At 50.0% G+C, this 68,670-nt stretch overlaps 4 protein-coding genes across 7 annotated transcripts; 2 read left to right on the forward strand and 2 right to left on the reverse strand.

Moving 5' to 3' along the window:
- Window positions 1-1,654: 1,654 nt before the first annotated feature.
- Window positions 1,655-22,400, forward strand: Lrrc59 (leucine rich repeat containing 59). Its single transcript, XM_004655573.3, has 7 exons — window positions 1,655-1,876; window positions 3,642-3,701; window positions 7,331-7,489; window positions 7,929-8,033; window positions 14,896-14,968; window positions 16,895-17,068; window positions 20,582-22,400. Exons 1-7 carry the CDS (start codon window positions 1,772-1,774, stop codon window positions 20,827-20,829), a joined length of 924 nt encoding a protein of 307 aa, XP_004655630.2. The 5' UTR covers window positions 1,655-1,771; the 3' UTR covers window positions 20,830-22,400.
- On the reverse strand, window positions 22,159-30,972 carry Eme1 (essential meiotic structure-specific endonuclease 1). 4 transcript variants are annotated; one of them, XM_045158149.1, is made up of 9 exons: window positions 30,899-30,972; window positions 27,395-28,202; window positions 27,182-27,309; window positions 25,014-25,100; window positions 24,787-24,908; window positions 24,467-24,587; window positions 24,169-24,284; window positions 22,995-23,184; window positions 22,159-22,785 (listed from the first exon to the last, which is right to left on the reverse strand). In XM_045158149.1, the coding sequence occupies exons 2-9, from the start codon at window positions 28,179-28,181 to the stop codon at window positions 22,609-22,611; spliced, it is 1,728 nt and encodes a 575-aa protein (XP_045014084.1). In that variant the 5' UTR covers window positions 28,182-28,202; window positions 30,899-30,972; the 3' UTR covers window positions 22,159-22,608. The 4 variants fall into 4 exon arrangements, with proteins under 4 accessions (XP_045014084.1, XP_045014085.1, XP_045014083.1 ...); XM_045158150.1 differs by lacking the exon at window positions 30,899-30,972 and adding an exon at window positions 28,317-28,336; XM_045158148.1 differs by lacking the exon at window positions 30,899-30,972 and having other exon boundaries at window positions 24,482-24,587; window positions 27,395-28,355.
- Window positions 30,916-37,455, forward strand: Mrpl27 (mitochondrial ribosomal protein L27). The gene is made up of 4 exons (XM_004655570.2): window positions 30,916-31,041; window positions 34,099-34,230; window positions 34,593-34,660; window positions 37,054-37,455. Exons 1-4 carry the CDS (start codon window positions 31,002-31,004, stop codon window positions 37,258-37,260), a joined length of 447 nt encoding a protein of 148 aa, XP_004655627.2. The 5' UTR covers window positions 30,916-31,001; the 3' UTR covers window positions 37,261-37,455.
- Window positions 37,456-46,769: 9,314 nt separating this feature from the next.
- Xylt2 (xylosyltransferase 2) lies at window positions 46,770-60,329 on the reverse strand. The gene is made up of 11 exons (XM_004655569.2): window positions 60,166-60,329; window positions 54,164-54,656; window positions 53,729-53,904; window positions 53,254-53,456; window positions 52,600-52,680; window positions 52,191-52,407; window positions 51,927-52,103; window positions 51,450-51,712; window positions 50,975-51,170; window positions 50,012-50,345; window positions 46,770-47,916 (listed from the first exon to the last, which is right to left on the reverse strand). Exons 1-11 carry the CDS (start codon window positions 60,298-60,300, stop codon window positions 47,594-47,596), a joined length of 2,598 nt encoding a protein of 865 aa, XP_004655626.1. The 5' UTR covers window positions 60,301-60,329; the 3' UTR covers window positions 46,770-47,593.
- Between the last annotated feature and the right edge of the window lie 8,341 nt (window positions 60,330-68,670).

The raw sequence follows: 68,670 nt of genomic DNA on the forward strand, positions 1-68,670 counted from the left end.
AAGAGGATAGTGGCTGTGTTAAGAAAAAAGTGGATATCATTGTGGAAGAGGTGTCTGAAAGAATGTGTAAGAGCCAAAGGAAGGGGAAGAGTGATTACAATACTGTCTTCCAGACACACAGTGGCCTTGACATTCATGACCTCACAGTGGCGAATGCTACCTACATAAGACCTGCATCAAAACAGAAGTGAGGTTAGTTGGAAAGAAGGGATTCAGCTGAGGGAGGATTTGGGAGGGGGAAAACAGAGGGTGGTGGGAGGGGATTGTGATCATGGTTTATTGTTAATATTTATTGAAATTGTCAGTGAAAAAGTTCAAGCCAGGCGTGGTGACACACACCTTTAATCCCAGCACTCGGGAGGCAGAGGTAGGATTGCCGTGAGTTCAAGGCCATCCTGAGACTACATAGTTAATTCCAGGTCAGCCTGGACCAAAGAAAGGCCCTACCTCAAAAAACCAACCAAACAAACAAACAAAAAAAACAAAAAAGAAAGAAAGAAAGAAGTGGGCATTCCCAGTTGACTGGCAGATGGAAGATGAGGAGATGAGTTGAAAATGTCAAACCAGGCTTTTGCCATGAATTTCAGGTCATCCTTCTACAGAGTGAAGCCGTGTCTGAGACAGAGGGGGGGGGGAGGAAAGGATATTAATAGAATTATTCTGGCATTGCGGTGCAAACCTTTAATACCCTAAAACTTGGGAGGCTTAGGTACGAGGACAGTGTGTGTTTGTGGCCAGCTTGGGACTACAAAATGAGTTTCAGGTCAGCCTGGACTAGAGTGAGACCCTACCAGGAAAAGAAAACAGAGAAAATACATAGCAAGACCCGACAAAAAGAAATAAGAGCTGGGAGTGGAGGCACACGCCTTTAATTCCAGCACTCAGGAGGCAGAGGTAGGAGGATGCCATGAATTCGATGCCACCCTGAGACTACACAGTGAATTCCAGATCAGCCTGGGCCAGAATGAGACCCTGCCTCAAAAAAAAAAAAAAAAGTGAGAGAGAGAGAAAGAAAAAGAAAGGAAAGAGGTAAGATGGTTTGCATGAGGTAGGAAGACAAGAGACCAGGGATGGAGGAGGGAAGAGATATCTGAGAAGTCTATGATGGCTTGGGTCATGAAAAAGAACAGTTAGGCCCAGCCTGGTGGGGCATGTCTTTAATCCCAGCATTCGGTAGGATGAACGCTCTGAGTTCGAGGCCAGCCTGAGACTAGATAGTGAATTCCAGGTCAGCTTGAGCTGGAGTGAGACCTTGTCTCAAAAAAACAAAAACAAAACAACAAAAAAAGAAGAGAACAAGGAACAATCTTAGAGGACATCTGCTCCTGCTCCATTTCCAAAGTGTTAGGGGTGGGGAATTTGATGCGATAAACTTTGGATGCACATCCAGGACGTTTAACGTCCACCCCTGTGTCCTTTGACCGCCTGCTGCGGGGACCGCTAGGTCGGGCCCCGGCGCCGCGGTGCAGAACGCCATCCCGGACGCCAGGGGGCGCGCCGGCGCGCGCTCGGGCCGCTCTGGCCCTGCCCGTCTCGGTGGCCTCGGAAGGTGACGTGGACACACGGAAGTGGTCGTCGTCGCGGCGGCACCGGTGGGAGCGGGGCGCCGCTGGGCTCAGAGTGCGGCGGGCGGGCGGCGGCGGCAGCGGCGGGCTCCGGCGTTGTCCGTTAGGTGCCAATCCGCCGAACCGGAGCCGACGAGCGGCTTTTCAGCCCGTCTCCCGTCCCCGTCGGAGCCCCGGGAGCCGGGACCCGCTCGGCCGGCGTCATCATGACCAAGGCCGGTAGCAAGGGCGGGAACCTCCGCGACAAGCTGGACGGCAACGAGCTGGACCTGAGCCTCAGCGATCTGAACGAGGTCCCGGTCAAGGAGCTGGTCAGTGCAACCCCACGAGGCCCAGGAGCCCCACTTGCTGCTAATGCTGCCCCCCCTTTCCCCAGCGTGGCCTTCCTTCTTCCCCAAGCCTCAGTTTCCCTATTTTATCATTATGGTTGTTATTTTAAATCTGAACCCCCGGGGAGGCCGCGGCCGGCCCCCCAGCGTTCGTCCTGCAATGTACACGTGTCACTTTGGCGCCGTTCCAGAAGATGGGGAAGACCTACCTGGCGGGGCCCCGGGCCTTTGAGTGTCCAGGTGTGAATTGGTGCCCGTTTCGGAGGGTTTTCCTGGTGAGCTCAGTGCCCGATTACCCCCCAGCATCCTCCCCCCGCCCCTCCCAAGTCGGAACCCGCAGAGCGGATGCTGGATGTATTGGAGGAGGAATGAATGACTTTGGCCCCAGGAAGTAGGCCTCCTGATAGCCCTGGGTGTGGCTCCGAACCCCGCTCTTCTGGGAAGCCTGCATTCCCCGTGGCTGCTCCAGCCCGTGGGCGGCCTTCTCCGAAGAAAGGGAAATCTCCCCGCGTGACGGGCGGCGCTGGAACTGCCAAGAATCCCGCGCCCATCGCCCACCAGTCTCATCCGAAAGCCCCTAGGAACATCGCTGTTCTTGCTGCCAACGTGGAGTGGGATCTCTTCCAAATCACTGAGATTGCCCACACCCCGAGCCCTCATCGCCGGCCCCGCTCTGGATGACCTCTACTTTCCTTACTGCAATTAATGGATTACATTTGCCCTTGGCACTTGGCCCAGTCTTCCTTCCACTGTGGAGTATGGTGGTTAGAATGGCGTGCCCAGTTCATATCCTAGCATCATTGCTTAATAGCTGAGTGCCCTTTGCAAGTTAATTAACCGTAGGGCCTCGATTCCCTCATTTATCAAGCGGTGCTAATAGATCCCATCTCAGACAGTTGTGAGGATCAACGTCACATGAAATGCTTGGAAGAGCTCACTGGATCTAGTCTCTGCCCTGAGATGTGGTAACAGGATGCTAGGAAACAAAGATTAAAAATTACTCTGGAGACTTTCTCACAGGATAAAGAATGTTCCATGGCCAAACACCTCTCTGTAGTCTTCCATAGATTTTGCCTGAGTGACTTCAGTTTTTCTTCTTATCCCCAGTATTGTAATTTAATTTTTAAAAGTTTTTTTTTTTCAAGGTAGGGTCTTGTTCTAGCCCAGGCTGACCTGGAAATCGTTGTGCAGTCTCAGACTGGCCTCGAACTCACAGGGATCCTTCTACCTCAGCCTCTCAAGTGTTGGGATTAAAGGCATGTGCCTTTTTTTTTTTTTTTTTTTTTTGATGCAGTGTTCCTCAGATTGCCTTGAAACTCAGCATCCTCCTGCCTCTGCTTCTTTGGCGCTGGAGTTACAGACATGTGCCACCCCACCCCCATAGTGCTTTTTAAAAAAATTTTGTTTATTTTTACTTATTTATTTGACAGCAACACACAGAGAGAGAGTAAGAGGCAGATAGAGAAAAAGAATGGGTGCACCAGGGCCTCCAGCCACTGCAAACACGTGGGCCCCCTTGTGCATCTGGCTAATGTAGGTCCTGGGGAACCGAGCCTCGAACCGGGGTCCTCAGGCTTCACAGGCAAGCGCTTAACAACTAAGCCATCTCTCCATCCAGCCCAATAGTGATTTTTTTTAAAGGCCTTTTTCCTCACTGTGGGAACATTCTGTGGAAAATGCTTCCTTAGCAAATGTCACAGAATCATTCCAGGTGTTGCTTTGACATGTTTTTCTCATCTCTTTCTAGGCTGCACTTCCCAAGGCCACCATCCTGGACCTGTCCTGCAATAAACTGAGTACTCTACCGGTAAGACTGGCAAGCAGCCGGGAGTCCTAGCTGTGGAGGTTCCTCCTGTAGCTGGGTGTGGGGAGGCGAGGGTAGCATGAAGTGTAATTTTCAGGACAGGCCTGCAGACAGGCTCCCGCTGAATGTGAGCATGTTGGCAGGGGACAGGTGGAGGAGGGGGCTTTGTCTCAGGCGCATTCTCTTAGAACAGCGGGAGGGTCAGGCCACAGAAGCTAAAGGCAGCAGGATGCTGCCTGACTCACTTAGAGGCCCATCTTTTTTGTCTGCTTTATTTTATTCCTTTGAAGAGTAGTTTACCTCCCTAAAACATAGGGAAGGAGAGAAACCGCTTGGTGAGCCCCCATCCCATACAGCCACTTTTTTCTTTCTTGGAAACAGACTCCTGTGTATTCCAGGCTGGCCTTGAACTTACTGTAACTGAACCTGTCCTTAAAACTTCTGACCTTCTTGCCTCCAACTCCTTTTTTTTTTTTTAAATAAATACAATTTTAAAATTGTTTATTTATTTACTTGAGAGAGGGAGAGAGAATGGGTGCACCAGGGCCTCCAGCCACTGCAAACAAACCCCAGACTCATGCGCCCCCTTGCACAGCTGTCTTATGTGGGTCCTGGGGAATTGAATTGGGGTCCTTTGGCTTTGCAGGCAAGTGCCTTAACCACTAAGCCACCTCTCCAGCCCTTCAACTCTTGATTGCTGGGATTATAGGCATGCACCACCGCATCCAGCTTTGTGTTGCTGAGACACAGTCTCACTTTGGAGTCATTGAGGACTGGAGCTATTGTAGCTCAAACTCCTGGCAGTCCTCTCACATCAGCCTCCCAAGAGCTAGGCTTACAGATGTGATCCACAACACTGGGCCTCATGCAATGAGGAACAGCAGAGAATGTGATTTTTATGGAACTATATTTGCCTTCATCCTCCCCAAAAGGGCTTGAACTATGTGAGGGTTTGCCATTCTTTTCATGCAACACATCAAGCATACTATCAAATCTGTTTGAGTCTTTGGATTCTATTCTGTTAGCATACAAACTAACACATTTCCTGATGACATTTTCATAGTTGTCTTTTGCTCATATTCATAATCTCCTACTACTACTCCCCATTCTTTCTCCCTTGATTTTTCTTTATTTTTTAATTTACTTGAGAGAAAGAGACACAGAGGGAAATAGGTAGAGAGAGAGTATGGGTGCTGCAGAACCATCTGCTCCTGCGAACAAACTCCAGATGCGTGTGCCACTTTGCATCTGGCTTTACACGGTACTGAGGAACCGGAACCAAGATGTCGGGCTTTGCAGTCAAGCACCGTAACTGCTGAACCATATCCCCAACCCTCTGGGTTTCTTTGTTTGTTTGTTTTGTTTTGTTTTTTCGAGGTAGGGTTTCACTTAGCCCAGGCTGACCCAGAATTCACTATGTAGTCTCTGGGTGTCCTCAAACTCTCAGTGATCCTCCTACCTCTGCCTCCCAAGTACTGGGATTCTGGGATTAAAGGTGTGCACCACCACGCCTGACTTCTCTTTCTTTCTTTCTTTTTTTTTTATTTTAAATATCTTATTTATTTATTTATTTATTTTGTTTTTTTAAGGTAGGGTCTCACTCTAGCTCTGGCTGACCTGGAATTAACTGTATTCTCAGGGTGGCCTCCAACTCACAGCAATCCTCCTACCTCTGCCTCCCGAGTGCTGGAATTCAAGGTGTGCGCCACCATGCCCAGCTATTTATTTATTTGAGAGAAAGAGAGAGAGAGAGAATATGGACGCACCAGGGCCTTCAGCCACTGCAAACGAACTCCAGATGCATGAGCCCCCTTGTACATCTCTCTTACGTGGGTCCTAGAGATTCGAACTGGGGTCCTTTGGTTTTACAGGCAAATACCTTAACTGCTAAGCCATCTCTCCAGCCCCTTCTTCTTTTTTTTAAGGTAGGGTCTTCTCTCTAGCTCAGGCTGACCTGGAATTCACTATGTAGTCTCAGGATGGTGTTGAACTCACCTTGATCCACCTACCTCTGCCTCCTGAGTGCTGGAATTAAAGGCGTGTGCCACCACGCCTGGCTTGTTTTGTTTTTTTGACACAGCATTTCATTGTATTTCCCAGGCTGGCCTCAGACTCACATCAGTCCTCCTGCTTTAGCATCCAGAGTGATCATAGGTATATGCACCATGCCCAGCTATTTATTATTCCACTTTATTATTACTTTACAGCCTCTCACCCTCCTGGGTGATGGCTGCTGTCCTACATAGCAGTGCTTCTTGGTGAAGGAGCCTACTTTAGCTGGGCATGGTAGTGCATGCCTTTAATCCCAGCATACAAGAAGCAGAGGTAGGAGGACCTCTGTGAGTTTGAGGCCTCCCTGAGAATACATAGTCAGCCTGGGCTACAGTGAGACCCTACCTTGAAAAACCATAAAAAGAACAAAAAGAAAAAGAAAAAAGGAGCCTGCATTTGCTGTCAGCATTGCCTCTTAAAAGCCTTCACTGTGGCCAGCCTCATCTTGCTGGATTCCTGTTCCAGGGTAGCTTCCTATTGGACACTGGCTCAGGGATGCCGTTCAGAAGTTAGCACTTTCTTCCTTGGTTCATTAGTCCATTCCTCTCTATTCTCATGGGCCTTGCTTATTGTTGACAGTGTCTTCGCACAGCTCATTAAAAACAGTTTCTATTCCAGAAGGTATCTAATTTGTATCTAATTAAAGAAGGGTGGCAACTCCTTGTGGCTTCACACCTGCTGCACTCTGGGCTGGATAATCACTCAGCACCCACCCGCCAAGTGCACTTTCCAACCTGAGTCTGTTCTGTTGTCCGTCCTAATAACTTTCATTTCACTCTGCAGCATAAGTCTGCTGGTGTTAGTCCCCAGGAGCATAAACGGTACCTTATTAGCTGAGTCGTATTGTCACTTTCAGATGGGTGCTTTCGTCAGGAATATTTTGGTCCTTGCTGAGAAGGAGCCCTGGTTATGGATAGCATGGGCCCTTGCCCTTCAGTTCTTACTCTAACACTTGTTGAACACTTGGGCAAAGTACTGTGCTAGGTGCTGTGAATAACAGAGACTAAGACTGAGTTCTCAAGTATTGCCTCCTTCTATGAAAATTTGTGGTTATGCCAGATCTAATTTTCTTTTAGGTATTGGAAAATTGGAGGGTATTCTGGGATTGGACACAGGTCCTCATGTACAACATATGCACATGTGTGTGTGTGTGTGTGTGTGTGTGTGTGTGTGTGTTAGTAGGGATTGAGCCTTGGGTTTTGTAGATGCTAGGCAAACGCTCAAACATGCTACATCCTCAGTCCCATTTTGTTTTTGGGATGGGCTCTTGCTGTTTTCCAGGCTAGCCCCCAACTGGCACAGCCTCCCCAGTAGCCAGGAGTACAGATGTATACTACCATGTCCAGTGAGAAACCCTATGAAACACGAAGGTAGCGTTCTGAGGGAAGACAGAAAGGGTCCCGTATCGCACTTGTAGCAGTGTGGAGGGGGAGCTTGAGGAGGGGTATATGCATCTATATGCTTGCTTTGTGCTAAGCTGCCTTACACACTCGTCTGGTGACCACCAGAAATAGTGAGTATTTGGTGTTAATACTAAAGTGGGTAAGCCCACACCTGAGTGTTCTTTCTCCTGATCCTAGTCGGATTTCTGTGGCCTCACACACCTGGTGAAGCTGGACCTCAGCAAGAACAAGCTGCAGCAGCTGCCAGCCGATTTTGGCCGCCTGGTCAACCTCCAACATCTGGATCTCCTCAACAACAGGCTGGTCACCCTGCCTGTCAGCTTTGCTCAGCTCAAGGTAACAACCTGTGTGCCAAGGTTCCAGGTGTGGCTGAGGGTCCAGGGACTGTTGGAGCATGACTCTGAGAAAGGCTGTTAGAAGTACCACCTTGTTGGGTTGGAGAGATGGCTTTAGTGGTTAAGACACTTGCCTACAAAGCCAAATGACCTTGGTTTGATTCCCCAGGACCCACATAAGCCAGATGTACAAGGTGGCACATCATCCGGAGTTCATTTGTAGTGGTTGGAAGCCCTGGCGTGCCCGTTCTCTCCCCACCCCCTTTCCTGCTCTCAAAAAATAAATAAATAAATAATAAAAGAAAAGAAATACCACCTTGTTGACCCTGCCTCAGATGGCTGTTCCCATAGGCAAAACATAAAAGAGCTTTCTTCCAGCTCCTTGCCTTCCACTGTGTGTGTGAAGCCAGGCTTAGCCAGCCGCTCCCCCTTCTCTTTAGAACCTGAAATGGCTGGACCTGAAGGACAATCCCCTGGATCCTGTCCTGGCCAAAGTTGCTGGTGATTGCTTGGATGAGAAGCAGTGTAAGCAGTGTGCAAACAAGGTAAGTGCAAGCTCCCAAGTGTCTCTTACACTACTCTCCTGGTATTCACCTCTCTCCTGTTTTCTCCCAAGATACCAACAGCACTAAGCAATAAGGTCGCAGTGAGATGGGCCTGTTAGGCAGAGATCTGTTGCTGCATTTAGTTTCTTTTTTTGGTTTTTCGAGGTAGGGTCTCACTCTGGCTCAGGCTGACCTGGAATTCACTATGTAGTCTCAGGGTGGCCTCGAACTCATGGCGATCCTCCTTCCTCTGCCTCCCGAGTGCTGGGATTAAAGGTGTGCGCCACCATGCTCAGTGAATATTGTATTTATTTATTTGAGACAGAGGGAGAGAATGGGCATGCCATGGCCTATAGCCACTGCAAACAAACTCTAGATGCATGTGCCACCTTGTGTATCTGGCTTATGTGGGTACTGAAAAATCAAACTTAGATCCCTAGGCTTTGCAGGCACGTGCTTTAACTGCTAAGCCATCTTTCCAGTCCTGTGCTTCCTTTTATTAAGAAACCACCTTGAAGCTGGACGTGGTGGCCCACGTCTTTAATTCCAGCACTCGGGAGGCAGAGGCAGGAGGACTGTCATGAGGCCATTCTGAGACTACATAGTGAATTCCAGGTCAGCCTGGCCTAGAGTGAGACCCTACCTCAAAAAACCAAAAAGAAATAAAAGAAAAAGAAACCACCTTGTATGCTTGCTCCAGTGTGGCACCATGTTGACAAGAGGGTAAGAAGCAGTGACTTTTCTGAGGCAGTTAACAATCCCATCAGAATCTAACTTGTTGAACCCATAAATTTATTGAGGCTATTTTAAAAAAATACTTATGTATTATATTTGCAAGCAGAGAGAAGAGAGACAATAGAATGGGAGCACAACCTGCTGTAAATGAACTTCAGATGCTTGTGTCACCTGGTGCACCTGGCGTTGTGTAGGCACTGGGGAATCACACTCAAATTGTTAGGCTTTGCAGGCAAGCACCTTAACTGCTAAGCCATTTTTCCAACCCTATTTTTTTAACTTAAAATTTTAAAAAGATTTTATTTATTTATTAGGGAGAGAGAGTGAGAATGGGTGCACCGGGGCCTCTAGGCACTGCCAACGAACTCCAGACGCATGCACCACCATGTGCATCTGGCTTACGTGGGACCTGGAGAATCAAACCTGGGTCCTTAGGCTTTGCAGGCATGTACCTTAACCACTAAGCCATATCTCCAGCCCTTAATTTTATTTATTCATTTTGTTTGTTTATTTATTTGAAAGCAACAGATAGAGAGAGAGAGAGAGAGAATGGGCATGCCAGGGCCTCCAGCCACTGCAGATGAACTCCAGATGCATGGGTCACCTTGTGCATCTGGCTTATGTGGGTCCTGGGGAATCGATCCTCGAACCGGGAGCCTTAGGCTTCCCAGGCAATCGCTTAACTGCTAAGCCATCTCTCCAGCCCCTTAATTTTATTTTTGAGAGAGAAAGAGAATGGGCATGCCAGGGCCTTTCAGCTGCTATGAATGAACTCCAGACATATGTGTCCTCTTGTGCACATGTGTGACATTGCATGCTTGCGTCACTTTTGTACCTGTGTCACTTTTGTGCCTGGCCACATGGGACCTGAAGATTCGACCATGCATTATTAGGTTTCTCAGGCAAGTGCCTTAACTGCTAAGCCATCTTTCTAGTCCCCTATTTACTTATCTATTTATTTATTTTATTTATTTGAGTCAGAGGGGGAGAGAGAGTGAAAATGGGCACACCAGGGCTTCCAGCCACTGCAAATGAGCTCCAGATGCATGCGCCCCCTTGTGCATCTGGTTACATCGGTCCTGGGGAATTGAACCTGGGTCCTCTGTCTTGGCAGGCAAGCACATTAACTGCTAAGCCATCCATCCAGCCCCCTTCTTTTGTTTTTAATATATTTTAATTTTTATTTATTTGAGAGAGAGAGAGAATGGGCGTGCCAGCCACTGCAAACAAACTCCAGATGTGTGCACCCCTTTGTGCATCTGGCTAACATGGGTCCTGGGGAATCAAGCCTCGAACCGGGGTCCTTAGGCTTCACAGGCAAGCGCTTAACTGCTAAGCCATCTCTCCAGCCCTTCTGGTTTTCTTTTTCTGTTTGTTTGTTTTTTGAGGTAAGGTCTCACGCTAGCCCAGGATGACCTGGAATTCACTATGGAGTCTCAGGGTGGCCTCAAACTCATGGTGATCCTCCTACCTCTGCCTCCCAAGTGCTGGGATTAAAGACATGTGCCACCATGCCCAGGTCTGTTTATTTATTTTTTTAATATGTTTATTGAGGTTATTTACAGAGCATAAGTGAGGGGCTACTTACCAGAGCATAGGACTAGGAGGCAGCTGCATCCCTGGAAAGCCCACTCTAGCGTGGCAGAAGACTCGGTAAAGCTGTATTCCTAGAGTTCACCACATGACTTGCAGGCAGGAGAGTCTTTTCCCTAGCAGTTGTTCACTCTTTCTGAAACCTCTGGGAGGGACCTTGTGAATCTTGCAAGTTTTACTTCTGAAATCTTTTTTGTCCAATTTTCTGAACCTTTTTTATTTTAATTACTTCCTAAATCTTAACAGCCTGTGTTCTATTTTGGAACTGCTGCTTCTTCTGCTTTTTTTTTCCTTTAATCATCCCAAAGTAAGGTCTCACTCTAGCCCATGCTTACCTGAAATTCACTATATAGTCTCAGGGTAGCCTTGAACTCATGGTGATCCTCCTACCTCTGCCAATCGAGTGCTGGGATTAAAAGCATGCACTTTTTAAAATATTTTCATCTATTAGAGAGAGAGAGAGATGAGAGTGAGTATGGGCATGCCAAGACCTCTTACCAGTGCAAATAAACTCCAGATGCGCCACTTTGTGCATCTGGCTTTACATGGGTACTGGAGAATTGAAGCTAGGTCATCAGACTTTATCATTAAGTGCCTTTAACCTCTGAGCCATCTCCCCAGCACCCAGTTTGGAGCTGCTGCTGCTTTTTCAAATTTAGGCTTTTTATTTTATTTTATTTATTTTATTTTTTCAAGGTAGGGTCTCACTCTAGCTCAAGCTAACCTGGAATTAACTGTGTAGTTTCAGGGTGGCCTTGAACTCATGGTGATTCTCCTACCTCTGCCTCCCAAGTTATGAGATTAAAGCTGTGTGTCCCCATGCTTGGCTTTACATATATATATAATTTTATTTTATTTATTTTATTTTATTTTATTTTCCAAGGTAGGGTCTCACTCTAACCCAGGCTGACCTGAAATTCACTATGGAGTCTCAGGGTGGCCACAAACTCATGGTGATCCTCTTAGCTCTACCTCCCAAGTGCTGGGATTAAAGGTGTGTGACACCATGCCCAGCTTTGTATTTTATATTTATTTATTTATTTGAGAGAGGCAGAGAGAAGAAATAAGCATGTCAGTGCCTCCACCCAAACCCGAACTCTAGATGCATGTGCCACTTTGCACATCTGGCTTATGTGGGTCCTGGGGACTCCAACCTGGGTCCTTTGGCTTTGCAGGCAAATACTTAACCACTAAGCCATCTCTCCAGCCCCCTTTTTTTTTTAAAAATTGACAACTCCCATAATTATAGACAATAAACTATGATAATTCCCTCTCCTCTCTCAATTTGGAATGTCTTTAGAAGCCTCCCTCCAGGATGAGATGTTTCAATTCAGAAATGGCTGTACTGACAATAGGAATTTGGACAATATAGGTGTTGCTATCATAGATAATGGCAAAAGAATTATCTGTACTATTGTTAATGTAAGCTAATATGTGTGACATGGGCCTCTACTCTGAATCTCAAAGGCAGTGGTCTCTTTCCCTCTCATGTGCTCAGAGTTTCTTATGTAATGTCACCATCACTAGTACCCGTTGTTCCAAGAAACCAAGCACAAAGGTAACACAACCAAGTGACCAAGGCAACATGAGACGCATTGGCCAATGCCCACTTAGTCAGTGAACTCCTATTGTGAAAACTTGTGTTTGGGAGTGATGCCGGTTCTGAAGATTGGCAGTAGCGGCCATGGATTACTCTTTCTTGTTCTAGACCTCATAGCTCTGGGAAGCAGGTATTATTTACATTTCTGACATGTGAGACCCTCAGCATGTGTGTGATTCTGCATTCACCAGATGGTGCTAGGCTATAACAAACAGATGATGTTCCAGTTTGCAGTCTACAAAGGAGGCTTACATTGAGGGCAAAGGCCCTTTCTGCTCACAAGCCCAGCTGCAGGCCCCTAAAGCCATGGCCCTTGGCATTACTGCCCCTAAGCAGCAGTGCACCCTTAGGCATTGTAGAGGTGTGGGGTGGGTGAGCAGGAATGAGGTCACAGGTTTCTAGGACAAAATCTACCCCCAGGGGCAGTCCTTCCCATTTCTGAACTGCTTGGTTTTTTTCAAATGATTAATTCCTGATGGGGCCCTGTAGCCAAGCTAAGAAAAGATGTCTCTTGGCCAGCCAGACTTGCCCTAAGCCCAGCTGCTTGTGTGCTTATTTAGTATTTGGAGTTGGGGGTGAGGCAGGAGCCTTGGCCTCACCCTCCCTCTGAAATCTTGTAAAGTTGACTTCCTTGGGAGAAGTGCTGGCAGGTTCAATCCTGTGTTAGGACAGAATTCCTTGTGCTTCAAACCAGACTTTAAAGGGAGAGGCTTCTGTAGGCCATCTGCTGAGTTCCTCTTCTGATGTGTGTGTGTGCCGGAGGTTTTCAAGACTGATGGATGCTTGGATGCACATCTGTCCTGGCCTCTTTAGTGCATCAGTAAAACAAGATCCTTGCTGTCTTTAGAATACTTAGTTTCAGGCTGGAGAGATGGCTCAGCAGATAAGGCATTTGCCTGCAAAGCCTAAGGATCCAGGTTTGATGACCCAGTACCCATATAAGCCAGGTGCACCAGGTGATGCATGCATCTGGAGTTCGTTTGCAGTGGCTAGAGACCCTGGCATGCCTATTCTCTTTCTCAAATAAATATATAAATGACTTTTTTATTTGTTTTTGAGGAAGGGTCTCACTCTACTCCAAGCTGACCTGGAATTTCATCTGTAGTTTCAGGGTAGCTTTGAACTCACAGCACTCCTACCTCTGCCTCCTGAGTGCTGAGATTAAAGGCATGCACCATCATGCCCAGGTAATATAAAAAGATTTTTAAATATTTTTACTTATTTATTAGAGAGAAAGAGAGAATGGACACACCAGGGCCTCTAGCCACTACACACAAAATCCAGATTCATGTACCACCATGTGCATCTGGCTTATGTAGGATCTGGAAAACAAGTTCTTTTGCCTCATCCCTTATGCATGCCCTTAGTGAGAACATTTGTAGCTCCTTTAGTCAGAGGTCATCATCTCTGAGTGAGGCTGAAAATTTGGGATACCTTGTGCAGAGTGTAAGTAGGTAGTATCTGGGCCTTTCTCTTAGTGCTCTCCTCTGCTCAGAGGATCTGTGCTTCCTTTGTCATGCGCCCCATCAGATCACCCGAACTGTCCAGTCAGCCATTCCTGTGTGTTGACGCCTGTGATTAGCCATGTTTCAGCCATGTGGGCTACTTATGGACAAGACAGTTCCTGCCCTTAAGGGAACTTGGAGTCTTAAGACTAAAACTAATAGCTAGCCAGGAATTACCATATCCTAGCTGGGTATGGTGGCTCATATCTGTAAGGATTAGCACAAGATTGAGACCAGCAAGTCCCTATCTTTAAAAAACAAAACAAAACCCATGACCCTTTCTTCCCCAAGGAATTACACTGTGCTATGTTGATTTCATAGGAGAGGAAGGAGGGGGACTGAGGAGGCCAGGAAAACATACTTGAGGGAGTGCTGTCTGTGGGAGTAACAGAGTCATTGGGAGGGTCACTGGAATTTTTTGTTGTTGTTTTTTGAGGTAGGGTCTCTCTCTAGCCCAGGCTGACCTGGAATTAACTATGTAGTCTCAGGGTGGCCTCGAACTCACAGTTGATCCTCCTACCTCTGCCTTCCAAGTGCTGGGATTAAGGGCATGCATCACCACACCTAGCTTTACAAAAAGCTATTCGTTGGGCTGGAGAGATGGCTTAGTGGTTAAGCACTTGCCTGTGAAGCCTAAGGACCCTGGTTCAAGGCTCGATTCCCCAGGACCCACATTAGCCAGATGCACAAGAGGGCACATGCATCTGGAGTTCGTTTGCAGTGCTTAGAGGCCCTGGTGTGCCCATTCTCTCTCTCTTTCTCTCCTTCTCTCTCTCTCTCTCTCTCTCTCTCTCTCTGTCACTCTCAAATAAATAAAAAATGAACAAAAAAAAAATTTTTTTTAAAGCTATTTGTGGAGCTGGAGAGATGTCTTAACAGCTAAGGCAGTTGCCTGTGTAACCTAAGGAGAATCCAGGTTAAGTTCCCCAGTACCCACATAAGCTAGATGTAGAAGGGGGCGCATGTGTCTGGAGTTCATTTGTAATAGCATATTCTGTCTCTAATTTTCTTTCTCCAAATGTATAAATAAGAGTTTTTTTCTGACAGCCCAATGAACTCGGTTCTTTTGACTCTTCTATAATTAAGGTTGTAACTTGGGGCTGGAGGGATGGCTTAGTGGTTAAGGAGTTTGCCTGCAAAGCTAAAGGACCCAGGTTTGATTCCTCAGGACCCACATTAGCCAGATGCACAAGGTGGCGCATGTGTCTGGAGTTTGTTCCCAGTGGCTAGAGTTCCTGGTGCATGCCTATTCTCTCTCCCTTACTTTCAAAAAAAAATAAAGACAAAAATTGGATTATCTCCATTAGCTCTGTGCTGCCTTCGGGGCCCTAGAGCTGTGGCATCCTGAAATGAGCAGTCCCCTCTTTGTGAGGCCTGAGCCAGTGAAGCTGTGAAGAGTACTGAGGCTCAGTGCCCTCCTCCCTGGCAGGTGCTGCAGCACATGAAGGCCGCGCAGGCGGATCAGGAGCGAGAGCGGCAGCGGCGGCTGGAGGTGGAGCGAGGTATGTGGCATTCCTCCTGGTCATCTTCCCTGACCTTACCAGTCAGCACAACCTGCCTCAGAAGCTGGGGTAGAGGCAGCGCTGTGGGCAGGTAGACGGTATCATCTTACAGCTGACAGCTCTCCAATCTGGGCTTGTCCGTGAGCAACTGCTTGTCCTTTGTCCCTGCTTGGAAGGCAAAAAGGCATCTTTGTTTTGTTTGCTCATTTTTATTTTGTTGTTGTTGTTTTTTTGGAGGTAGGTCTCACTACAGCCCAGGCTGACCTGGAATTCACTGTGGTAGTTTTAGGGTAACCTCAAACTCACGGCAATGCCTCCTATCTTGGCCTCTCAAGTGTTGAGATTAAATACATGTGCCACCACTCCCGGCTCAGAACCTGCTTTTCTTCGCTCTGCATCTTGGTATCAGATCTCATGATCTCATGGCGGGCAGACTGCTGAGCTGCTTTCTGGGGTCTGGGGTCTCCCTGGGTGGGAGAAGAGACATGTACAGTACGGACCATAGGCAGCCCCTGAGCTCACCACACCCAAGTTACAACTGTCCTGTGTGCTCAGCCACTGTGGCAAAACACACCACACCATGTTCACTCTAGTCCCTAGTGGCTGGGTGTAGCATGTTGTTGGCATTCTCAGTGCCTGGCTGGAATGTGGAGCTTGTTTGTTTGCAGGGAAGTGGCGGAAAGCCACTGTCCTTAGAGTACTACCATTCAACTCCATTATGGCTCACCCAGGCTTTTCTCCCTTAACACGTATTGAACCACTATTCTGTGGCTGTCTGGCTTTGGAGATATGTATTTCAGGCTTCTAAATAACTGACTGGGAAATGCATTTTTAGAACCCAGTAATTTGGAAGTTGGGTACTACAATTTTAAACATACTTGAGCAGTTGTGTAAATCTGAGCAATCTTGAGTTACATAGACTCCTGAGTTAAAGTCAGAAGATGACTTTGGAAAACTGTTAGTGTAACTTTTTAGAAAAACATCGCTTGGCCGGGCGTGATGGTGCTTGCTTTTAATCTGAGTACTTGGGAGACAGAAGTAGGAGGATCACTGTGAGTTCAAGGCCACCCTGAGACTATGGAGTGAATTTTAGGTCAGCCTGAGCTAGAGTGAGACCCTACCTCAGAAATAACAGCAGCAACAAAAAATGCATTATCACTGACTTTAACTGTGCGAGTGCATGTCCTCACTTTCCCTGCTGACCATAGCGTATTCGTTTCCAAAGCCTGGGAAGACAGGCGTCCCATAGAATCAACATCTTCACTGTGTCTTCTGACAGCCAAGTCTAGGAGGCTGTTAATTGCTCTGCCTTCTGTGCTTGTCATTGTTGTTTGGTGACAAGATCTTACTGTGTTCCCTAGGCTGGGGTCAAACCCCCAGGCCTGAGTGAACCTCCCATCCCAGCCTCCTGAGACCACAGATGCATGCCACTGTCAGGTCTTCTCTGCCTTGTGAATTAGTATAATTCTAGAGGAATATCAAACTGAGCACATTTTTATTTATTTATTTGAGAGAGGTAGTGAGAAAGAGAGAGAATGGGCACACTAGGGTCTCCTGCCACTGCAAACAAACTCCAGAGGCTTGCACCATGGGTTTATGTGGGTACTGGAGAATCAAACCTGTGTAGTTAGGCTTTGCAGGCAAGTGCCCTGACAGCTAAGCTATTGCTCTATCCCCAAAAGCTTGTTTACTAGGGAAAGCCAGGCTGGCCTTCAAGTCATAAGGTAACTAAGGTTGGCCTGGAGCAGGTGATCTCCCTCAGCCTCCTGAGTGCTAGGATTGCAAATTTGAGCCAGTGTACCTAGATCCTTTTACAATCTGTATGTCCCGTGGAAAAGGGGAAGGGCAGCTGCATCCACACTTGCTCATGCAAGCTGCTGGCAGGCTTGTGTGAGAGGAGTTGGTTGTTGGCGTGTTTTCTTACAGAGGCGGAGAAGAAGCGTGAAGCCAAGCAGCAGGCTAAGGAGGCGAGGGAGCGGGAGCTGCGGAAGCGGGAGAAGGCCGAGGAGAAGGAGCGTCGACGGAAGGAGTATGATGCCCAGAAAGCATCCAAGCGGGAGCAGGAGAAGAAGCCCAAGAAGGAAGCCAATCAGGCTCCAAGTAAGTTTGCCCTATGGTGTTAGTGTGCGGCAGAGGCAGCGTGCAGTGTACAAGAGAGATGGTTTCTGTGCACTTCTGTGCCTGTGTTTTGGCCACTGTGTCTTAACTGAGTACTGGGGAGTTTCTAGAACGGTAAGTCTCACTTTCTGTGGGGATGAGTTTCTGAGATCCCTGAGACGCCAGAAGACTGGATGTCAGGTTCCACTACGAGGTCTGGGTGTGTGTGAAGGAGATGGTGTGACCTCTCCGTCAAGCCAGCCTGGCTGTGTTTTTCAAGTCAAAACAGGTCACTCTGCTTGAACACTGAGTCACTTGGCCACATTCAGGGAGTCACATGTATACAGGACACATGTGAGTGTTCTCTACTGTTAGTGGATGAGGTAGCTCCATGTACAGGGAGGCTCTGTACCTTCTCTGTCACAGGGGCCCTGAGGGAGAAGCACTGAGAGAGGAAGGAGAAGCAGCAGAGAGGGTGCTGGCCTGTGTCCCTATTCCTGCTCAGTTTTGTCTTGAGCAAATCACCCAGTGTCACCATTTTTTGGTGGTTGTTGTTGAAACTAGAGAGTTTACGTACCTGCTCCAGGTAGTGGTAAGAATCAAGTGAAAAAGATGATAGTGATCTTGACATTGTGGATGCTCAGTCATGTTCTCAGAAAATTTGCCCAAGCTGGACATGGTGATGCACCTCTAAAATCCCAGGACTTGGGAGACAGAGGCAGGAAGATCTTGGGAGTCTGGGGCCAGCCTGGTCTACATAGCGAGGTCTAGTCCAGCCAAGGCCATATAGTGAGATCCTGTCTCAAACAAAGCAATACAAATTTTTGCCTAAAGATCTCGCATATATTTGGTTTCTCGAGGTAGGTCTCACTCTAGCCAAGGCTGTCCTGAAATTGACTGTGGAGTCTCAGGGTGGCCTCAAACTCACAGCACTCCTCCTGCCTCTGCCTCCCAAGTGCTGGGATTAAAAGTGTGCGCCACCACTCCTGACTAAAAGCCAATTTCCCCCCCTTATTATAAGTGTAATGAAGCTGGATGTTGACACATACATGTAATTCTAGCACTTGGGAAGTAGAGGCAGAAGGGTCATGAGTTAGAGGCCAGCAGTGAGACTGCCTCAATAAAAACAGGGGGAGAGATGGCTCAGTGGTTAAGGCACTTGCCTACAAAGCCTAATGATCCAAGTTCGATTCCTTCAGTACTAGCATAGAGCCAGATGTACAAAATGGTGCATGTATCTGGAGTTTGTTTACAGTGGCTAGAGGCCCTGGTGTGTCCATTCTTACTGTCTGTCTCTTTTTAACTCTCTGCTTGCAAATAAATAAAAAATATTTTAATAGGGCCAGAGAGATGGTTCAGTGGTTAAAGTGCTTGCGTACAAAGCCTCTCTCCTTGTAAATAATTTTTTTTTTGGGGGGGGGGTTCTTGGTAGGGTCTTGCTGTAGCTTAGGCTGACCTGGAATTCACTATGTTATGTAGTGTCAAGGTGGCCTCAAACTCATGGCGATCCTCCTACCTCTGCCTCCCAAGTGCTGGAATTAAAGGCCTGTACCACCATGCCCAGCCCTGTTTTTCCTTTTAGTATTTTAAAAAAGTATTTTATTGCCGGGCATGGTGGTGCACACCTTTAATCCCAGCACTCAGAAGGCAGAGGAAGGAGGATCGCCGTGAGTTCGAGGCCACCCTTGAGACTACATAAGTGAATTCCAGGTCAACCTAAGCTAGAGCAAGACCCTACGTTGAAAACAAACAAATAAGCAAAAATTGGTGGGAAGAGGAGGAAAGGAAAAGGTAAGTTCAGCACAGCAGCATAGTGGATTTAGGGTATGTGTATGGGAGCAGCTGCTTGCAGGTCTGTGTTGCTAAATCTGCCCACTTTACTGAGTTCTCTCTTCTGGTGATACTGGCTGAAACCCTTGCCATTATTTGCCCTGCACTCTGGGCTTTCTATTGTTTTTTCAATAAGTCTCCTTAGTTTTTTGTTTGTTTGTTTTATTTTATTTGGAAAAAGTGAGGAGAGGGGGAAGAGAATGAGCGGGCCAGGACCTATTGACACTGCAAACAAACTCCAGATACATATGTCTGTGCATCTGACTTTACATGGGTACTGGGAAATTGAACCCAGGCTGGCAAGATTTGCAAGCAAGTATTTTTAGCTGCTGAACTCTCTCCAGCTCTCAAAAAAAAAAAAGAGGGAATATATACATGTATATGTGTGTCCAAAATCTCAGAAAAAGAAGCTGGGAGTGATGGCACACACATTTAATCCCAGCACTCAGGGAGGCAGAGGTAGGAGGATCACTGTGAGTTTGAGGCCACCCTGAGACTACATAAAGAATTCCAGATTGGGGCTGGAGAGATGGCTTAGCAGTTAAGCGCTTGCCTGTGAAGCCTAAGGACCCTGGTTCAAGGCTCGGTTCCCCAGGTCCCATTTAGCCAGATGCACAAGGGGGCGCACACATCTGGAGTTCGTTTGCAGTGGCTGGAAGCCCTGGCGCGCCCATTCTCTCTCTCCCTCTATGTGTCTTTCTCTCTGTGTCTGTAGCTCTCAAATAAATAAATAAATAATGAACAAAAAATATTTAAAAAAAAAAAAAAGAATTCCAGATTGGCCTGAGCTAGAGTGAGACCCTACCTTGAAAAACCAGGAAAAAAAACCCAGTCATCTATAATCCTCAAAATTCCCAGTAGTAAATCACCAGTTAAAAATGGGGTATATATATGTTACCTTCGAAGCTTGCTGTTTTGTTTGAAAAAAAGGTCTTGTATAGCTCAGGCTAACCTGTGATCCTCATGTCTTAGCCTTCTGAATACTGGGATTACAGGTATGAGCTGCTTGGCTGGTGTTTCTTTTTATGTAGCCCTATAACACCCTGTGTATCTGAGGATAATCTTGAACTTCAGGATCCTTCTAGCTTCCAAGTGCTGGGATTACAGGTGTGCAACACACCAGTTTTATGGAGTGCTGGGGAGTGAAGTCGGGTCTTCATGTGTACTAGGCAGGTACTCTGCCCACTGAACCACATCCCCAGCCCTCTTTTATTATTATTATTATTTTTTTTTTTTTTTTTGAGACAGGGTTTTGCTATATAGCCCAGACTGGTCTTAAACTTGTGACCAATTCTGTTTCAGCCTTCCAAGTGCTGGAATTAAAAGTGTGTGCTAACAACCTATCTTACATTGCATTTTATAAGTAGTAACATTCATGGTATTAGTAAATCTGGCCTCTTATTTATATATATATTTATATATATCCAGACAGGTAGCACTTTATCCCTCTGAACACCCCTGATGATTACTAAGAATGGAGAATCCTGGGGATTGTTCTATAGGAGGCATGTGGATGGAATTCCAATTTTGAATGTAGTCCCTTGGAGGCCTCCCGATTGCAACTTTTACGTATGGTGTTCCTAAAATGTCCACTCAGGGCTCGAGGAGTGAGTGATCTGCATGGGGTAGACTCCCAGTGGTACAGCTGGTCTTCTCAAACTGACTAAGCTTGTTTTTTCCCTCCAGAATCTAAGTCTGGCTCTCGTCCCCGCAAGCCACCCCCCCGGAAGCACACTCGCTCCTGGGCTGTTCTGAAGGCGCTGCTGCTGCTGCTGCTGCTGTGTGTGGCAGGCGGGCTGGCGGCGTGCCGGATGACCGCGCTGCAGCAGCAGCCCCTCTGCACCAGCGTGAACACCGTCTACGACAATGCCGTCCAGGGCCTGCGCCGCCACGAGATCCTCCAGTGGGTCCTCCAGACCGACTCCCAGCAGTGAGCTTGTCCTCAGCACCGCTGCCTCCCAGTCTTGGAGCTTGGATTCCTATGGAATTGGGTTCTGCTGGACACAACCTCTTTTTAGCGTCAGACCTACCTGCCATCATCAAATGGCTGCCGATGGGTACTTGAGACCTCTCCTTTGTAGGACTTCCTTGTTCCTTAGCCAGGGTTCCCTGGTGGAACGCGGAGAAATGGGAGGTAGGGAGGGTTACCTGCATGCCTAAAGGAATAGGCTTGGGGGTGGGGAGAAAACATAGCCTTTTCTAGTTATTATACAAAGCTGTGTAAAGGCAAGGTTTGTTTCTACTAAATGGTCAGCTGTCACTGCATTTATACTTTTGTATGTCACAAGCCCTTTCTTTCGCTCTTCCCTGGGTAGCCAGGACAGATCAGGAGGCAGTGTGTTACTTGGGACTATAAGGCCACCATACTCAGCAAACCCAACCTAAATTGGGGTTTATTTCCTTTACGAACCTAAGACATTTGAGCATTTTTAACCATATCAAAACTGGCTGTTAAAGGAGCAAGTGAGCCAGGACTCGCCTGCGGTCCTCTAGCTAGTCTGAGGCAGAACTCAACTTCACTCACTCCCATGGTCTTCCTTCTCCGTGATGTCATTTGGTCTCCTTTATAATGCTGGACAGAACAGAACTCATACCAGACTTATGTCTCAACCAAAGCGTAGCCTCTCTCAGTATACATAGATTCATGGCTCACAGACAGACCTTATGCCATCAGGTCTTGGGCAGCCCCTGTGGAGTGCTGCCTCGGCTAACGTGGCTTCTGCAATATGGCAGCACTCCCATCTCCTTCCCTGGTTTTAGAGCATTAACTCCCTGATAGCCAGGAAGCACTTGGTGTGACAAAATACCTCAAAGGCAACCTGAAAAACTCAGCTGCAGAGAACAGGTTGAGAGTTGGCTGTAGACCTACAGCAGAAGGGAGGAAGGTGCAGCGGGACTAACGCAGCACGGCGGTGGAGCTGCTAACCTAGCACAGGTGAGGACGGCGCCATCCATTCTGGCTGCTGCTACAATCACTCTGTGGCCCCTTTCCGTCATCTTTTCACAGCAGCCAGGTGAAGGGATCAAAAATGACTGTCTTGGTGCTCATTTGCTTAAAAATTCCCAATTGTAAGCTCCTTGCTTCTCCCTGGGGGAGCACGAGCCTGTGACAGTTCAGAGATAGAGTGTAGCCCCAATGGCCCATCTGCATAGGCCTGCCACTCAGAACTGACCTGACACTGGAAGAAAGGACTTTGTTCTCTCCTCCCCGAGATAGCTCTGCCATGTAGGTCTACACCTTACTCAGAATCACTACGCATTCCTTTAGTCTTCCTCCAAGCTCCAGAGCCATTGGTACAGATGCTTTATTGAAACTAAACACACAGTACATACGATGACGTTAGGAAAACGGAAGTCAGCTTACTCTCAGTTCCTTGGCTGGTTGAGGCAGTTCAGTGGCTGAGCCTAGTCAAGCCAACCCGCAGGCAAGAGTTCACTCTGACTTCGAGATTTGATGCTGATTCTTTTGGATTTCTACAATTATTAAATCCATGTCTGAGTGGTCTGTCTTTCTCCTTTGTGTTTTGAGGGCTGGCTGGGGCAGGATCCGGGTGGTTTCTATACCGTGACTGGGAGAAAACCAATAAATGCTGGTATCTCAGCCTTGGGCCCTGAGTTCACAGGAGAAAAGTCACAAGGAGAAAGACTGGTGGTCCCCATGCTTGAGGGTCCTCGGTGTTCTCACTGCTGTCATCTTATCCCTGTGGACAGCATCAGTCAGCACTGTCTAAGGAAAGATCTGGCTGCATTGTGGTCATCTGAAGGTAGATCTGTCTGGACAGCTCTGGCCCGACACGACGGGAGGTGGATGTCACACCCTCCCCACGGCGCACTTGTATGTCTGCCAGCAAATTTTGGCGTTCTTGCTCTGAAAAGCACCGCCGATAAGCCTGGAAGTTGAAAATGACCTCTTAATGCCACACCACTCACCCCTAGCTAGCCCTTGTCCGTAAGCCTGGGACAAGGGATGAACCTGTCTTCCCTGGGCCAGCCAGTCCACACTGCTGACCTACAAGGCATTCCTGGTCCCTCGATGTTGTCTATGGACCTCCCCTGGTGGGGAACGGGGCATTGGGTGGCAAGCCCTAGGGGAGCAAACCTGCACAAGGAGCCGTGGCGAAGGATAGGCATCCACGATGGCACTGGCTGTTTCCAGGCTGACTCGGTTCAGCTGCTGAATCTGCCTCCTCCAGACCAGTGCAAGTCCCCGGCCAGTGCGGTCCACCTTCGCCCCCCCAGCCCAGTCGCTCTCCAGGCAGAAGGAGAAGCCGCTCTGATCTCGGAGCTTCCTGCAAACAGCACCGTCGGGAAGCTGAGTTACTCCTACGGCTGCCCTATCAGATGGGGCCTGCAAAGCTCTGTACTGACCTGGAGATCAATATGATGTTTCTCTGGCTACTTGAGCCTTCAATAGTTTGAGATCTTTCACTACTTGTGAGCAGTGTTGGTTGCAGATTCCCTTAAAAACTGTATCTAGTCCTTTTCATTAGAAAAGGTACCAAATTGTTTTGCTCAGGTTGAGATGGGGTTGTATGGCCCAGGGCTAGGCACAGGGGCCTCGTATCAGGCAGTTTCAAGTCTGTTTCTCACTTGCAGGGAACATAAGTCAACCTTAGGTCTCAATCCCTTGAAGTATAAAGTAAAGCACTTGGGAGAGAAAAAAAAAAAAGGCACTTGAACAGGGTTGTCCAATTTTTTTTATTTTTAGGTAGGGTTTCACTAGCTCAGGCTGACCTGGAATTCACTATGTAGTCTCAGGATGGCCTGGAACTCATGGAGATCCTCCTACCTCTGCGTCCTGAGTGACATGCACCATCATGCCTGACATTTTTTTTGTTTTGTTTTTTGAGGTAGGGTCTCACTCTAGCCAAGGCTAGCCTGAAATTTACTATGTAGTCTCAGGGTAGCCTTGAATTCATGTGATCCTCCTACCTCTGCCTCCTCAGTGCTGGGATTAAATGTGTGCGCCACCATGACCCTCAACTGTTTCCTATTTTTAAGTTCTGACTACAAGTATTGAACTAAGTGGCCTAGCAGTTTGCTTTGCTAGGGCTCATTGCACTGTGATCTGACCCGTAACCCAGCATGGACCTAGAGCACACACACTTGCCCCTCAGTTAAAGAGAATATTTTACAAGGGCTCGAGTTTGAGGCTCCAGCCAAGAATCCCCTCAAGAGACAATGGCTGGTAACAGACTTGAGAAAGGAACATTTTCTTTTGGCTTTAGGAATGGAAAAGGCAAGACCCAGCAGGGGCTTGCTAGTGTACTCACTTGAAGGGTGTTTCTGCCACAGCCTTTGTGAATGCGCAGGTCAAGTCGGCCAGCTCTTTCCAACTCTGCACAATCCGAGCCTGGGCCTCTGTGTGCAGCTGCAGATCCACCAATGCCTAGAAACCCCAAAGCAACCGTAGAGTGGAGGGTAGAGGCCAGATGGAGGCCGTTCTCACTGCTGCACCTCAGCCTCTTGGTTCTTTTAGTTTTTCTCCTACTCAGTGCTAAGGGAGAGAGCAGTGCCAGAGGGCCTTTTATGCCCAGTGGGAGACCTGCTTAGACAGAAGTGAGCTCTTACCTCTTCCATACGTACCCTGGACACCATGCACCCTGTGCTGGGCTCAGGTCTCTGCCGCTGCTTCTCCTTAGGCTGTTTATTTGCCATTCCCTGTTTCTTTCTCCTCAGAGGATTCTGAGTCCTGGAATATGGGGGGGGGGGGGTCAAAAGGACATTTTCAAGCTAAGCCCAGACATTAAGTAACTCAAGCTGAGCAGCACATCCCACCGGGCTTGTCAGTCACCTTTTTTTGCAGAACGCCTGGTAACAGGTGAATAAACACCCTGACAGGCCAGGGGCCGCCCCCTTTTGACACCACTACTTCCAGGGCACATCCAAACCTGAAGCATCCCTCCTGGTCCACAATCACCAGTGACAGTGCTTTCCCCCCTGTCCTTGCCATGACGTCGGTTACGAAGCCCTGTAGTGTCTCCTTTCCTTTCTCACCACTTCCCGGACCTCCCTGTGAGAAAGGGCGGTCATGTTAGCTCCTGGATGAGGCCAGCTCTCTTGTTCCCTGCATCGTCACCACCCCCGTGCCCCCCCCCCCCCCCGTGGCCCCGCACACCTGCTTTGAGTTGTACACCATGGACACAAAATCCTTTGTCAGAAGCAGCACCAGGAGTGTTGGCTCTTCCACCCAGTCCTCTCCATCCTGCCAAAAGGCCCAAGGACAGACAGGGAGGAGGGAGGTTGCCACGTTGAGTTCCTGTGACGGGCTTGGTCTGCGTGCAGGAACTGCGTGTGTTGCAGCAAGAAGCACCCACCACCCTTGCTCCTGCTCCTCCCCAGCCCCCAGTGTGCCATGCTGGTGCACTGCATCTAGGAGACAGAGTAAGAGGTGCGGACATTAGAGCGTGTAGCTCCGTTGCGGGTCGCCTCCTGGTACATGAGGCCCTGGGTTCCATGTCCAGCACAGGAACAGAGAGAAAACTAGTCAGCTGAAAAAGGCTGAGAAGCAACTGCCAATTATTTCCATGCATTTTTGAATAAGAGGAATAAAGAGAAGAAATAAGTGACTGACTTTGAAGGTGGATGCTGAGAGGTGAACGGGTGACTCTTACAAACACATAGGCATCCTTGAATGTCAAAGAAGAATCATAAGGAAAACTGTGTACACCACTTCCTGGTCATTAGAGCTGGGGCTTAAAACAAACAAAAACACACGGGCCACCTTTCCTAGAACTCAGGAGGCTGCAGTAGGAGGATCTCCATGAGACCAAGGCCACTTAGGGCTAAAGAGTGAGTTCCAGGTTAGCCTAGAATAAGACCCTGCCCCCCCCCCAAAAAAAAAACCCTTTGGGCTGGAGATTTGAACTCAGTGGTTAAGGCACTTGTCTGTAAAGCCTAACAACCCAGGTTAGGTTCCCCAGTACCTATGTAAAGCCAGATGCACAGGGTGGCATATGAATCAAGTTCTTGCAGTGGCTAGAGGCCCTGACATACCTATTCTTTCTGTTTGCAAATAAAATAAGCATATTTAAAAAAAAAAAAGGAAACAAAAAACAACAATAAACATGGAGTCAGGTGTGGTGGCTCATGCCCCGCAATCCCAGTGCTTGAGAGGTTGAGGCAGAAAGATAAGGAGTTCAAGGTCAACCTCTGGTACATACAGGTTTGAGGTCAGCCTGGACTATAGAAGACTGGCTAAAATAAATAAATATATCTAGGGTTCAGTTAAAGCCATGGCTGCTTTGGGGCCAACCACCCTGCAGTAACAGTTCCACGGAGTGATTGGGAATAAGACTTTTGCAGAATTTTCTGCCTGGGCCCTTCCAAGCAAAAGCAAGACTCCTACTACAGCAAGGTGCAGGTGGCAGAGGCTCTGGGTTCTAGTTCCAATGTGGTCCTGACTCACGCTTTTAACTTCTCTGAAGCCATTTCTCTATCTGTGATGCACAAGCATTCCCACCTTACAGGACAACTGTGACTGCAACACAAGACAAGATGCGGAAGTGCCCTGGAGGATCGACTGCTCTGTGAACATGAAGTTTTGCTAACAATCCCATGTAAAAAGTGTGGGTAATGGCCCTATGTTACTGAGAAAGCTAGGAAAGCAAAATCAAGGAAAACAAACATCTTCATGTTTCATTTCTAAACTCCCGGAAAGAGAGGTTGATTATCTGCATTCACAGACAGGTGTGACAGGTACAGGAAGCATGGTGACCTGCGGAGCCCAGGCTGGAGGAGGAACATGTACCATGGGCATACTAGGTGCCCATGAAGTTACCTCCTTACAGGGGACAAGAGGGATGAAACAATGTCCTCATTTTACACCAAGCAACTGATGCAAAAAGACACGTGATAACTTGCTCCGAGTTTGGTAATAAGGCTGGGATTCAGAGAAAGCACACCTGCCTCGTTCCAAATCCCAGCTAGAGAACTAGCCGTCTGCCCTGGAGCTCCCGGGCTACGTGATCCTGGGGCCCTTAGCTAAGGACCTGGTGGAGAACTGGAAGGAAAGGGAATGAACTCAGGGTGCTTATTTTCCCGAATCCTTGCAGTAGGATCACCTGGGATTTGCTACACCCTCTACTACAGGTCAGAGCTCTCTACAAAAAGTCACTCTCTCTCGATTCCTCTCCTGGATTCTGCTAACCACTTCCTGCCCATCCCTCCAGCTTTGGGGATGATACCAGCTATGCCAGTGGGCCTCAACTATGGGCCATAGAACAAATTTATCCTGTTTCTCTAAGGGGGGAAGGGGAAGGAGGGCCACCAGCTAGAAGCCCCTACCTCCACCAGCCCCGTCCTCCTCCTCCACGTGACACTGCACGGCACGGCCTGCGCTTCAATCGCACAGCAGCACTCCATGGACTGCAGGGCTCCGAGGAGCTGTCCCCCACCTTCCATCTGTAAGAGCGCTGTAACACACCAGGAAAGGCTGGTCAGCTGGGAGTCGAGGAAGCGGAGGGCCCGGCTCAGGGTGAGGACGGAGGTGAGGAGGACCTGGGTCCAGCACCACCGTGATGTGCTTGAGGCATTCCTCTGGCCTCTGGGCTTTCAGCTGGTTGGCCAGGGCTGTCTTCTTCTCTTTTCCCTGTTGTCTCGGGGTGCTTTTCCTCCGATGTGCCTGTTCCTGCTGCTGGCATTCCCGAGACCTTCTTCTCTGGACCTTCTGGCCATGCCTGGCTCTCTTCTGGGGTAGGGGGAGGTCAGAATTTGTTCTGGTCACGGACAACTCATTGCTCTGGGGCAGGCACGTGGACTGGTAGGCTGGAGGCTGATGGTAGAGGTTGTCCAAGATAGAGTCCTGGTCACCTGCTGCTGCCTTCCTCTCTGAGGTGCCGAGTGAAATGTCAGAAATCTCTGGACATGGCTGCTTCTTCCAGTCACAAGATGCACTCTCACTATTTTGATGACCTAGAACAGTCCTAAGGGGGGAGCTCCACTCCTCGGGGCTCGGCTGCTTGCTCGTCAGAAACTTACACGTAAGCCTCTCAGCCAAGGGAATGAAGAGCTCTTCACTCTCACTCTCACTGCTTAGCACTCGCACGGGCTCCGTGTGGGTGAGAGTTCCGGCTGTGTCTGGGACAGATGACACATCTTTCAACCCCGGCGACGGGGGACAGGAGGCCTCAGAACCTGAGGTGTCGACCACTACGATCCTGCCCTCCCTCGGAGGCTTACTCCTCTCGGTGGAAGATGGTTTTCTCTTCAGAAAGGTAAATGTGGGCAACTCCTCTGAGTCACTCTCGGAGGAAACCAGTGAGAGTGAGGACTTGGTCAGAGCCATCAGTACATGCTGCCCAGTCAACTGGAAAATGGAAAGGGATGAGATACATGGTGACATCAACGCAGTCCACTAGATGTGTTCATATAGCCAAGTTTATAAACATAAATACGAGGAGTCGGGCATGGTGGGGCACACCTTTAATCCCAGCACTCCCTAGGAAGAGGTAGGAGGATTGCTTTGAGTTTGAGGCCAGCACCAGGGACTACAGTGAGGTCCAGGTCAGCCTGGGCTAGAGTGAGACCCTGCCTTGAAAAAAAGAAAAACAATAAATAAATGTGAGCTAAAGAATCAGAGAAATAGAACATGCCCTACACATACAATCTGGCACTCCAAACAGCTACCCTGGTAGTCTTCAAAGGATCCTCCTCCAAATCTATCCTAGGTCAGCAATATAATAGCTATCACCTAACTTTAACGCAGCACCAACAAAATTCAACCCTACCCCCTTGTTAATCCCTGCATTAGATATGGAGAGCTGCTTTGTTTGTTTGTTTGCAATATATTTTAGGGCTGGAGAGATGTCTTAGTGGTTAAGGTGCTTGCCTGAGAAGCCTAAGGACCAAGGTTTGATTCTCCAGGTCCCATGTAAGCCAGATGCACATGGTGAAGCATGCGTCTGGAGTTCATTTGCAGTGGCTAGAGGCCCTCCTGGCATGCCCATTCTCTCAAATAAATAAATAAATAAAAATTGAAAAATATATTATAGGGCTGGAGAGATGTCTTAGCAGTTGAGGCCCTTGCCTATAAAGCCTAAGGACCCATGTTCAACTCTCCAGATCCCATGTAAGCCAGATGCACAAGGTGACACAAGGGTGCAAGGTCGCACGTGTGCACAAAGTGGTACAAGTGCTTTAAGCACTAAGCTAGCTCTCCAACCAAACCTTTTTTTTTTTTTTTTTGAGGTAGGGTCTCACTCTAGCCCAGACTGACCTGGAATTCACTATGTAGTCTCAGGGTGGCCTTGAACTCATGGCGATCCTCCTACCTCTGCCTCCTCTTCTGCTGGGATCAAAGGCGTGTGCCACCACGCCAGGCTAAAGCATTTGTTTTTGAGACAAGGTCTCATGTAGCTTAGGCTGGCCTTGATCTTGCTATGTTGCCAAGGATGACCTTGAATTTCTGATCCACCTGCCTGTACCTCCCAAATGCTGTGATAACAAATGTTTACCACACTCCTGGCTTGACATAGACATCTTAAGTCATCTCAGAAAATCTGACATATAGGCAGGAAAGATGGCTCAGCAGTTAACGTCTACCAGCCTAGGTTCAATTCCCCAATACCCATCTAAAGCCAGATGCATAAAGTAGTGCATGCATCTGGAGTTTGCTTGCATTGAAATGGCAAGGGGTCCTGGGATGCCCATTCTTTCTCTCTCTCAAATAAATAAAAATATTTGAAAAAACTTGGACATATCATTTTAAGATGTAGTTTGGGGGCTAACAGTATAGCTGAGTGGCCCTATGCTTGCTTAGTATGCACTGAGTGTCATAGGTTTTTTTCCTCAGTACCACAAAAATCATACCGATTAGTGGGTTTTAGTATATTCATGTTGAGAAACCACCATTATCTAATTCCAGGACAGATTTTTTTTTTTTTTTTTTTTTTGAGGCAGGGTCTCAGTTAGCACAGACTGACCTGGAACTCAACTGAGAAGCCCAGGTCACCCTGGAATTCATGACAATCTTCCTACTTCAGCCTCCCAAGTGCTGAGATTACAGACATGAGCAACTATGCCTGACTTAATTCCAGAACATTTTTATTATCACAAAAAGAAATCCTATATAAGTGGGTCCTATTGGTCCACAACTGTAATCTCACCACTTGGGAGTATAAGGACAGCCTGGTCTACAAAGTGAGTTCCAGGCCAGGCAAGACTATATAACAAGATCCTGTCTCAAACAAATCAAATTGCCTAAAAATCTTGAAACTACAGTACTTCTTTGTTTGGTTAGTGTGTGTGTGTGTGTTTTCAAAGTAGGGTCTCACTCTAGTGCAGGCTGGCCTGTACTTCACAGCAATCCTCCTACCTCTGCCTCCTAAATGCTGGGATTAAGGGCATGTGCCACCACATCTGGCTCAGTTTCTTTAGTATAATATCAATAACTTTATAGATTTGTTAAAATTAAAGGAGGGCTGGAGAGATGGCTTAGTGGTTAAGGCACTTGCCTGCAAAGCCAAAGGAACAGGTTTGATTCCCCAGTATCCATGTTCATTTACAGTGGCTAGAGGCCCTGGTGAGCCAATTTTCTCTCTCTCTCTCAAATAAATATATAAAAATATGCTTTTTTTTTTTTAAATCAAATGAGCATGCTGGGCGTGATGGCGCACGCCTTTTAATCCCAGCAGTCGGGAGGCAGAAGTAGAAGGATCGTCGTGAGTTCGAGGCCACCCTGAGAATATCCAGTGAATTTCGGGTCAGCCTGGGCTAGAGTGAGACCCTACCTCGGAAAACAAAAACAAACGAACAAACAAAAAAAAAAAATAAATGAACTGGGGCTGGAGAAATGGCTCAGCGGCGAAGGCGTTTGTCGGGAAAGCCCGACGTCTAGAGTCCGATTCCTCACTACGCACGCAGAGCCAGGGGCAGTGGCGCACGCGTCCGGAGCTCGTTTGCAGCGGCTGGAAGCCCAGGGGCGCCCCAGGGGAACGTCGCCTCCGGTCCCCGCGCCCCGCGCCACCCCTGACCCAAGGAAAGCCCCCAGCTTGCGCGGCTCACCTGCACCTCTCCCGCCGCGCTTTCAAGCGCAAGCACGACCCGGAAGTCGAGATCCCTGTAGCGGAAGCGGGCTTCCAGGACCGGAAACGAGGGGGAGCCAACCATGGCGTCGGCGGTGCTCGCGCTGAGCACGCGGGCAGCAGGTAGCCGAGCCTTGCAGCCGCTGCGGGGTGGACCGCGGGCGCGGGAGCGTCCCCGTGGAGGACCTCGGGTGCCGGGGCAGGGCTGCGGGCCACGCGAGGGGTGGAGGGGCCGCCTGCGCCACGTGACGCGCCCCGGGCGGGAGAGAGGCGGGGGTGGTGGGGACGAGCGCTGGCGGGCAGCTCCGGGTGCCCGGGGATCCCTTCGCCTACGTACAAGACCCAGTTCAAACAGTTAATCGAGGGTTGCCGGGCGTGGTGGCGCACGCCTTTAATCCCAGCACTCGGGAGGCAGAGGTAGGAGGATCACCGTGAGTTCGAGGCCACCCTGAGATGACAGAGTTAATTCCAGGTCAGCCTGGACCAGAGTGAGACCCTACCTCGAAAAACCAAAACAAACAAACAAACAAACAAACAAACAAAAAGTTAATCTAGGGTCGTGAAGCCCAAGGACCCCGGTTCGAAGCTCGGTTCCCCAGGACCCAGATGCACAAGGTGGCGCATTTGCGGTGGCTGGAGGCCCTGGCGCACCAATTCTCTGTATCTTTCTCTTTCTCTTTCTCTCTCTCTGTCACTCTCAAATAAATAAAAATAAGCAAAAATAAGGATTTTTTAAGTTAGTCTAGCCTTGCGTGGTTGCGCACGCCTTTAATCCCATCATCACTCAGGAGGGCACAGGTAGTATCGCTGTGAGTTCGAGGCCAGCCTGAGACTACAAAGTGAATTCCAGGTCTAGGCAAGACTCTGTCTTAAAAAAATAAATAAGAGGAGGCAGGCTGGAGATGCAGCTCAGTGATGTGCTGGTTTGGCTTGCTAGAGCTCTGGCTATCTGCAGATAGATAGATACGTAGAGAAAATAATTCAGTTGGGGCCAGGCATGTTGGTACTTAAGATTTTAGCAGTCAGGAGCCTGAGGTAAAAGGATTGCTTTGAGTTTTAAACTAGTCTAGACTAGATAGTGAGTTAAACCACCCTGGGCCACAGAAAGAAAGGGAGAGAAGAGAAAAGCCAACCAGGTGGAAAACTAGACTAGTATAACCCTGATGAAGGCTTCATTAGCAAAGATGTTACTGGTGGTGGCAGTCATTTTGGAGGGAGACTTAAAAGAAAGGGATGGGGGGATGGAGAGATGGCCTAGCGGTTAAGCGCTTGCCTGTGAAGCCTAAGGACCCCGGTTCGAGGCTCAACTCCCCAGGACCCACGTTAGCCAGATGCACAAGGGGGCGCATGCGTTCTAGAGAGAGAGTTCGTCTAGAGAGAGTTCGTTTGCAGTGGCTGGAGGCCCTGTTGCACTCATTCTCTCTCTCTCTTTGCCTCTTTGTTGCTCTCAAATAAATAAACAATAAAAAAAATTTTTAAAAAAAAGAAAGCTATGGGAACTGTGGCTTTTCTCTGAAGACCCTGGCACAGTCCTCATATCATGTCTGGGAACCCGAGGCAAGGACAACCGCATACACGGGCTTGTGGTGCAGCAGGGGCTTCCATGTTGGTGTGACTTTGAGGTCATTTTCCCTTATTTTTATTTTTTTTAATTTTTGGTTTTTCGAGGTAGGGTCTTTCTCTAGGCCAGTCTGAACTGGAATTCACTGTGTAGTCTCAGGGTGGCCTCGAACTCATGGCGATCCTCCCACCTCTGCCTCCTGAGTGCTGGGATTAAAGGCATGTGCCACCAGGCCTGGCTCGTTTTCCTTTTAAAAATAAACATCACTGAGCTGGAGAGATGTCTTAGTGGTTAAGCGCTTGCCTGTGAAGCCCAAGTACCCCAGTTCAAGCCTCGATTCCCCAGAACCCACGTTAGCCAGATGCACAAGGGGCCACAAGCATCTGGAGTGCTTTTGCAGTGGCTGGAAGCCCTGGCGCACCCATTCTCTCTCTCACTCTCTGCCTCTTTCTCTGTCACTTTCAAATAAATAAATAATAAACAAAAAATTTTTAAATAAACATCATTGAGCACTTTGTGATGAGAGAGGAGAGGTCAGATTCAGTGTATTGATCTTGGTTGGATCTCTGCCAATGGGTTTTGAGAAGAAAGCACTTTTCTGGAATGGCCTGCTGCCCATGGAAGCCACCTCTGACCAGTTGCCCTTCGGGTAGTGAAGTGGTGTGCAGTGGTAGGTGAGTAGCTGTGGAATTGGTTGATGAGGCCCCGAAGCAGAAGCCTCCCGGAGTGTTCTGTTTCAGAGCTGTCTGAGTCTGTGATCTGGCCCCTCCCCAAGGGGTGAGGCGGCCTGAGTCTGAAGCAGGCAGCTCTGGGGTGTCCTGCTGGCGGCTTCTGTTTCTGCCGTGTTTGTTTCTCCTCAGGAGGACAACTGGGTCAGGATTCAGAGCACATGATTGGTCCTTCACCCCCGTTTATAGTCACTGCTTGCTCTTCCTGCCACCCGCCGCCCCCCCCCCCCCCATGGACAGTACAAAGAATGAATTGCCCCTTGTCATGGGAGAAAGCCAAGGGTCTTCCAGGCATTCCCTAAAAATGAATGCACTTAGCATTTCTGCTCTCCTCACAAATCTTTTTTGTTTGTATGTGTTTATTTATTTATTTATTTATTTGGTGGTTTTTTCAAAGTCTGACCTGACCTAGAATTCACTATGTAATTTCAGGGTAGCTTCAAATTCGTTGCGATCCTCCTACCTCTGCCTCCCAAGTGCTGGGATTAAAGGCGTGCACCACCATGCCTAGCAAGATTTTTTTTTTTTTTAAAGAGGCAAGAGAGACAGACAAAATGGGTGTGCCAGGGCCTCCAGCCACTGCAAATGAACGCCACATGCATGTGTCACCTTGTGCATCTGGCTTTGTGTGGGTACTGGGGAATTTAACCTGTGTCCTTAGGCTTTGCAGGCAAGTGCCTTACTGCTAAGTCATCTCTCTAGCCCCTGAACAGTATTTCTTCTTTCTCTCTTTTTTTCCCGAGGTAGGGCCTCACTCTAGCCCAGACTGACCTGGAATTCACTATGTAGTCTTAGGGTGGCCTTGAACTCACGATGATCCTCCTATGTCTGCTGGGATTAAAGGCATGCACCACCACACTCAGCTGAACAGTATTTCTGTTTCCTCTGCAGTTACTGGCCTGTTGTGCCCCACACCAGCTACAGCTCTTGCTGTCAGATATGCATCCAAAAAGACAGGTGGCAGTTCCAAAAACCTTGGTGGAAAATCACCAGGCAAACGTTTTGGCATCAAGAAAATGGAAGGTGAGGGTGTGCCCGGGTTTGCACGTCCCAGCTCCAGCGCCCACTGCCGCTCGTGTGCAAGCGCTTGGTCCCGTACTCTCCCCTCAGCTCACCACGGCCCTTGGCTCCACACTGAAGGGGCGGAGGAGATCTGGGGAGGGTCAGGAGCCCCAAGGAAGAGTGGCTGGATGTGAACCATAGCCATGCAGCTAGAGGAGGCTGCTGGGTGGGGGTGTGGGTGGGGGTCAGGGTGGTCAGGCATTCTTTGTGCCTAGGAGTTGTTGCCAGCCAGGGGTTGGTTTAGAGGTTGGTGCACAACGATAGGCCTCCATGTTTTCTTAGCAGTTTGCTAGGCTGAGCTCACCTGTGGACTTCCCTTCTAGGTCACTATGTTCATGCTGGCAACATCCTTGGGACTCAGCGCCAGTTCCGCTGGCACCCAGGTGCCCATGTAAGTTGCTCTGTGGCCCCCCTTTTTCTTTTCTAGGACAGTGGTCCCACAGACCTAACCACAGTAATAGTAGTGTCTGTTGCATCTGTCGGTGCTCATTGGTGTGCCATGGGTCCTGCCAATTCCTATGCCCATGTTGTCTCTTGCTCCTTACCAAGTCCCTGTGAGGTGGGTGTGCTGTGCTGCAGTTGAAATGCCAGTCTTAAACAGTGTCACAGCTGGGCTTTGCCTACTATTAGGTCAAAGCGTCCTCTGCCTCACTTTCTCTTCTGTAGGAAATGGAAGCGGGTTATATAATGTGATATATGGGGCATCTGCAGCTGCCTGAGAAACAGTGTGCTTAAAATACAGTGATCTTAGAGGGGGAAGGGGTATGATGGAGAGTGGATTTTCAAAGGGGAAAGTGGGGGGAGGGAGGGAATTACCTTGGGTTATTGTCTACAATTATGGACTTGTCAATAAAAAAAAATACAGTGATGTTTTAAATATTTTAAAATTTTTATTTATTTATTAGAGTCAGAGAGAGAGAGAGAGAGAAAGAGAGAGAATGGGCACCCCAGGGCTTCCAGCCACTGCAAAGGAACTCCAGACACGTGTGCACCCCCTTGTGCATCTGGCTAACGTGGGTGATGGGGAATTGAACCTGGGTCCTCTGGCTTTGTAGGCAAGCGCCTTAACTGCTAAGCCACCCTTCCAGCCCTACAGTGACATTTGTTTTGTTTTGTTTTTTGAGGTCTCATTCTAGCACAGGCTGACCTGGAATTCACTCTGTATTCTCAGGCTGGCCTTGATCTCATGGTGATCCTCCTACCTCTCCCCTTCCAAGTGCTGGGATTAAAGGTGTGTGCCACCACACCCAGTTTACAGTGATCTTTTAAAGGGGCAATTCTTACTGATAGCACGTTTTGGATTCTCTAGGTTTATTTTATTTTTATTTTTTTAGGGTGTGGGGTTTGAGGTAGGGTCTCATTGTAGCCCAGGCTGACCTGGAACTCACTTTGTAGTCCCAGGCTGGCCTCAAACTCAGTGATCCTCCTATCTCTGCCTCCTAATTACTGGGATTAAAGGCATGTGCCACCATGCCCAGGTAATTCTCTAGTTTTAATAAAGGAGACATTTCTCTTTTGTTTTTTAATTTATTTTTTTTAATGTTTTTAATGTATTTTATTTATTTATTTGAGAGAGAGAAAGAGGCAGAGAGAGAGAGAGAATGAGCATGCCAGGGAGACCAGCCACTGCAAACAAACTCCAGATGTATGTACCCCCTTGTGCATCTGGCTTACGTGGGTCCTTGAGAATCGAACTGGGATCCTTTGGCTTTTCAGCAAATGCCTTAACCGCTAAGCCATCTCTCCTGACGTTTCTCTCTCTCTCGCTCGCTTTTTTTTTTTTTTGGTTTTAAGAGGTAGGGTCTCGGCTTTGACGTTTCTCTTTTATGACTCAAAAGGAAATTTTTTATTTTACTAGAATCAAATCAGTAAGCATATTTTCTTTGTTTTGTTTTGTTTCTGAGGTAGGATTTCACTCTAGCCCAGGCTGACCTGGAATTCACTGCTTTCTTCCTACCTCTGCCTCCCAAATGCTGGGATTAAAGGCATGTGCCACCATGCCCAGCAATAAATACATTTTCTCCTGTTAAAAATAATGATAAAAATAAACAAAAAGGCAGGCATGGTAGTACTTGCCTTTAATCCCAGCACTCAGGAAGCAGAGGTAGGAGGATCACTCACTGTGAGGCCACCCTGAATCTACATAGTAACTTCCAGATCATCCTGGGCTAAAGTAAGACCCTGCCTTGAATAAGAAAAAAAAAGGAAAAAAAAAATATATATATATATATACACATACACACACACACACAAGAAAGTGTATATGAAACTAGTGTTTAATATGACAAGTCTAGTATTTTTGTTTGTTTTTGAAGGTAGGGGCTCACTCTATCCCAGGCTGACCTGGAATTCCCTATGTAGTATCAGAGTGGCCTCAACCTTGGTGATCCTCCTACCTCTGCCTCCTGAGTGCTGGGATCAAAGGCGTGCGCCACCATGCCCGGCCAAGTCTAGTATTTTCTAAGTCGGGTTGCAGCAGCTTCTGGACCTGGTTGTGGGATCTGTCCAGTGTGGCTTCTGACCAGCTGCATCAACATGCTGCTGTCAGCAGTGCTGTGGGATCGAGCAGCCACCAGGACTGGCATTTTCTTTTTCCTCTTCACTACTGGCTGTCCAGTGGGGTCAATAATGCAGCAGTGGTAAAGAAGTGCCAAGCAGTGAGAAAGAGGCCCCAAGACAGCTCTGTGAAGCTGCCCGTCAGCCCAGGCTTTGACTGCAGGAGTGTGGGCTGAGGCCCTAGGACAGCCCCGCTGTCTCCCTCAGTGGGTGTGTTGTGTGTTGCAGGTGGGATTGGGGAAGAAAAAGTACCTGTACGCGCTGGAAGAGGGGACTGTCCGCTACACTAAGGAGGTCTACGTGCCCAGCCCCAGCAACGCGGAGGCTGTCAACCTGGTCTGCAGTCTGCCCAAGGGTGCTGTGCTCTACAAGACTTTCGTCCATGTGGTTCCTGCCAAACCTGAGGGGACCTTCAAACTGGTAGCCATGCTCTGAAGTCTTGTTGAAGCCGCTGGACAGAGACTGGAGTCCTGGTGACAGGAGAACGTGATTGCAGAACCCAAGGGTCAGGATGACAGCAAGCTTCCAAGGAAGAGGTCTGCTGGATGTGACTTCGCAGGATCCCTTGTGAAGTGACTGCTGGAAAAATGTTGGAAGATCTGACCTGAATAAAGCTAGCTGAAGCCACAAGTCTGCCGCTTGGTGACACACTTGGACGGGGCTGCTTACTACAGCGTTGGGTGTCAGTGCCTGTTTCTCTGTCGTATGCATGAGAACAGTGCTGAGATATATACCTTATTTATTTATTTAAGAGAGAGAGGTTAACATGGTGGCCATGCCTTTAATCCCAGCACTTGGGAGGCAGAGGTAGGAGGATTGCCATGAGTTTGAGGCCACCCTGAGACTACATAGTAAATTTCAGGTCAGCCTGGGCTAGAGTGAAGCCCTACCTCGAAAATCCAGAAAAAAAAAAAAGAGAGAGAGAGAGAGAGAAAGAGAAAGAGAGAATGGGCATGCCAGGACCTCTTACCATTGCAGATGAACTCTGTATGCATGTGCCACCTTGTGCATCTGGTTTACATGGGTACTGGGGAATGGAACCTGGGTCCTTATGCCTTAACCACCAAGCCATCACTTCAGCAGTAGGTTTTGAGGTTGCTGAGCAGCATCCTCTAAAAGGGAGGGAGGAGAGTTTGTGCTCCGGGCCGCCACTGCTGCTTCTCTCTTGGGCCTCGTGGGCGTTGTGGCCAGGGGGAGGTGCAAGAGGAAGCCGCGCCGCTGGGTTGCTCTCCTGCTCTGCAGGCCGAGGTGGCCAGTTGCAGCCCCCCCCCCCCCTACTGCGATGGTGACATGGTAGCTCCACACCCCAACAGCCTTCATGAGTTCGGGGAGGGGCGCTTGGGAGACAAAAAGGTTCCCTTCCAAGAAGCCCAGTCAAACCCCTCCTGCCCTGGAGTAAGAGGCTCCTGCTAATGGACAGGCAGAGTAGTTGGCAGACTGGCTTCTTCTGGCTCACCTGAAGAGCTAAGACACGCTGTGATGGTAACTTGATTTGATCAAATTAAACAGCAACAAAATATCTGGTTTCTAGGGTCTTCAATAAAGGTCCAGAGTGACTAGGGGTAGGTCTCCACTCCCTGACCTCAGGCCTAGCTTTGAGTGGGGATGGGACAGGAAAGAAATCACAGTACCTGGGTATGGTGGCACACACCTTTAATCCCAGCACTCGGGAGGCAGAGGTAGGAGGATCACTGAGTTTGAGGCCACCCTGAGACTACATAGTGAATTCCAGGTCAGCCTGACCTAGAGTGAGACCCTACCTTGAAAAAAAAACACCAACAAACAAAAAAAAAAAAGAGAAGGTCACAGTAACTAGGATGGTCTGGCAATAGTTGGAAGTAGGTGATAGTGGCTACAGCCTCAGGAATTCCATGGGAGGACCTTGTAGAGAGAGGGCACAGTTCTGTAGTTCTGCCTTGAACTTGTCACCTGGTCGTCTCAGGGCGTGGCCCTGCATGCATTCCTTACGTCCACAGATATTTGGCCAGGGTGGCCTGGGGCTGTAAAGGTTCACTGTGTGGCTGGTACCATGGCCAGCTGAGCTAGTCTATAGGTAGCAGAGATTCCTGAGGCCTGTCTTCAAGGCTCTCCACTACCCAGTCCGGGTCCCTGACGAGATGGGAAATGAGCATCTTCTCCCTGAGCAGGCCTGGTGGCTGTTTCTGGGATGGGTGAGCTGAGCCGTGGTTGGGTGGGGTACAGGCAGTGACCTTAGGGCTATAAGGCTTGGTAGCAGCTGGAAAGAAGAGAAAGCAAAGGCTTCATCCAGTCATTGTCCTCCCTCTATGTTCATATGTCCTGCATCTGTCACCTCTTTCCTACCCCTGTGACAGGTCCTTCCTAGAAACAAGTTCCTTGGACATCCCTGACGGGCCTTCCCCGGGCTAGATTTTGCCCTTCTACAGAGGAGCAGGACCTGTGGCCAAGCCCTGGGGTTTTTGTAGTCTTTTCTTCATCCTGTCAAAGCAGCTCTGATCAGGTATTTTCTGGAAGAGAGTAAGAGAAAATCTCAGTTCTCTAGGGAACCTAAGGCCAGAGCTGAACGGTCACTTCTGCAGCCTAAAGCCTCAGGTGCTGTGCAGTCAGCTGGTCGAACCTGTCACTCAGCTGGGCCCAGGAGCTGGCTGCCACAGGGCAGCCTCACATGGAAACCTTTATGAGGGAGGGGGGCACGCACTGCTGTTCCCAGCCCCCTCCCCCCACCCCGTTGAATGGAGTGTAAAGCCAGGAGCCCCACATTCCTTCCCCTCCAAGAAGCCTCTCTAGGCTTCTCAAAGCCTCCTCTGAATTCTTTCCAGTCACCGAACCGCCACTGCAGGTCCCTTGCTTGTCCTTGCAGGACGGCAGCACACCCGAGCGCCCCACACCCCCTTCAGCAGAGCCACAGATCCTCCTTTACCCCTGGACTCACTCCTTCGCCCTGGCAGGACCCCTGTGGGGTGAGCTGTGATGTCGGGGTAGGGAGGAAGAGCCCAAGCCTGAGAATCAAAGGTGAAGCTGGGATACTAGGCTAATATGCAAGAGTAGAACCCCAACACTTTCTTGTCCCCAGTGCCCCATTTGCCATTCCCGTAGTCCTCTCTACCAAGTCCCAGGCCCTCAGCATGTCCCCACCCCTGTCCTGATTCAGGTTGGAGGATACAGCACTGATCAGAGCAAATCAGAGCAGAGGCCTTTTTTTCTCAGAACTGGGGTGTGGGCCTGCAGGCAAGGGCTTGCTGGGGAGATGCTTACGTACCGTACCGGTTGGGGTGGAAGGACCTGGCAAGCACGGAGGATCTGGCAGCTGGGGGCCTGGGTGGCACTGGAGCAGAAGCAGCAGGATGACAGCCTCAGGGACGTAACTCCCATCCCCAGAGGCTCAGCCAGGACACCCAGGCCTGTGACCACGCATCCATCTGCTTGTGAGTGGGAAGGACCCAGCTTGACAGACAGACAGACATGGGTAGCTCCCTATTGCCACTGCATGAACTCCCTGGATGGAGAGGAGTGGCTTCATCCATGTCTTCTTCAGCGTGGGGAAGGAGTGATGTGTATAAGCAAGATATGACAAAGGGACAGACTCAAGCAGATCCAAGGCAACGGGAGTAACCTTAATACGGCAGCCTGACTCATCCCCCGTTACCCATCCCCTCTCCTGCTGGCACAGACTGGCAAAGCAGAACCTGGTCCAGGCAGGGAGGAGACTCAGGTCGCAGACCGTCAGACACAGCATCCTTCGCAAGTGGCTCATGATGAGGCTGGGCTTCTGGCCCATAGGGAGGGCCCAAGGGTGCATCTGCTCCAATCTTTTGACTTTGAGTGGCAGAAGGTACTTATCAGTGGCCATGACTCTGGCTCGGAGGCTGTTGCCCATGGCACTGTCTGCATACAGAGAAGCAGTCACATGGAGTACCAAAAAAGGGCATGGTCTTGAGGGCAGCCAGGAGGGCCTCAGGACTGGCCTTCCCCGGGGACCACCCCACCCCCACCCCCACCAACTCTGGTCCAGAGCATTGACCACCGTCAGGGCCTGTTGGCTGTGAGCAGCTTTCTGAGGTCCCGCTGTAGATGGCACACCCCTTTGCGTGCCTGGCAGCCACAAGGGCCCTTCCTCCACCTTTGGAAGTGGCTGGTGGGAACAGGCGAGACTTCTGCTAAACCTGACAGACAGCCAGGGGAGCTCCAGCAGCCCAGATCTCCACACTTCTCAGATCTCCTCCCATCTCCACTTCCCATTGGCCCAGGTAACTTGGCTCCTGGAACCAACTGGCTGTCCTCTGGTCTTGGCTCCCACCTCTAATGGAAGCCTGGTATCCATGGTCACCCTGGGAACTGGGCACATAGGCCACAAACTACAAAAGCCTCTCTTCCCATGACCTGGCTCTCTTCGTCTTTCTAAGGCAAGCATTGCCCAGCTCAGTGACAGCCTGCTGGAGCTGCTTCCCACCCACCCCCCCCATCCTGCCTGGCCTGAATCCTGATTTTAACTCCAGGGATCTTGTCAGGGACTATTTCAAAGAAACTTCAAAAGCCCAGGCGTCAGGCTGAGCTAACCTACTACAGAAAGATGAGTGTGGGGGGCTGCCAGGGACTGACAGAGAAGCTGCACTCACACTTGCCTTAGCGACTTAACAGGGACAGACGGTGAGGAGGGCCTCCATGTGCAAGCCTGACTCTGAATCAGTCACTGTGGCCAAGACAAGCCGCCCTGAACAGCAGACCCAGGGACAGAGCCCCTACTTTGCGTCTGCCTGCCAATGAGCACTCCTTCAGAGGCTTTAAGACCGGCCATTGCTGGGCCACCTCAGTCCTCATCCAGAACCGTGTTCTCCTGAGCCACACCAGAGTACACACTCAGCCAGGCATAGCAGTGCCCACCCTTAATCCCAGCACTTGGGAGGCGGAGGTAGGAGGATTGCCATGAGTTCAAGACCACCCTGAGACTACATAGTGAATTCCAAGTCAGCCTGGGCTAGAGTGAGACCCCACCTCAAAAAACATAAAACTAAAACCAAAAAACTTAGTACAAGCCAGGTGTGGTGGCGCACACCTTTAATCTCAGCACTTGGGGGGCAAAGGTAGGAGGATCACCATGAGTTCAAGGCTATCCTGAGACTACAGAGTGAAATCCAGGTTAGTCTGAGCTAGAGTGGGGCCTTATCTCAAAAAAAATAGGGGTGGGACTTCCGGTTAAGATGGCGGCATAGGTACCACGCCAAAGCAGCCTAGGGGGGGAAAAAGACCAAAAAAACTCAGCAAAATACACACTTTTACTAAAAAGTGAGGTGTATAGGAAATTGAAGCGGCAGCGGAGAAGTAGAAGAGATCCAGAGCATCCAGAGCCCGCACAGGCCGGCAAAAGCGGCTCCGTCAGCTCGGCCAACCATGGTGGCGGCGGCGCACCAGGAAGCCGCCAGGCTCCGCTTGAGCCGCAGGAAAAGCCAGGTGCGGGAGCTTCCCTCACACGGCGCTCTCCGCAACTCGGGAAACGTGAGGGGAGAGCGGCAGTGAGCAGCGGAGGAGCAGACCGCGAGGTAGAAGAACGCTTGGCGCAGCGAGAGAACCGGAGCAGCTGCGGCTCCCTCCCCTCCCCCACCACCTGAGCCCAGCCCCAGCGAACACAGCAGCGGCCCGGGACCCGGCCACGCCAACTTGAGCCGACAGCGGGACCCAAGCAGGAGCAGAGTTCAGCAGCAACATCAGCGGCTCCCGCACCGGTAACAGCAGACGCAGCAGCAGCAGACCCAGGAGCGGCAGCAGCGGCAGACCCAGCAGCAGCAGACCCAGGAGCAGCAGCAGTGGAAACAGCAGCAGCAGCTTCAGCAGCAGTGGTGGCTCCAGCAGTGGCAGCTACAGCAGCAGCAGAGGCAGCAGCAGCGGTGGGTCCAGCAGCAACAGCTTCAGCAGCAGCGGCTACAGACCCAGCAGCAGCAGCTTGAGCAGCAGTTCCAGCAGCAGGGGTGCTGATCTGCAGGGCCACACTTGCCAGGATCGGTTTGCCCCGCAGGAAAAGCCAGTGCCCAGCTCCAGAAAAAAAAAAAAATAGGGGTGTAACGTCTGCTCTTGTCTGACTAAATGTATATTCAATGCTCATCACACTGCCCAGTAAGCACTTCTGTTAATGTTCATACATTTATATAATAATGCTACTTTCACTTTTGGTTGAGAACCTTCTCTTTTCAGACAGCAGTGACCTTGGAATGACTCAGAAAGCATCATGGTGCTGGGAAGAAGTGACAGGTGTGCTCAGCACTGCAATATCTCTTATCACACCTTCCAAGGCTCAGGGTCCATTGTGGAAGAGGTGGTGGAAAGAATGTAAGAGCCAAAGGAGGGGTAGGATTCCTTACAACATGCTCCTCCAGACACAAAATGGCCTGGATATCCATGACCTCACAGTGTCTGACACTACCTACACAGGACCATCATAAGAGGAGGAAAAGATCATGACATCAGAATAAATGAGAAATTGATTGAGAGGAGGAGGGGATATGATGGAGAATGGAATTTCAAAGGGGAAAGTGGGGGGAGGGAGGACATTACCATGGGATATTGTTTATAATATAAGTTGTTAATAAGAAAAATATTTTTTAAAAGAGTAAAACCTCATTCTAGAGTATTTGCAGCAGTGTGGAACCAGGCCCCGGTGTAATAGGATGGAGAATGGCATGGGGTGGCACGCTGTGTGAGCAACCTAAGCTAACAAGTCAGGCCGGGCATGGTGGCGCAGCCTGTAATCCAGCACAGGGCATGTGCAGGCAGGCGAGTCAGGAGCTCAAGGTCATCCTTGGCTATACTGCAAGTTCGAGGCCAGCCCATGCCACATGAGACCTTGTCTCAAAACAACAATAAAAGAAAAAAAAGAAAGAAAGAAACATCAGTTCTCTGAGAACCACGTGCCATGGCACAGCACAGCCAAAGCCCACTCAGCCAAGGCTGGTTTGTGAGCATGGGGCCAGAGTCTACCTGTCTTGTATTTACCACCTGTGCTTAATTGTTCAATCCTGTTTTTTTTTTTTTTTTTATGCTACCTTCTGTTTCTATTTTTGTTTTTGTTTTTCGAGGTAGGGTCTCACTCTAGCCCAGGCTTACCTGAAATTCATTATATAATCTCAGGGGGGCCTCAAACACACAGAGATCCTCCTACCTCTGCCTCCCAAGTGCTGGAATTAAAGGCATGTGCCACCATGCCTGGCTTATTTATTTATTTATCATTATTTTTTAAAGCTAGAGACTCCAACTTTTATTATTATTTATTTGAGAGTGACAGAGAAAGAGGCAGATAGAGAATGTGCACACCAGGGCCTCCAGCCACTCCAGATGCATGTGCCCCCTTGTGCACCTAGCTTACATGAGTTCTGGGGAATTGAGCCTCGAACCAGGGTCCTTAGGCTTCACAGGCAAGCACTTAACCGCTAAGTCATCTCTCCAGACCTACTTATTTTTATTTATTTAGAACGAGAATGGGCATGCCAGGGTTTCCAGCCACTGCAAATGAACTCCAGACACATGTACCACCTTGTCAATCTGGATTATGTGGGTGCTGGGGAATCGAACTTTGGTCCTTGGGCTTCACAGGCAAGCACCTTAGCCACTAAGGCATCTCTTCAGCCCCTGAATCCAGTTTTGTTTGTTGGTGGTGGTCTAGGAACTGGAAGTTGGTAAACAAGATTCTAAAGAACTGGAACACAGTCCTGAGAAATAACCATCTTGGGCTGGAGAGATGGCTCAGTGGTTAACATGTTTGCCTGCAGAGCCTAACAACCAGGTTCTAATTCCCCAGTACCCATGTAAAGCCAGATGCACAAAGTGGCACATGCGTCTGGAGTTTGTGGCAGCTGGTGGCCCTGGTGCACTCATTCTCTCTGCTTACAAATAAATTATTTTTAAAAATTATATATATATATGTGTATGTATATGTATACATACACACACCTACACACACACACACACACACATATTTGTTTTGGGGAGGTACGGTCTCTTTCTAGCCCAGGCTGACCTGGAATTCACTGTGTAATCTCAGGCTGGCCTCAGTCTCACAGCAGTACTTACTTCTGCCTCCCAAGTGCTGGGATTAAAGGTGTGTGCCACCATGCCTGTCTAAAAATATAATTTTTAAATTAGCCATCTTCTCTCTGAACCCACACACCACTGTGTGTTCCTGCCCAGAGCCCTTCCTGAACACTCGGCCAGCCCTGCCCTGTGAGAGCAGTAGAGCTGTGGCAGAGTGGCCCTGGCGTCCCTTGGAAGCACCATGGTCTGGCTCATCATTTCTCAGCGCTCGGCCTGCTTTCCTGATCTGTTAGCACAGATAATAGAAAGGCCTGCCTCAAGGTTTGTGAGGGTGAGAATGGCGGCAGTCAGCACTGCAGCCAGTCTCCCTAGTGCTTCTTGTTCAGGAGCGCCCTCTCCCGGCAAATGGGAAAACGACTTGGCAGTCAGGAATTGCACCCTTCATCCTGCCTGCTGCGCTGAGCTGAGCTAAACTGAGCAAAGCTGAATCCAGTGTGGCTGGCTGACGGTGTTGAGAGGTCTGGAAATCTTCACGCAGGCTCCTACATCATGTGAGGTGTGAAGGACTGATCCTGAGCCCTTGCTGACAAAGGCAGCAATGTTAGAGGTGGGGAAGACATAAGGCTGGTGAGTGAACATTCTGAGACATGGCCTTTCCAGGTCCTAGGGCGGTGTTTGAAGCCCTACTTCTGGCCTTAAAGAGACAAGCCCCAGCAACAATCAGAAGGCCATGGCCATGACTGCTGAGCAGGCTTAGCAAGACGAGGGTGTCTAGGATGGGCCCAGGTGGTGCAGAAAGGCCTGCATTTACTGCAGCCTGGCTCAGTGGCAGGGGTGGAATGCAGGTGAGAACTTCCAAGCACTAAACTCCAGGGCTGGAGAGATAGCTCAGCTGTTAAGGCTCTTGCCTGCAAAGCCTAATGACCCAAGTTTGATTCCCCAGGACCCACGTAAAACCAGATGCACAAAGTGGCACATACATCTACAGCTTGTCTGCAGCATCTGGAGGTCCTGGCACAGCCATTCTCTTTATCTGTCTCTCTTCTCTCTCTGCTTGCAAATAAACAAAAACGTTTGGGCTGGAGAGATGGCTTAGCAGTTAAGGCACTTGCCTGCAAAGCCCAAGCACACTGGTTTGATTCCCAGAAGCCATGTAGTCCAGATTCATAGGGTGGCACATATGTCTGCAGCTCGTGTGCAGTGACTGGAGGACCTGACATGCCCATTCTCTCTCTCTGCCTCAAATAAGTAAAAAAATTTTTTAAAAAATGTGTGTGTTTTAAAAAGAGAAATAATGGGCTGGAGAGATGGCTTAGCGGTTAAGCACTTGCCTGTGAAGCCTAAGGACCCCGGTTCGAGGCTCGGTTCCCAAGGTCCCACGTTAGCCAGATGCACAAGGGGGCGCACGCGTCTGGAGTTCGTTTGCAGAGGCTGGAAGCCCTGGCACGCCCATTCTCTCTCTCTCCCTCTATCTGTCTTTCTCTCTGTGTCTGTTGCTCTCAAATAAAATTAATAAAAAAAAAAAAAAAGAAAGAAGTTTCTGTCTTGCTGGGCTGCTGAGTAGCAACAAGAAAGTCTGAGCCACTCTGGGCTGTTTACCTGCAAAAAGACTATGATGGAGTTTTCATATCCCTTTGGCTCTTGGGTGGTTTCCTTTTTTTCCCCCCTTGGGATAGGGTCTCACTCTAGCCCAGGCTGACCTGGAACTCACTCTATAGTTCCACACTAGCCTGAAACTCACAGAGATCCTCCTACCTCTGTCTCCCAAGTGCTGGGATTAAAGATGTGCACCACCACGCCCGGCATGGATGGCTTCTTAACTGTTCTTGCTATGAAGTAAGGCTCATGTACCTCAAAGCTATCCAAGTAGCAGCTAAGACATCCAGAAGAAGGCTCAGAAAACAGTGGTGGCTCCCAACACACAGAAGAAAACACAGAGCCTCAGCTTAGAGAGATAAGAGATATATTTCTTCTGTTGCATATTTCAGACTTCACACCAACACTGAAGCACAGTGTGACTCCAGGTTCTTTTGAGCGCCCTGACAGTTTTCTTCCTATGAGACTAGTAAGGTCACTCCTCCAGGACCCACCTGGGAAACGCACTGGTCTCAGTAGGCTCTGATGCGTTGCCTTTCCTGGCTTGAGGCAGGGTGTGCTGGAAAGCCTGAGAGCCAGCCCCACCCCTGCTCTAGGATCCCCTGGCTACCAGAGGAGAGGCTGTCCCGCTAAAGCCCAGCTCCACAGTGGCCCCTCAATCACCTGTTCTCCTGGGCTCAGAGCCTGGCAGGGTACCTGCCACTCCCGGGGAGCCTCAGCTGGGAGCGCCACAGGCCCAGACTATGGGCCAAGGCCCCAGGAGGATGAGACAGGCCCAGCCTCTCCAGAGCAGTAGGAGATGAGCCCCACAGGCCCTGCTTCCCACTACTATGGCCCATTTCCTGGGGCTACTCGGAGCCCTATTGCACATCTTTTTTTCTAATCCTCTCCCCACCACCCATTTCAAATAGTAACTTTAAAAAAGTACAAACTAGAGAGGAGGGGGAGAATGAGCCTCCTCCATGCCCCGCTGGCCCTCTGGTCTGTAGCAGAGCCATTAGCAGTACTGGGCATCGTGCCCACCTCCCCTGCCCTCAGCACGGGTTCCTGATGGCTGAAACAGGGGCACTGCCTTGCACGGGCCTCGGACTCTTGCCTGGGGGAGGGGTGTCCTCCCAACGTCCGTAAGGTGCAATCCCCCGGCTCCTCCGGGTTGTGCCGACTAGGGGCCCTGCTACCTGAGTCGCCCATCTGCTTTGACAGACCCCAGCTCTGATTTGGGGTCAGGGGACAGAGAGCTCCAGCTGGTCAGTCTGCAGGGCTCCATGGAGGGGCAGGAAGAGGGGCCTGTGGCACACAGTCCCGCCACAGACCAGAAAGCGCTGAGCTCCCCATCTGTCCAGTCCTCGAGCGCCGGGCCCGTGAGCTCCGTGTGCCGCCGCGCGGCCTCCTCCAGCGGCTCCGGCTGAGGCAAGTTCAGGATGCTGCTCAGGCCCTGGAAGCTCTGCTCCATGTACTCGTTGTGGGGCGGGCCTGCGTGCAGCCAGCTGGCATCATCTGGGGGTGAAAAGCAAGCTTACAGTAAGCACCCTTCTCAGGCCCCATGAAAGCCAGACCTTCGGGGTCAGGGCTAGATGCGTCAGTTCTCATCCTAACCTCTCCTCTGGGATGCTCTTGTGGAGCAACCTGGGGCTAATCCAAGGAACTTTCTGTGTGCATAATATCATTAGTTGAATAAAACCAAAGTAGGCTGGGCGTGGTGGTACACGCCTTTAATCCCAGCACTCGGGAGGCAGAGGTAGGAGGATTGCCATGAGTTCGAGGCCACCCTGAGACTACATAGTGAATTCCAGGTCAGCCTGAGCCAGAGTGAGACCCTGCCTCGAAAAACCAAAAAAAAAAAAAAAAAAAACCAAAACAAAACAAAACCAAAGTAGTAGCTGGGCTTGGTGATGCATCCCTGTAATCTCAGCAAACAGGAGGCTCAGGCAGGAGAACTACCAAGAGTTTGAGGCCAAAATGGGTTACATGGTGGGTTCCAGGACAGCTTGGAAATATATTCTGTCTCTACATGAAAGCATGCATGCATGCATACATACATACATATTTAAAAATAACCCAAGGGCTGGAGAGATGGCTTAATGGTTAAGGCGCTTGTCTGCAAAGCCAAAGGACCCAGGTTCAATTCCCCAGGGCCCACATAAAGCCAGATGCACAGGTAGTGCATGTGTCTGGAGTTTATTTGCAGTGGCTAGAGGCCCTGGTATGCCCATTCTCTCCCTTCACCTCCTCTCTCTCTCAACATAAATAAATGAATAAATATTTTTAAAAAATAAAAATAAAGCCAGGGGTGGTGGTGCATACCTTTCATCCCAGCACTTGGGAGGCAATGGTAGGAGGATTGCCATGAGTGTGAGGCCACCCTGAGACTACATAGTGAATTCCAGATCAGCCTGGGCTAGAGTGAAACCCTACCTCAAAAAAACTAAAAGAATAAATAAAAATAAAAGTAAACCAAAACTGCAATGCGTGACTCCCCACTTTTAGGGTCAAGTTAAATAATAGGTTCAAGGTAATTCAGAATATAATGTAACACCCCAGTCTGTGTCAACTATACTCCTTGACTATTGTCAGTGGTTCACCTTGAGCCTGCCTGCCTCACCAGCCTTCTTCCCCACAGCCCCCTGCAGCTTTTCTCTACCCTTTCCCTAGACACATGCCAACTTTGTCCTCCCAGCTTAGAACACACGCTGTCTTTGTCCTTTGAGGTCCAGTCCCAAGCCCTGTGTATTGAGCTAACTCTGTTCTCTGTTTCCTTCACCAGACAGGACCAGGGAAGTGGCTTGCCTGCCCTGGATCTTGCCCCATCCCTCTAGCCCCCTCTCCTCAGGTTACTCCCGTTCTTTCTTGCCTTCTTGTGAAAGGATGTAGTGGGAAAAGAAATAGCTCCCCACGGGGTATCCCTTGCATCGCGGTGAGCCAACACTCAAGTCAGCACCTCCAAGGGCCCTGCAGCTTCTGCCTGACCAGGGTCTGTTCCCATAACCTCAGCCAAACTAGTGGAGTGCAATGCAATCCTGACCAGTCAGCCACACAGTGGCCTGGGAGAGCCTGATTTGCTGTCCTAAGACTGTGGGACTTGAGGATCTAGAGACCATAGGTGGGCTCTGCTGCACTGAGATGCCTTGTATGGAAAAGCAGAGATCATCAGAAATAGGAAGGGTGAGAGACACGAGGCCTCAGAATGACAGAGAAGGCACCTTTGGCTCTCAATGAGACCTGAGACATTTTCTGGGTTGTGTGAGGGAAAGACCCAGAGCCTTCTAATAATTTCCATCTTTCATTTGAGCTAGCTTGAATGATCTGTGTTCCAGGTTGGGGTGGGGCTCAGATAAGTTGCAATGGCCCTACTTTCCAAGTGAAAAGCTCCAGTAATCTTCCAAGGTCCAATTACAGTGGCAGTGGCAGGGGCAGAGCCCTGTTCTAAACCAGTCTGCCTGAGCCCAAGGCTTCCCTTCCTAGACTACAATACAGGGATGCAAGACCAAAGCCCCGCCTTCTCCCTTCTTCCACTCTGAAGCATGGAGGTCGATGCCCTAGCAAATCCTCTAGTGCCTGGTTTCTGGGTAACATTTGGGCCTTACACCCTTACCTTTCCTGAGAGGTAGTTTGCGGTTGAAGGTCAACGGCAGCACGAGGAAGCGGGTCTCGCCTAGCGGTTCCCAGAACTGAAGCAACCGAACAGTCCAGGCTCCTGGCCTCAGGGGCCGGCTCAGTGGGGGCTTGTACTGCGTGACTTCAGTCTCCGAATCTACCGTGATGTCATATGATGTGGCCACCACATAGGTTGGATCAATCCAGACCACAGTAGCTGTAAGGTTGGGGCCCCGGGCCCAGTGCTGCATGGCCACAGGCTCATCTAGTGGTCCCAGCAAACCCCCAAAGTTCCGGAAAAGACGTTCTTTGGGGTCCCAGTCACTGCCAACCTGTAGGGAGGGAGGCAGCTGGACAGGAGTCTGGGAGAAAGGTCCTTCTATCTACTCTGATGTTGCCTGGCACTGTGTAACCTTGGGCCAGTCAGCGCCTCTTTGGGGGTCTCAGTTTCCCCAATTTCAAAATGAAGGGGTCTGTCTAGGAGAACTTCAACATCTCTCCCAGCTCTGAGGTTCCCTTGAGGCTGCCATTCTGAATCACTCTACAGTGGTGGAACCCACAAGGCTGACCAGCCATGAAGGCAGAGTCTTTAAGAAAGGGGCTAATGGGACACCTAAAGCTCAACCTATGACCCAACTGCAATGTCCAAGTCCCTAGAGGAATCCTGTCCCTTCTCCCCACACGTCAGAAGAGATCGGGCGTGTTCAGGGTGGCATGGCTGTAGACGCCCTGCATGTCTCCTGCTCCCATCTGGGAGGCTGGGAGGGATGGCACCCACAGGGATAACAGGGGCATGTCTGCACAGGGCACCACCAACACTGCCTGTACTAGGAAAGCAGGGGTTGGCAAGCCCAGCCCACGCAGGCCTGATGAGCCCTTACCCCTCCCTTGGTTTCTGTTCCTCCCCAGTCCCTGTGTCTTGTCAGGGATTAGGAGAAACAAGAGGGAGGATGTATCCCACCTCCAAACTCTGGAGCCGGCTGGCCTGGTCACTGCGCCCCAACAGCTTCAGCGAGCCCCGGGGCAATAGCCACATCTCAAGCGTCTCTGCCGGCCCCTGGGCTGCGGGCTGCACCGTCTGCGTCACCAGGTAGCCCTGGAAATGGTCGTCATAGAAATACAGGTGCACACTGGACGGCAAACCCCTGGGCTCAAACCTAAGAAGGTTTCAGCAGGGAGAAAGGGAGATGCCATCAGCACACCTGACTTGGCCTGGAGTGCCAGGGAGGGGTGCGGGGCATCCTAGCGCCGGGTTCTTCCTTGGCCCCAGGTTTCATACACAGCACGTTACGTGCCTAGATTTTGCCTTCTTTTATTTTTTTCCCCCTTGTGTCAGACTGGGGACTTGCTGTGGGCACAGATTGTTCCTTTTTGATTTGCCTTCCCATAGGACACTATTCTCTGAAGGTGTGCTATGTGTGCGGAGGAGGTCTCACCTGCAGCGTTCTGTCGCCAGTGGGGCAGCAGCAATGGCAGCATGACGAAGGCCAAGACGGGCAAAGGCAGTGTAAGCAGTGAGCAGGACATCACTGAGCCCGCCGGGCCCATCAGCCACGTCATAGGTGTTCTCCCAGTAGGCCTTGAGGGCCGGCGTGCCGGGTGGATAGCTGCCGTACAGGTGAAAGTCCAAGATTTCGAGGACCTCCTGGTTCACGGTTGACTCGAATTTCCGGGCGAAGAAGGTGGGTCTGGAGACTTGCTGGAGAGGAAGAGGAGGGTGAAGGGCTCTGCAGGCCTCCGAGCACAGCAGAGGCTGGCCCTCTGAGCACTGCCTCGAGCTCAGCCTCCCTGGCTTTTCCTGCTGCTGCTGCTCCTATAGGCCCAGACCCAGGGCTGCTCCAGACAGAAGCCCATCCTGTCCTTTCTGATCGGGACAGCTCTTAGGGAAAAGTTGGGGCACGTGGGGGGAGCACCTGCAGCCGCAGGAAATCCTGAGGCTTGAAGTCATTGGGGGAGCAGCCACACCAGTCCACGATGTGCTTGTACTGACACTTGCAGCCTAGCTTGCGGTTCCAGTTGGTGACCCGCAGGTTGTTGTCCACAAGGCTTTCACAGGCGGGGCTGTTCTCCAGCACCGTGTGGAAGAAGGACTGCAGGTGGCAAGGGAGGGTGGAGGGTGAGCCGTGGCCAATCCAGCCAGAGCCCTCCCTGGCCTCCGAGTCTGTTCAGTCACCCACCTCGGCTGGGAGCAATGTGTATGTGTAAAACTGGCGGAGCTGGGCCACCAGGGGGTCATCTGTGTACACCACATACTCCACGAAGCTGCGTGTCAGCACGAACCAGTCAGAGCCACCGTCCACCACGATGCCCGCTGGGATCTGCCGCTCACCCAGGCGCCACATGTGTGAGTCACACTCATGGAAAAGCCTGTCCAGGCCCTGCTTCTTGATGAACCTGGGGAGGGCAGAAAGGCCATGACCGAGGGCCCCACAGAGGGGGATCCGAGCTCTCTCACCCACTTAGCAGCCAGCACTGCTTCATCTGTGGTTGGGTCTGGGGGGCTTCGCAACCCAGGGATGGGGCCACCAAGTACCCTTGTATGGGATGGGTGACGAGACACCAGGGCTTCCTCCCCAGCTCCCTCACCTGGAATTGTCTCGGCCATGTGACTTGAGGAAATTCTTGTCCCGGTTCTTTGACAGAAATGTCACTAGCTCCTCATTAGTCCTAGGGAGGGAAAGGGATGTACAAGGCGGTTGCTCAGTCCCTGGCCCAGAGCAGACTCCCTCCAGAATGCCTGACCTTCACCCCTTGGGCCTTCCTTTCTCATCAAGAGCTACCAGGCCACATACCCCACCTTTACCTGACGCTCTGGGTACCTGAGGGCCCCAGGGAAGAGTCCACCCTTGGTGTCTGACCCGGCACCCCAGGGACAGGCCTTTGGGTCTTTTTTTTTTCCCCCAAGGTAGGGTCTCACTCTAGCCCAGATTGACCTGGAATTCACTATGTAGTCTGAGTGCCCTCAAACTCATGGCGCACTCCTACCGCTGCCTCCTGGGTACTGGGACTAAAGGCGTGCGCCACCACGCCCTGCCTGTCCCCAGTTCTTGTAAGTCCTGAGAACACCTTTCGGTAGTCTCTCTCTTAACTCAAGCCTGAGGCCAGAGGGCCACATCTGGGCTACAGAGATCTCAGAATGAGGCTTGGGGGAGGAAAGGGAACCCATAAGGACTTCCAATTCCCAGAACACAGGTGGGGCCCCACTCCCACCCAGAGGGTCCAGAGCCCCCGTCCTCACACCTGGTTGGGTAGTCGGTGGCACTCAGGTTGATGAAGAAGTCCCAGGCCCAGCCAGGCACCTCCAGCAAGTCCCTCATGCTCCGCAGGTACATCCTCAGAAGGCTGGCCCCGCCCCAGATGGTGACCATGCGCCAAGGTGTCACCCGCACATTATCATAGCGCTGAGCCAGCTCCACCACCTCACGATGCAGGTAGTTGGAGCGCTGGGGGGGGGGGGGGGGGGCGGAGGAGACACTCAGAAAATGCCACTGAGTCTCAGAGTTATAACCCCATCTAGCTGGGGTCACAGCACACGTGACATGATACGGGCATAATGAGTGGCAGGACAGGGCTCCTAGTGGGCCATGCCACCTGTTTCACCATTCTCTGTCTCAGCTTTCCTATCTCTAGGCCTCCTGAGCCCTGTCTAAAATCTTTATTTAACGTCTCTGCTCTGCTCACCCAACACACCCTAGGCCTTCCCTGACCACAGTACCTTGTCCACATGGATATAAAAGAAGTGCTGTTCGTGGTAGACAGCCTTGAGGAGCCGCTTCAGCTGGCGGATGGCACGGCCGTGAACCACCAGCATGTAGGCAATGCGAACCGGGGGGCCATCGGCAGGCTGCTGGGTCCGGGTCTCTTCCCACTGGATTCCAGGACTCATCTTGCCTGAGTATAATGAACAAGGGTTTGAATGAGGCACACTCCAGGCCACAGGGCCGCAGGGAGAGATGGACGAGGGCTGCCCATTTCCCAGTGGAAAAAACCCAGACTCAGTGCCTTGGGCCCCAGCCCGTCCTCTGCTACTTAATACACTGAGCACAACTGTGGACGAGGAGGAGGGCCCTGTGGGAAACGAGGGTGAGGATCTAGGCCATGCCACCTCCCATCCATGCCTGGGAAGGACCAGGGTACCCCTATTTCTCACCAGGCAACTGGCAGTGTCGGGGCACAACCTTGGGCATGAGGTTCCCAGCCTGGTGCAGGCATACCACATTGGCGATCTCCTGTTGGCACTGCTTGGTGCTGGCCCTAGCCAGGGCTGACAGCGCATCTTTGCCCACGATCTCACACTTGGGGATGAAGCCGTTGTCCGTGGGCTGGGGAGCACCCTCCACACTGCCCGTGTCTCCGTGTGGTGGGAAGCCAGCAGCCCCTATCAGTGCCTCTCCAGCTGCTGCCCCACTCAGGTTCTGCCGGCCTGGGGCCTCCGGGGGTGGGGCAGGTGGCACCCTCCGGCTGGCTCTGTGCCGGCTGGTTACTGCCCGTACAACCTTGGCTACAGGCACGCCTGGACTCTCAGCACGGCCTCTCCAGCGCCCGTGCCTTCTGCCCGCACTGCCTCGCCGCCCTGCAGAGCTGTCTGTGTCCTTAGAGCCCTCTCCAGGGTCCAGTGGTCGTGGCTTCCTCTGCCTTCCTTTCTGTAAATGACATGCAGAGATTATGGGCAGTCAATCCTCCTGCTCCTCAAGCCCTCTGGCTACAGGTACACTCAGACCTAAAAGCTTCTGCTCTGTCAGGCGTGGCGGCGCACACCTTTAATCCCAGCACTTGGGAGGCAGAGTTAGGAGGACTGCCATGAGTTTCAGGCCACCTTGAGACTACACAGTGAATTCCAGGTCAGCCTGGGCTAGAGTGAGACCCTACCTCGAAAAGCCAAAAAATAAAACAAAATAATGAAATAAAAGTTTCTGCCCAGCCCTCGCCCAGAGAAATCAGCTTACCCTTTACCTAGAGATGGTCTCAGGTGAACAGACCCTAAAACTGCAAAAACATCATGGACCCCTAATATTCTTGGGCCAGCTATCCAGTCCTCTCCACAGGGCTCCATAGCACTCCACGTGCCCCTTTAACTCCCAGATCACAGTACTGTGCTGTATTTTTATGCTCTGGATATAGATACCATTTTCTTTTTCAGAAAATGTTTCAAAAAAAAAAAAAAAAAGGACTGAGGAAATGGCTTAGCAGTTAAGGCGTTTGCAGTAGAAGCCTAAAGACCCAGGTTCAATTCCCCAGGACCCAACGTAAGCCAGATGCATGTGTCTTGAGTTTGTTTGCAGTGGCTGGAGGCCCTGGTGCACCCATTCTTTCTCTCAAACTACCTCTTCCTCTCTGTCTGAAATAAATAAAAAAAATATTTTTTAAAGAAAGAAAATGAAAAAAAAAAATTAAATACTGTAGAATTAAAAGAAAAAAAGGCTCGGTGTGGTTGGGCACACCTTCAATCCCAGCCCTCAAGGAGGCTGAGGTGAGTTCAAGGATTTCCATGAGTTTGAGGCCAGCCTGGAATACAGAGTGAGTTCCAAGTCAGCCTGGGCTAGAGTGAGACCGTGCCTCAAAGACAAACATTTCCATGCATATTCCAAGGGAAGGGTGCGCAGACTCCGCAGAGGATGCAGGAGTATCCTCCTAACATCCAAGCCTCCATCCAGGACTGGCTGGGAAGACACCACAGTCTTTGTATAGACCAAAGCTTTTCATGTGGGACTACTGAGGCCACAACAGAGTGAAGGAGGTTTTGTTTGCCCAGAAGGAAGCAGCAGTGCTGAGGTGATGCCCAAGACCTCAACTCACTGGGGTACACCTGTGAATGACTGGGGACAGGAGGCAGCTGACAGGGAAAGGCTTCAGAAACAAAGCCTGTCAAATAGGCAGGCAAGGAGAGGGGCAGAAACATGCAGCCCCCAGGACAGCTGGGAGGTGGTCCTGGCCAGCTCCGCAGGACTGCCCATGGACAGTGGGCCCTTGACCCACCACGGCACAGCGACAGTGTGAAGGGCTGCGGCGAGACCCTCTGGCTCACATGCAGAGTCTTGCGGGCAACCTGCCTCGGGGGAGTACCGTCTCCCTTGAAGCACCCTCCCACTTGGCTTCCAGGAGGCCTCCTGGGTCCTCTCCATCTGCAGGCACTCATCAGTCTCTTGGCTACCAGGACAAACTTGGGAGCCTGTCCTCAGCCTTTGCTTCTCCATGAACTCATTCAGTCTCTCACTTTCTTTTACTATTTAATTCATTAATTTGCAGGCAGAGCAGGACATGGTGGTGCACAGCTTTAATCCCAACAGTCGAGAGGCAGAGGTAGGAAGATCACGGTAAGTTTGAGGCTACCCTGAGACTACATAGTGAATTCCAGGTCAGCCTGGGCTAGAGTGAAACCCTACCTCGAAAAACAAAACAAAACAAAACAAAACAAAAAAGCAAGCAGAGGCATGCTGGGGGTGGGGGTGGGTGGGGCCTCTAGCCATTGTAAATGAGCTCCAGATGCATGCAACACTTTGTGCATCTGGCTTTATGTGGGCACTGGGTAATTGAACTCAGGTCATTAGGCACTGCAGGCAAGCGCTTTAAAGCTGTTGAGCCTTCTCTCCAGCCCAGAGTTTTATTCATTTATTTGAGGGAGAGAGAAAGAAACACAGAGAAAATGGGCAAAGGGCCTCCAGCCACTGTAAAGGAGCTCCAGACACATGCGCCACCTTTTACATCTGGCTTTACATGGGTTCTGGGGAATCGAACCCGGGTCCTTTGGCTTTGCAGGCAAGCGCCTTAACACTGCCATATCTCCAGCCCCCATTTATTATTTATATTGTGCTCTCCAGTGGCTGTCCCTCACATGATTTTTAAGCTCCATGAGGGTAAGTTTTGCTAGTTTGCACACTAACATATTCCTGAGCTCAGGCCTATGTGACAACTATAGACAGTAAGTATTGGCTGAATGAACGACTTAAATGGTCTTGGCCCAGGTGCAGTGTTTGCTAAGGTTGCCATCTTTTTCATTATTGTTACTGGGAAACAAGGCAGAAACAGCCAACGTGCAGTGAAGAGACACTGTCAGACTTGTTGGTTCCCATCCTCCTCCACTGGACCATGGAAGGAGCCTTACAGCCACCTTCAGGTGAGAGCACTCACGTTGCCCCATGCCCAGCACCCAGCAGCCCTCTCATGTCTTCAGAGGTGCCCAGAAAGAGCTGGGGTGTCCATCCCTGTCTGAGAGGTACCTGAGAGAGGCAGCAGACCCTGTTCTGTGTGCACACTGGGGAGGGCACCCTGGGCTAGGCAGCCCACAGAACTGAGTGCATAGTGGCCTGGTGGTATCTGATGTGGCCCCACAGCAAGCAGAGAACATTCCCAAGCTTAAGTAGGTAGGGATGGTTGAAAGGTGTGAGTTCTGCATCAGTGAGTCAGGAAGCTGGTCAGGAGGGCAGGGCAAGAGGGCACAGAGCCAGGCTGGTTGCGGTGGGGGACAGGATGTGGGAGGAGACGGGCATGTTGGTGCCCTGCACTGCAGCATGGAGCTGCCTGACCCTGAGAAGGACAATCTCAGAGGAGGCTGGGGACCAGAAGGCAGCAGTGAGGAAACAGACTCCAGTGGGCAGCCAGCCCTCATCCCTGATCCCCCCTAGGTATGTCCCAGGGCCCCAGGCTATGCCCTCAGTAGCCTCTGAGGTCAGGGGTGCCCTCTTATTACAGACAGTAGGGAGTGGCTTGAATGTACTGTGGCCTCAGAGTCCCCATCCTCCCTGGCAAAGAAGCACTTAAAAGTCCTCTGACACTTCCAGCTCTGAAAATCCTTGAGATCCTTCTCTGAGGCACGGTGACAGTGAATAGAAATGCTCAGCCCACACCCCCACCTCCTCGGACTTCTCAGACTGCATTTAAAACAAGTGCTGAGAGTATGTTTGTGAAAGCTTTGAACACTATCAAGTGGCTCTTTGGAAGCTAGCAGCATCCCAGGTATCCACTCTCACCCCTCCATAGGCGGCAGAGTGCTCGCCTTAAATGCACACCGGATCCGGGAGGCACTTTCCCACTGCACTGAGGAGAAAACCCAAGCCCCTTACTGTGGCCCCACCCTCCCAGCCATTCCTCCAGGGTATCCAACTCTCCTGCCCACCTCTTCCTTCAGGAAGCCTTTCCTGACCTCTACATCCAAACAAGCCTCCTTTTATTCTAGCTTCCTCTTCTCTGTCTCTCCCTAGAGAACTGCTTGCCCACGAGGGCCAAGACCTCATCCATTCTTTATCCTGTATCCCACACCACGCCTGGTACAGAGAAGACTTAGTAAACGCATGTTGGCTGAATGAATGAACCCCTGTCCGCGGGTGACATGCTGAGGCCACGAGTTGGATGCTGACAGGTTTGCATGCGCTCACAGGCAGCCTTTCTCTCCATCTTTATCACCCAACAAAAGAGGTGCTTTCGTTACCCCATCTCGAGCGGCTATCAACAAGGATGTGGAAAGGAGAAGTGATTTGCCAGTGATCAGGGACAGGATGGTGAAGAGAGTGTTCTCCCCATGCTCACCGTCCAGGCACTGTGCCATGCTACCTTCTAGGTAACCCCCATGTCTGGTGAGGGTGCTGCCAAGGAGCCAAGCTCCACTGACTGCCAGAAACCAGAAACCATACACTTTAGCCATTGGGGACCTTTCTCTATTCCAAGCCAGGATTCCTTTAGCCAGACAACTGGAGGAGGGGTGAGGCTGCAGGGGCACCCCAAACCCTGACACCCCAAGCTGTGAGCAAGGCAGCAGGGCCTCAGCCAACCCACTGACTCACAGCCCCCACACAGCACAGGCCCATGTACTTCTGAGAGCGCTCCAGTGCTCTGAAATTCCCCTGCCCACTGTGTTCCCCTCACATACACCAGGGTCAGAGGGGAGCCCAGGCAATCTGAACTGTTCCAGTAGCCCAGACTTCTTACACTGGCCTGAAATGCACTCCTCTTTCTTCTTTCTACCTTTACTGGCTCACCCAGAGCAAACTCACTCCATTCAGAAGTCACAGAGACAACCTATCTTTAACTCCTTTTAGAGTCGTGGTCCCATGTCACTCTATTCCCTGCTCCCCTCACCATCCCAGTTTCTTGGTTCTTCCCCAAACTGGAAGGGACAGCTCTTCTCTCACATCCCACATCGGGCATTTGGGACTGTGGAGGTATGAAGGCCCCCCCGCCCCCCTCACCTCCTCTGCTGGCTGTCACTGCCAGGTGAAGCCCAATTAGAACCTCTGGACACAGCTCAGGACTATGGTTTGGCCCATTCACGCAAACCTTCCACAATGGGTCCAGACTCCCCGGAACCCTTCCTAACTACAGTGAGAGGATGTGTCCCGGGGCCTGCAACTGCAACTACAGCAGCCAAGAGTGAGGAAGACCTCCATGCAGGGCTCTGGGGCCCTGCTAAATCAGCGCTGCTGTCCCCGTTCTCTGAAGAGCCAGAGAGGCTCTCTCCCCATCCCTTAATGCCCCGAGGCCACTCAGCAGCTCACTTCCCACTCCCTCTAGAAGATCCACCCAGGTTCTTCAAACCTGCGGCTGTGAAAGCCACATCTAGAGGACACTCCAGTTTTCTCTCCTCGGGGTTCACTGGCTACTCCGTTCCTGGGTAATATACTTTGTCACAGGCCCTAATTTCACTTCCCTGAGCCCCACTTCGCCGCCAGTCGCTGGCTCTGGCTCAGCTGAACATGCCTGGGGTCCCCAGAGCCCCCAACTCCTTCGCCCACGACGCGCACACCCCCGCCCCCTCCCAACTTCTGAAAGTTTGGCCTGGGGCTCCCCACCTCCGAGCAGGCTTGGGCCCAGCCCCGCTCTCCGCGCCTGACCTTCATCGCCGTGCCCCCTCGCCCCGCACCCCAGCCGGAGACCACCCCATCATGACCGGTTCTGTCCTCCTCCGCTCCAAGTCCGCGCGCCGACCGGGGCCTCCGGGTCACGCACTGCTCCCGCTCGCAGTCCGCCAGGCTCGCCCGGGAAGGGAGCACCAGGTGGCGGGGGCTAGGTCTCGGCGGGGGACCCCTGCGCCCCCGCACGCACGCGGCCCGTGCCCCATTCGTCCGTCCGGAGCCGCCCGCAGCCCCACCGGGAGGACCCCGCGCGCCCCCGCGCCCGGCCTGCCCGCCCGTCCGCCCGCGCGGCCGTCGGTCGGAGCACCTCGCCCGGTTCGTCCTCTTCCAGGCCGCTGAAGCTCCACACCACTAGGCCCTGCAGGAGCAGGATGGCCAGCGCCGTGGCAATCGCCAGCTTGTAGCGCCGCACCAGCTTCTGCACCCGCGCGCTCGCCACCATCTTCCTGCCCGGGACGCGGGGCGCGCGTCCAGCCCTGCAAACCGGCCGCGGGCGTGCGCACGGGCGCGCGCGGGGCCGAGAATTAACCCCCCCCCCCACCCGCCGACACACCTCGCCTCCGGGAGGCGGGCCGGGCGCGCGCTCGGGGCGGGGCCAGAGCCCGAAGCACCGCCCCCTCCCTCGCAGGCTGGGCGGGGCCTGGGCTGCACGTCCTCCCTCGCCAGCTGGCTGCGGTGGGCGTGGGGATGCGCGTCGGCCCTCCAGCCTGGTAGGCGGGGTCTGCATCCTCCGCGTGCTTCCCCGGCCCGCAAGCGGCCTCATCTCTTCCTGGACGGCTGATGCTTTGTGCTGGGGTGCGCGGGGGCTGCGGGATGGACCGCTCTCTTGTGTACTGGGTGTCGCGGGGCGTGGCGGGGAGGGGAGACCCAGCCGGCCCGCGGGGAAGCTCTGCACCCCGGGAAATGCTAACGCTCCCAGGAGCGCCAGCCGGGAGAGGTGTGTGAGTGCCACAGGGCCCTGTGTTAAACCTCCTGCAGGCCCTTCATCTCTCCCTCTCATCCAGAGCATCCTCAGGCCTCTGGCGAAGTCGTGATTCTCTAGCTCTAGCCTGAGTCAGAATCACTCGGAAGTCTTGATAAAAGCGATGTTTCAGAAAATCACGAGGTGGGGGGGGGGCGGCCATCTGAGATAGTATTTTCAACCAATTCTCAAGCTGCTGCTGCTGCTGCTGCTTGGTGGCCACGCTTAGAGAACCAGCGGACTTGGCATATGCTGTTCTCTCTGTCAAGTTCTGGCAGTTCTGCCTGGCTTGTCCCCGCCTCTGTCAATAGCATCTTCGCCTGGGCATCCCCAGCGTGCTGCAGCTGAGCGTCTGGTCGTGACTTCCTTGGGATCGTGCCTTAGCACCCAGTAACGCTGAGGAACTATTGGGAAAGAAAGACCACTGAAGAAGCCTGGCTTCCTGTCCACCCAGCTGACCCTACTGTTTTTCCAGAACCATGCACGGTCAAGAGCCGCACACTTACAGGGCCCCCCGAACCTGGCAGAACCATGAGCGGTGGTAAAACAGAACCCACCAAAGTCACATGACTAGAGATGGCAAAATTCAAATAAAATATTTAAAAAACAAAAATTTAAATAAAAAAATTATTTGAGGACTGGAGAGATGGCTCAGTGGTTAAGATGCTTGCATGCAAAGCCTAAGGACCAGAGCTCAATTCCCTGATACCCACCAGATGTATAAGGTGGCTCATGTGTCTGGAGTTCATCTGTTGTGACTAGAGGCCCTGCCATACCCATTCTCTCTCTGCCTCTCCCAAATAAATCAATATTAAAAATGCACAAAGTGGTGCATGAGTCTGAAGTTCATGTGCAGTGACAAGAGGCCCTGGTGCACCTATTCTCTCTCTGTCTCCCTCCCTCTCTCTCTCAAATAAACATAAAATAGGCCTGGCTTGGTGGTGCACACCTTTAATACCAGCACTTGGGAAGCCCAGGTAGGAAGATCACTGTGAGTTCAAGGCTAGCCTGGAACTACACAGTGAGTTCCAGGTCAGCCTGGGTTAGAGTGAAACCCTACCTCAAAAAGCAAAATAAAATAATAAAAGAACTACTGTAGATGTCTAGCCTGGCAGTGCACACCTTTAAATATCTTTTTATTTATTTATTTATTTGACAGAGAGAGGAGACAGAATGGGTGCACCAGGGTTCACAGCTGCTGCAAACAAACTCCAGATGGATGTGCCACCTTGTGCATCTGGTTTATGTGTGTCCTGGGGAATCGAACCTGGGTCCTTTGGCTTTATAGGCAAACACCTTAACCACTAAGCAATCCCTCCACCCTCAGCGCACACCTTTAATTCCAGGAGGCCAAGGTTCGTGGAGCACTGTGATTCAAGGCCATTCTGGGCCAGAGTGAGACCCTACCTCAAAACAAAACAAACAGCTGGGTGTGGTGGCACATGCCTTTAATCCCAGCACTTGGGAAGCAGAGGTAGGAGGATTACCAAGAGTTCGAGGCCACCCTGAGACTACATAGTGAATTCCAGGTCAGCTTGAGCTACAGTGATACCCTACCTTGGAAAACAAAACAAAAAAACAACAAAACAAACAAACAAAAGGGGAAAAAAAAGCCAGGCTGATGGCACATGCCTTTAATCACAGAACTCAGGAAACAGAGGTAGGAGGATGGCTGTGAATTTGAGGCCAGTACAGAGTGAGTTCCAGGTTAGCCTGGGATAGAGTGAGACCCTACCTTGAAAAACAAACAAAGAAAAAGTTTAACATGAGCCTCACACAGCCACATAGAGAATTTGAGGCCAGCCTGAACAGACCAATAATAAATAAATAGGGACTGGAGAGACTGCTCAGCAGTTATGCCTGCTAAGCCTGATGGCTGACCTGGGTTCAGTTCCCCAGTACTCACGAAGAGCCAGATGCATCTGGAGTTCTTTTGCAGCAGCTGGAGGACCTGGTATGCCCATTCTCTGTCTCTCTTCTCTCTCTGCTTGCAAATAAATAAATAAAAATATTTAAAAATAAATATCCAGGAATAGTGGTGCATGCCTTTAATCCCAGCACTTGGGAGGCAGAGGTAGGGGGATCCCCACGAGTTCAAGGCCACCCAGAAACTACATAAATAAATTCCAGGTCAGACTGGGCTAGAGGAAAACCCTACCTCGAAAAAAAAAAATGCACGAATATATAATAAACCACTACAGAAAGGTCTGGAAAGAAATTATTTCAAAAGAAAACATAATTGCCCAGGAAGTTTGGAAACAAATGACAAAGGAGTTTGGAGTTGCCAGAGAGATAAAGCTTGATGAGGAAATTCTAAGTGGGCAGAGCCAGGAAGAGGCATTTGATGCACTTGAGTAAAACTTCTCTCCTGGGTTTGGCATTATGATCAGTGTTCCTCAGCATTGTTAAGCGGGAGAATGGTAAACGATGTTTCAGATGACAGTTTGAATGCTTAAGCGAGCCTACACTTCAAGGATTTGGGAAAACATCAGTTGACATGCCAGCAATTGATATGTTAATTAAATATCGACCTTGCCTGCTCATTAAATCAGGTCCCCAGGGGACCGTTACCTGCCAATACTTTCCCCCACACAATGAAAACAGCTTTCTGTCTACCCCTTGATCATAGAAATAATTTCTACCTATAACATTTGAAGATAAAAAATAAAAAAAGTAGAGCTGGAGAGCTGGCACCTGCTCCAGCACCATAGAGCCCTCTTGTATTTTCTTCTACAGCAAAAGAAGGCAGTTTTATATATAAATAAGTATATATATATATATGCATATATATATATATATATTTAATTTATTTGAGAGACAGAGAGAGGAAGAAGCAGATAGAGAGAATAGGCACACCAGGGCCCTCAGCCTCTGCAAATGAACTCTTGACATATGTGCCACCTTGTGCATCTCTGGCATTCGTGGGTCCTGGGCAATTGAACCTGGGTCCTTAGGCTTTGCAGACAAGCTCCTTAACCACTGAGCAATCTTTCCAGCCATCCTCCATGCCAGACTCATTTTTTTTTTCTGGCTATTCTGTTTGTATTTTTTGCTAATCTGATAGGTGAGAAGTGACCTCATTATTTTTTAATTTGCAGTTCTCTGCTGGGCACTGTCAGGAGCTGGGTCATCTGTCATCTGAAACATCGTTTACCATTCTCCCACTTAACAATGCTGAGGAACACTGATCATAATTATTTATTTTATTTTATTTATTTGTTTCTTGAGGTTGGGTCTCACTCTAGCCCAGGCTGACCTGGAATTCACTCTGTAGTCTCACGGTGGCCTTGAACTCAAGGCAATCCTCCTACCTCTGCCTCCTGAGTGCTGGGATTAAAGGTGTGTACCACCACGCCCGGCCCGCCAGCCCCCATTTAAAAAAAAATATATTTTATTTATTTATTTGAGAGAAAGAAAGATGGAGAGAGAGAGAGAGAGAGAGAGAAAGAATGGACATGCCAGGGCCTCCAGCCACTGCAAAGGAACTCCAGACACATGTGCCCCCTTGTGCATTTGGCTTATGCGGGTCCTAGAGAATCGAACTGGTATCCTTTGGCTTTGCAAGCAAATGCCTTAACCACTAAGCCATCTCTACAGCTCCCTTTTTTTTTTTTTGAGGTAGGTCTTGCTCTACACCAGACTTAACTGGAATTCACTATGTAGTCTCAGGGTCGCCTTGAACTCATGGCAATCCTCCATGCCAGACTCATTTTTTTTTTTTTTTTTTTGTTGTTGTTGTTGTTTTTCAAGGTTGGGTCTCCCTCTGACTCTGGCTGACCTGGAATTCACTATGTAGTTCCAGGATGGCCTCGAACTCATGGTGATCCTCCTACCTCTGCCTCCTGAGTGCTGGGATTAAAGACGTGCGCCACCATGCCCAGCTCATTTTTTTTTAAAGCACAGTAGGTCTACTTATATAAAACTCAAAAACCAGTTGATGATGAATTAAGTCATGACAGCACTTACTTATGGAAAGGGAAGGAGTGACTGGAAGGGGGTGATTTCTCTCTTCCAAATGGTATCCGGGCTTGACCCTGCTTAGCTTTGAAGAGCAGACGAGATTAGGCATGTCCAAGATGGAATGGCCCAAGACTGAAAGAGGGTGACTTCGGACAACATATGTGACCTTTTGCCTCATTTGACCGTAATCTAAATGGAATCAGATTTGCACCTGTTTGTGTCTGATGAAGACTTCTGACTTCTCTATGGGATTGTGTCCATGGCTACTTTATTAAGGAAAGAGAAACTAAATTCTAATAGGTGTTGCCGGATTGCTTTTCCAGCATGCTGTGACATTCACATTTCAAGATGTCTGTTGGAGACCATTATTTTCCCGCATTGCCTCCAGCAGAGGGGCTATTCTGTTTGTATTTTTTGCTAATCTGATAGGTGAGAAGTGACCTCATTATTTTTTAATTTGCAGTTCTCTGCTGGGCACTGTCAGGAGCTGGGTCATTGACTGAGTTTGTTCTTCATAGAATTACTTCATTGCTACTGTAGTGTTTGTCATTTTCTTATGAATTTTAAGACTTTGGGGGGAGGCTTTACCCCCTCCTGTCCTCTCATGGGAAGGAGTTCTTCATACTATTTTTTGCCTTCTCTTCAACTAATAAAGTCTTTCTACACTTGAAAAAAAGAAAAAAGACTTTGGGTCTATTTCAAATTTAGTTTCCCTAAAATTCCAACCTTGACTTTTTTTTTTCCTTTTTCTTTTATTATTTCTTTATTTGGGAGAGAGAGGAAGAGGGAGGGAGGGAGGCAGAGAGAGAATGGGTGCACCGGGGCCTCCAGCACATGTGCCACCTTGTGGGTCTGGCTTACGTGGGTCCTGGGGAATCAGGACTTGGGTCCTTTGGCTTTGTAGGCAAGCGTCTAAACTGCTAAGCCATCTCTCCAGCCCTGTACCTTGACTTTTAAAGACCTTTCTAATGACTGTAGTAGGTATTCTTGTTACTGCCCAGCCCTTTGCCTCTGGTAGCATACTAAACAATTTGTGCTTTCTGTTCAAAACAAAAATCTAAACTTCTGTTTGTTTGATTTTTTTTTACTCAATTTTTTTAAAAATTTTTTTTATTTATTTATTTGAGAGCGACAGACACAGAGAGAAAGACAGATAGAGGGAGAGAGAGAGAATGGGCGCGCCAGGGCTTCCAGCCTCTGCAAGCGAACTCCAGACGCGTGCGCCCCCTTGTGCATCAGGCTAACGTGGGACCTGGGGAACTGAGCCTCGAACCGGGGTTCTTAGGCTTCACAGGCAAGCGCTTAACTGCTAAGCCATCTCTCCAGCCCATTTCCTCAATTTTTATTAACATCTTCCATGATTATAAAAAATATCCCATGGAACTACCTTCCCTCCCCCCCACTTTTGATTTTTTTTTTTTTTTAATAGAGTCTCACGCTATAGCCCATCCTGGCCTAAAATTGAGTGTATATTTACTGTGTAGCTCATCCTGGTCTCAAACTTTACAGCAATTCTCTGGCTTCCCCTTCTCAAGTGCTAGGATTTCAGGTATGAGTCACAATACCCAGTTTAAACTTTTTCTGTAAAGAAATACACTCCTATTTCTTAAAATTTTTTTGTTTATTTTTATTTATTTCTTTGAAAGCGACAGAGAGAAGGAGGGAGAGAGAGAAAGAGAAAGAACGGGCACTCCAGGGCTTCCAGCCACTGCAAACGAACTCCAGATGCATACGCTCCCTTGTGCATCTGGCTAACGTGGGTCCTGGGGAATCGAGCCTCAAACCGGATTCCTTAGGCTTCAAAGGCAAGCATTTAACCACTAAGCCATCTCTCCAGCCCAAAACTTATTATTATTTTAAATTTATTTATTAGAATGGGCACGCTTCCCAGCCGCTGTAAACCAACTCCAGACGCATGCACCACCTTGTGCATCTGTCTTATGTGGGTCTTAGGGAATCGAACCTGGGTCCTTTGGCTTTAGCAGGCAAGGGCCTTAACTGTTAAGCCGTCTTTCCAGTCCTCCTCTTTCTTTTTAGGATGTCTCACTTGTTGTTTTATGTTGGGAGCTATGCATCAAACCTCGGCCATGTTAACAGAAACCGCCATATAGCAAATTAAGTTTCTACTTCCTCACCTAATATTCAACTACCAAGGGATTGTACACTTGGCTGAATACTCCCCCATGCTGATGAAGAAAAAAAGGCATTGCAGCCCACCGCTGAACAGCAGGCCTCCCCGCTTTTGTATAAAAGAAGGGAGGAGATGTTGGGAGCCACAGAGCAAAAGCCTCTCCATTTTGCCTGGGCCTGCTCATAAGCTGACTCATTACTGAGAAAGCTGGTCCATCCAGCTTTCTGTTAGGTACTTCTGGAACATTGGTCAGCAGACTGCTTATAGAATCTTATCTTTTGCAAAAGGCCAGTTTATGGTCAGCTTATGGTCTGGTGCAGTCAGGATGTTAAGCCATTGAGGCAAGATTAGATGAACACCTAATTACATCCCCTCTAGGTTTCCTGACAATTCCAAAGCCTTAAATCACGTCAGCCAGCTTATTTCCCCCCGCCCTTTCTTCCCCTATATAACCATTGTGTAAAAAATAAAGACTCTGAGGCCTTAACAAACATCTAGCATGGTCTCCTTCTTGTGTCTGTTTGCCTTTTATCATTCAGGTTAACTTCCCCTCAGGTCCTTGTTCAACTCCCCGCTGGCTGGGAAAATTTTAGTTTAGAAGATGATATACATGATCTCATATGTTTTTCCTATAATTATAAAAAATATTTCTATTTATTTGGAAGACAGAGGGCTAGAGAGATGGCTTAGCAGTGAATGTGTTTGCCCATAAAGCCTAAGGACCCAGGTTTACTTCCCCAGTAATTAGATAAGCCAGATGCACAAGGTGGTACATGTGTCTAGAGTTCAGTTGCAGTGGCTGGAAGCCCTGGCATAACCATTCTCTCTCTCTCTCTGCCTCTTTCTCTCTCTCTCTAATAAATAAATAAATAAATAAAATTATTTATGAAAGAGAGTGAGTGAGTATGAGTGTGCCAGGGCCTCCTGCCATTATTAAAAAATCCCAGATGTTTGTTTTTGAGACAAGGACTGTTATAGTTCAGGCTGACCTTGAACCTACTACCTAGCTGAAGATGATCAGATGATCTTGATTTTTTTTAATTTAAAAAAATATTTATTTATTTATTTATTTGAGAGAAAGAAAGAGGCAGAAAGAGAGAGAGAGAGAGAGAGGGAGAGAGAGAGAGAATGGGCACGCCAGGGCCTCCAGCTACTGCAAACAAACTGCAGATGCATGCTCTCTCCCTTGTATATATGGCTTATGTGGGTCCTGGAGAATCGAACTGGGATCCTTTGGCTTTGCAGGCAAATGCCTTGACCACTAAGTCATCTCTCCAGCCCTTTAAGTTTTGTTTTTTTTAATATTTAAGCTGGGTGTGGTGATGCACACCTTTAGTCCCAGCACTCGGGAGGCGGAGGTAGAAGGATCGCCATGAGTTGGAGGCCACCCTGCGATTACTCAGTGAATTCCAGGTCAGCCTGAGCTAGAGTGAGACCCTACCTTGAAAAAAAAATAAATAAAATAAAGAGGGGCTGGAGAGATGGCTCAGTGGTTAAAGGTGCTTGCTTGCAAAACCTGACCACCTGAGTTCAATTCCCTGTACCCATGTAAAACCAGAAGCACAAAGTGGCACATGCATTTGGAGTTCATTTACTATAGCCAGAGGCCCTGCTGTGCCCATTCTCTCTCTCTCCTTTTCTTTCTTTCTTAAATAAAAAAAATAAAATAAAATAGAGCTGGAGAGATTGCCTAGTGGTTAAGGTGCTTGTCTGCAAAGCCAAAGGACCCAGCTTTGATTCCCCAGGAGCCACATAAGCCA

The sequence above is a fragment of the Jaculus jaculus genome, chromosome 9, assembly GCF_020740685.1.
Source record: "Jaculus jaculus isolate mJacJac1 chromosome 9, mJacJac1.mat.Y.cur, whole genome shotgun sequence".
Taxonomy (NCBI): domain Eukaryota; kingdom Metazoa; phylum Chordata; class Mammalia; order Rodentia; family Dipodidae; genus Jaculus; species Jaculus jaculus.

Coding starts and splice junctions, on each gene's coding strand:
- Mrpl27 (XM_004655570.2), top strand. CDS start 31,002: ATGGCGTCGGCGGTGCTCGCGCTGAGCACGCGGGCAGCAG. Junction 31,042..34,098: donor GCTGAGCACGCGGGCAGCAG/GTAGCCGAGCCT, acceptor TTTCCTCTGCAG/TTACTGGCCTGTTGTGCCCC. Junction 34,661..37,053: donor GCTGGCACCCAGGTGCCCAT/GTAAGTTGCTCT, acceptor TGTGTGTTGCAG/GTGGGATTGGGGAAGAAAAA.
- Eme1 (XM_004655572.2), bottom strand. CDS start 28,238: ATGTCACCATGTATCTCATCCCTTTCCATTTTCCAGTTGACTGGGCAG. Junction 24,285..24,466: donor CCAGGGTACGTATGGAAGAG/GTAAGAGCTCAC, acceptor TGGGGTTTCTAG/GCATTGGTGGATCTGCAGCT. Junction 23,185..24,168: donor GTGGCAGAAACACCCTTCAA/GTGAGTACACTA, acceptor TGCTGTTTGCAG/GAAGCTCCGAGATCAGAGCG.
- Xylt2 (XM_004655569.2), bottom strand. CDS start 60,300: ATGGTGGCGAGCGCGCGGGTGCAGAAGCTGGTGCGGCGCTACAAGCTG. Junction 52,408..52,599: donor CATGGCCGAGACAATTCCAG/GTGAGGGAGCTG, acceptor TGCCCTCCCCAG/GTTCATCAAGAAGCAGGGCC. Junction 51,171..51,449: donor CTGGCGACAGAACGCTGCAG/GTGAGACCTCCT, acceptor AAACCTTCTTAG/GTTTGAGCCCAGGGGTTTGC.
- Lrrc59 (XM_004655573.3), top strand. CDS start 1,772: ATGACCAAGGCCGGTAGCAAGGGCGGGAACCTCCGCGACAAGCTGGAC. Junction 1,877..3,641: donor AGGTCCCGGTCAAGGAGCTG/GTCAGTGCAACC, acceptor ATCTCTTTCTAG/GCTGCACTTCCCAAGGCCAC. Junction 17,069..20,581: donor GGAAGCCAATCAGGCTCCAA/GTAAGTTTGCCC, acceptor TTTTCCCTCCAG/AATCTAAGTCTGGCTCTCGT.